The sequence below is a fragment of the Dama dama genome, chromosome 14, assembly GCF_033118175.1.
Source record: "Dama dama isolate Ldn47 chromosome 14, ASM3311817v1, whole genome shotgun sequence".
In the NCBI taxonomy this organism is placed as follows: Eukaryota; Metazoa; Chordata; class Mammalia; order Artiodactyla; family Cervidae; genus Dama; species Dama dama.
The window spans coordinates 42,542,693-42,614,781 of record NC_083694.1 but is presented as its reverse complement, the minus strand read 5'-3'; the positions used below and the strand labels follow the sequence as shown (position 1 = coordinate 42,614,781).

General features: G+C 40.5%; 1 protein-coding gene across 1 annotated transcript; it reads right to left on the bottom strand.

Annotated features, from left to right (window-relative positions):
• Positions 1–34,926: 34,926 nt before the first annotated feature.
• On the bottom strand, positions 34,927–55,937 carry TNFRSF9 (TNF receptor superfamily member 9). The gene is made up of 8 exons (XM_061160486.1): positions 55,810–55,937; positions 54,906–55,080; positions 53,287–53,394; positions 52,553–52,690; positions 51,966–52,032; positions 49,982–50,112; positions 48,676–48,810; positions 34,927–37,971 (listed from the first exon to the last, which is right to left on the bottom strand). Exons 2-8 carry the CDS (start codon positions 55,015–55,017, stop codon positions 37,883–37,885), a joined length of 780 nt encoding a protein of 259 aa, XP_061016469.1. The 5' UTR covers positions 55,018–55,080; positions 55,810–55,937; the 3' UTR covers positions 34,927–37,882.
• Between the last annotated feature and the right edge of the window lie 16,152 nt (positions 55,938–72,089).

Below are 72,089 nucleotides of genomic sequence, written 5' to 3'. Positions count from 1 at the left end.
ACACATTAATAAACTATCATTTAGATTCTGAGACATTGTTTCTTTTTTTTAATTAATTAATCTATTCTTTTGTTTTTGTTGTTTGGTTGTGCTGGGTCTTCATTGCTGCAGGCAGGCTTTCTCTATTTGTGGTGATCAGGGTCTACTCTAGTTGTGTGTAGGCTTCTCATTGTGGTGGCTTCGCTTGCTGCGGAGCAGGGGCTCTAGGGCCCATGGGTTCAGTAGTTGTGGTACACGGGCTCAGCTGCTCTGCAACATGTGGAATCTTCCTGGACCAGGGAAGATTTGGAGAGAACCAAGGGGTTAGGCAAGATATTGCTTGATCAAAAGATTTGAAAGGTATGTTTTGGACTAGAGATGAGTAGAGCAAGGGGATGCCTGGTTTAAGGTCAGTGACAATATAACTTTGCCAAAGTGACAGATTCTTTGGCAGACAGATTCTTGACCACTGGACCACCAGGAAAGTCAAGACATTATTTCTTTCTAAGAATCATGACTACTAGAAATTGTTTTACTTGGATCAAAAATATAGAATTCAATATAGAATTGTGGTAGCAGCTCAGGTTCTGGGGTCTGATGTATCTTGTGAGGGGGTGGGTGGTCCCTCTCATAAGCAGTTTTTGACAGGAAAGAGCTCTCTACAGGAAAGACTTCTCTGCAGAAGCCCCCTTTTGTCCTGTCACTTTGGCAAAGTTATATTGCCACTGACCTTAAACCAGGCATCCCCTTGCTCTACTCATCTCTAGTCCAAAACACACCTTTCAAATCTTTTGATCAAGCAATATCTTGCCTAACACCTTGGTTCTCTCCAAAGATCAAAGCAGTAGAGATGAAGAATAAGTAGCTAAGAGATCACCAGATCCCTTCTCTAGCTTCCCCTTCAGTAATCTCAAGAGCCAACTGTATGAACAAACTGTGTGAACAAGATAGCATCTAGGGACTTCCCTGGTGGTACAGTGGTTAAGACTGCACTCCCAATGCAGGGGGCCAAGGTTCAATCCCTGGCCTGGGAAGATACCACGTGCCACGTGGCAACTAAACCCATGCACCACAACTACTGAGCTAAAGCTCCAGAGCTGGGCAAACTCTAACCCTAACCCTAACCCTACTACTGAAGCCTGCGAGCCCTAGAGCCTGCCTGCTGCTACTACTGAAGCCTGCGAGCCTGAAGTCTATGCTCCGAAACAAGAGAAGCCCGCATACCATAAGGAAGAGTAACCCCACTCTCTGCAACTAGAGAAAACCTATGCAAAAAGCAGTGAAGATCCATCCCAGACAAAAATAAATAATTAAAAAAAATTTTTTTAAGGAATACCTTATTTAAAAAAAGAAAACAAACAATACTACTGGGACTTCCCTGAAACTCTGCACTCCCAAAGCAGGGGGCCCAGGTTTGATCCCTGGTTGGGGAACTAAGATCCCACATGCTGCAACTAAGCCCGCATGCCACAACTGGAGAAGTCTGCACACCGCAACAAAGACTCAGTGCATCCAAAATAAAACAAAACTCCTCCACCGTGTGACTTGCAATGTAACGTGGGGAAGAGACCCTGTGTGATTTCTGCAGTTGGGTCATAAACGATAATCCTTCACTGGGACACTCACCTCTGGAGACCTAAGTCACTGTGTAAGCAGCTACCTCCTTGAAGCCACTGTATCATGAGAAAGCCAGATCACAAGGAGAGCCACGCATAGGGATTCTCACTGACAGCCCCAGCTGGGTTTCCACAGACCACCAGGTGCCAGCACGGCAAGGCAGTGAGGGTGATTCTGGGGCGAGTCTAACCCCAGCTATGGCGCTGCCTCCAGGCACCAGATCTCTCCAGCTAAAGGTCAAGGCTTTGTGGAACAGGGACAAGTCACCCTTGCCTGAATTCCATAACCCGTGAACATGTTATATTTTTTAACCCTCGAAAGACATTTAATGTGCTTAGAACAAACACTTTACAAAAAGCATGAACACTTTTTTGTTTGTTTTGTTTTGCCAATGGGTATTTTTGCTTTTTTTAATTTTTATCTTTTATCTTTACTTAGAGGATAATTGTTGTTGCTGTTGTTCAGTTGCTCAGTCGTGTCCAACTCTTTGCTACCCCATGGACTGCACCATGCCAGGCTTTTCTGTCCTTCACCATCTCCTGGAGCTTGCTCAAACTCATATCCATTGAGTAGGTGATGCCATCCAACCATCTCGTCCTCTGTCGTCACCTTCTCTTCCTGCCCTCGGTCTTTCCCAGCATCAGGGTCTTTTCCAATGAGGTGGCTCTTTGCATCAGGTGGCCAAAGTATTGGAGCTTTAGCTTCAGCAGAAGTCCTTTCAATGAATATTCAGGATTGATTTCCTTTAGGGTGGACTGGTTTGATTTCCTGGCATTCTAAGGGAATCTCAAGAGTCTTCTCCAACACCACAGTTCAAAAGCATCAATTCTTTGTCATTCATCCTTCTTTATGGTCCAACTCTCACATCCATACATGACTACTGGAAAAACCATAGCTTTGACTAGACAGACCTTTGTCGGCAAAGCAGACCTTTGTCTGCTTTCTAATATGCTGTCTAGGTTGGTCATAGCTTTTCTTCCAAGGAGCAAGCATCTTTTCATTTCATGGCTGCAGTCACCATCTGCAGTGATTTTAGAGCCCAAGAAAATAAAGTCTGTCACTGTTTCCATTGTTCCCCCATCTATTTGCCATGAAGTGATGGGACCAGATGCCATAATCTTCATTTTTTGAATGTTGAGTTTTAAGCCAGATTTTTCTGTCTCCTCTTTTACCTTCATCAAGAGTCTCTTTAGTTCTTTGCTTTCTGCTATAAGGGTGGTGTCATCTGCATATCTGAGGTTATTGATGTTTCTCCCAGTGATCTTGATTCTAGCTTGTGCTTCATCCAGCCTGGCATTTCACATGATGTGCTCTGCATAGAAGTTAAATAAGCAGGGTGACAGTATACAGTCTTGATGTATTCCTTTCCCAATTTTGAACCAGTCCATTGTTCCATCTCCAGTTCTAACTGTTGCTTCTTCACCTGCATACAGACTTCTCAGGAGACAGGTAAAGTGGTCTGCTTTCCCATCTCTTGAAGAATTTTCCAGTTTGTTGTGATCCACACAAAGGCTTTAGTGTACTCAATGAAGCAGAAGTACATGTTTTTCTAGTTTGCATTGATATACAATATTTTTCTTTCTCTTTCTGACTTACTTCACTCTGTTTAATTCATTATTTTTTATATTTATGACTGATTCACGTTGTTGTATGGCAGAAACCAACACAACTTTGTAAAGCAATTATCCTCCAATTAAAAAAAAAACTGGAAAAAAATAAAAAGTAATTTTGGACACAGTACACAAAATAATGATAACAAAACACAGTCCATGGTCTGATCCTCTAAAGTAGAACTTTGGGAATCTCCAATCAATTTACTAATATTCTAAATGTTCATCCAATGAGCCTTGCTATGTTTCTACAGATTTGAATGTTGCACTGAGAACAGCTGCTCAAAGATAGTTCCTTCTGTAAATCTCCACAGTTTTCTAAAATCAAATCACCTATGAACCCATTTGAGTCCTCACTCCCTAAAAGCCTGCTATGTAGTAAACTAGCAGGAAGTAGTGGGCAGAGACTGATTGCCAGGACATGTAATCCATGAATATATTAAAATGATTGTTTTATGCCATCACATTTTGGGGCTGTTTGTTACACAGCACTAGTAACCAATTCATACGGGATCAGCCTCCAATGAGTGCCCTGGGGTTGCTTTTTCCATGGGTTCTCTCTGGCGATTTACCAGCTCCTTTCCTTTGTCCCTTGAATATTTCCAGAATAGCTATATATAATATAGTGACTGTTCTAGCTTCTAAACTCCATAGAGAAGAAATCTTACAAAATCCAGCTCAGCCTTCTTCATACAGTAGGCTCAAAATCGATATTGCTGACAGATATAAGTTTCATTAGATTCAAAAGCAGATAAAAGAACTTCTCTGGTGGTCCAGAGGTTAAGAATCCGCCTTGCAATGCAGGGGAGGCAGGTTCAATCCCTGGTCGGAGGACTAAGATCCCACATGCCATGATGCTAAGCCCACATGCTGCAGTGACTGAGCCTGCCTGCTTTGAAGCCTGTGTGTCACAACTAGAGAGCCTGAATGACACAACTAAGACCTAATGCAACCAAATAAATAAATATTTCTTAAAAATCATTTTTAAAAGTCATTAAATTTTTTTTAACTGAAACAGTTTTCCTTTCTTTTCATTCTCCATTTTTTAACAGACCCACACACTACCACCAGGAGTCCTAGAGCCCATGTAGACGATCACATGTGTGAGAACCCTGAGGAAACCAACCCAACCACAGTGGACTGATCCCGCCTTGAACACAGTGCAGAGGCAGTTACTGAACATTCTACCTTTGAAAAAACAAAAGCAGTAGTATTTGCTTTCTTAAAGATCTAGAGGAATCAGCATTTTAGAGTTACAGGTTTCCATTAAAAGGCAGAAGTTTCTGAAGGACTTGGGAGCAGGTGGTACCAGGTGGCAAAAGAACTGACATTTCACAAAGGACCTACTCACAGCTGCCAAACACAGTTAAGTCTTCCGGATTTCTGCATTAACCCTGTTGTTGTTGTTTAGTCGCTCGGCCATGTCGGATTCTTTTGGACCCCATGGACTACAGCCCACCAGGCTCCTCTGTCCATAGGATTTCCCATGCAGGAATAATGGAGTCATTGCCATTTCCTTTTCTAGGGGCTCTTCCTGACCCAGGAATCGAATCTGCGTCTCTTGCATCTTCTGCATTGGCAGGTGCATCCTTCACCACTGAGCCACCAGGGAAGCTGGGCATTAACCCTAGAGCACAATTTTTCTTACCCTTCCCTCACTTTGGGCTTCAGCTCAATACATCAATACAGCCATTATCTTACACAGTAACTCTTCTGCAGCTTTAAAGTCCAAATTTGGCAGCTTTAAAGTCCAAATTCTTACAGGTTGTATTTCAGCTTTTATTTCTTTCTCTCTGAGCTGGCCCTGTTCTTGACTGCCAAGTAGCAGGTGGTATGATTCCATCAACATGACCATGGCAATATCACAAAAATCATCATTCTGTTTTTTTCCAGTTCTTAAGAGATTCCATAATGGAATTAAGTTGCTGGAGTGGCCTTTTCCATTTGTGGGGCGCTGCAGTGGCCTTTCATAATGGCAATACTCTATAATGCGTTTCTCACCATAGCGTAGGGTCTCACATAGCAGGGTGCCAACGTCCAGTGGGACTTCTACGTTACCTTTGGGCTTGGGGACATACTTACAATCTGGTTGCTAAAGCAGAGGTTGGGGAAGCAGAAGGACAAAATTCTTCTTCCTGATAATGAATGTGATCACACATAGCATCAAGTTGAAACATTGACTTCATCTGTAGCAATAAACACATTACTTTAAAAATACCTGAAATTTAAAACAGATTAGAAGTGAACTCAGGATATTCATTGGTGATCATTTTTCTTTTAACACAAAACCATTTAGATTGACATTTTATAGGTTTGACTGCAGCTAGGCTGAAAAGCAGAAATGACCAGCCATGAGTAGCCTAACGTGGACGTGTAGAAAGAAGATGCTGAGAATTCTTGCCCTGGATCGAGCATAAGGGGCCTAGGAATTTAGGGCATCAACAAGGAAATGAGCACATTTAAGGGCTTCAAATGTTAAACAGTTGCTTCTCTCCATCAAATGAAGAGCCTGAAATAGTCCTGACTCTTGGATTCATTTATTGCTTTGTCAGGTTAGCCTTGAAGTTTAACTTATACATTTATATTTATGATCCACATCTGTCTCTTTAATAACTTTTTTCACCTAAACCACACTTCCAGCTCACAATTCCCTTTCACATAGAGAACACTTTCCTCTGAAATGCAGCAATTCCAGAAAAGCACTCAGCAGTCTCCGCTGTCTTCTCCCCACTCTCAGGCAGGTTCTGTTCCCTGCCCCCACCCCCACCCATAGGGACCAGTCTTGACCTTTGATGCATCATCTCTGAGTCACCGCTCTTCTGTTCTTTCAATAACAAGGTTGAGGTAGCTCTTCCCGAAAAAGTCTGTACTCTTCTCTTCATTCCTTCTCCATCCTTAGTGCTGTCTCTACTCCAAGGTTTTCATCAGCTGCCAGAGCCAACAGGACGACCCAGCTGCTAAAAATCCCCCAGCCATCTCATCCAAGACTCAATGTCTAAGACAAGGGAGGTGAAAGGCTGTGCTTCTGCCTCACTAGACCACTTGTTAAGTGAGGATTTAGGCATGACTTAAAAAAAAATTAATTTATGTATTTTAATTGGTGGTTAATTACTTTACAATATTGTGGTGGCTTTTGCCATACACTGACATGAGCCAGTCATGGGTATACATGTGTCCCCCCATCCTGAACCCCGCTCCCTCTTCCTTCCCCACCCCACCCCTCTGGGTTGTCCCAGAGCACCGACTTTGAGGGTTCTATCTCATAGGCATGACTTTTGACCAACTGAGTTGTGTCCAGAAGATGGCTTGGTGTCTGGGAATCATCTCTGGGATTGAGGAATAATTGAGGTGACAATTAGCTGGGGGAAGTTGAAGGGGCAGAGGCTCTATTTGCTAACATTTTGAGGTTTGATCCATGAGGCTCAGGGCAGACTTTCAGGAAGGGAATCCCACCTTGCCTCTGGACATTTTTCTTCCTTCTGCTTCTCTGTTCCTTCATTGACAAATTGGGGATGATGACACCACCCTTATAGCAGAAAGTGAAGAGGAACCAAACAGCCTCTTGATAAAAGTGAAAGAGGAGAGTGAAAAAGTTGGCTTAAAGCTCAACATTCAGAAAACTAAGATCATGGCATCTGGTCCCATCACATCATAGGAAATAGATGGGGAAACAGTGGGAACAGTGTCAGACTTAATTTCTTTGGGCTCCAAAATCACTGCAGATGGTGATTGCAGCCATGAAATTAAAAGACGCTTACTCCTTGGAAGGAAAGTTATGACCAACCTAGATAGCATATTAAAAAGTAGAGACATTACTTTGCTAACAAAGGTCTGTCTAGTCAAGGCTATGGTTTTTCCAGTGGTCATGTATGGATGTGAGAGTTGGACTGTGAAGAAAGCTGAGCACCGAAAAATTGATGCTTTTGAACTGTGGTGTTGGAGAAGACTCTTGAGAGTCCCTTGGATTACAAGGAGATCCAACCAGTCCATCCTAAAGGAGATCAGTCCTGGATGTTCATTGGAAGGACTGGTGTTGAAGCTAAAACTCCAATACTTTGGCCACCTCATGCGAAGAGTTGACTCACTGGAAAAGATCCTGATGCTGGGAGGGATTGGAGGCAGGAGGAGGAGGGGACAACAGAGCATGAGATGGCTGGATGACATCACTGACTCGATGGACATGAGTTTGAGTGAACTCCGGGAGTTGGTGATGGACAGGCAGGCCTGGCGTGCTGCGATTCATGGGGTCGCAAAGGGCCGGACACGACTGAGCGACTGAACTGACATTGCTTACCCCTAGGTTTGGTGTGGGGATTAAAAGTGTTGATACAGCAATGTACTCGACCAGTGTTATGTGTGATAATGAGGGTGGTGCTAATGGTTTTTTATTTTTTAACCTATAAAGAGGCTCTTGAGGGGGAAAAATTTACATACTACTCAAAGAAATCTACATATTTAATGTGATCTCTATCAAATTACCCATGTCATTTTTCACAGAACCAGAATTTAGAATTCTAAAATTCATATGGAACCATAAATGATCCAGAATCACCAAAGCAATCCTGAAGAAAAAGAACAAAACAGGAGGGTTGGTTAAAAAAGAATGAAATAATGCCATTAGCAGCAACATGGATGGATTTAGAGATTATCATACTAAGTGAAATAAATCAGAAAGAGAAAGACAAATACCGTTACTTATATGTAGAACCTAAAATATGTTACAAATTAACCTAACTATGAAAAAGAAACAGAATCATGGGTGTAGAGAATAGACTAGTAGTTGCCAGTGAGGAGGGGGTTGGGGGAGGGATGAAGTGAGGTTGGGGTTAATAGAAGTAAGCTTCTGTATACAGAATGGATAAACAAGGTCCTACTGTATAGAAAACTATAATCAATATCCAATGATAAACCATAGTGGTTTATCACAATGGAAAAGAATATTTAAAAAGAATGTGTATATATATATATATATATATATATATATATATATCTGAATCCCTTTGTTATACAGCAGTAACTAACACAACATTGTAAATCAACTATACTTCAATTTAAAATTTTTTAAAAATAAAAAAATAAGAAGTGCATATATTTACTGATATATAATTGATTTACAATACCATGTTAGTTTCAGATGTGCAGCAAACTCATTCATTTCCTCCTCCAGGGGCTCTTCCTGATTCAGGGATCGAACCCAATTTGATCATTATACATATATATTTTTTCAGATTATTTTCCATTATAGGTTATTACATGATATTAAATATAGGTCCCTGTGCTATGCAGTAGGTCCTGGTTGCTTATCTATTTTAAAGTAGTATGTATCTGTTAATCCCATACTCCTAATTTATCCCCCTCACCCCATTTGTTTGCTTTTTGGTAACCATAAGTTTGTTTTCTATGCCCATGAGTCTGTTTTTGTTTTGTAAATAAATTTATTTGTATTATTTTTAATACTCTACATATAAGTGATATCACATGGTATTTGTCTTTCTCTTTCTGATTTACTTCACTTAGTATGATAATCTGTAGGCCCATCTATGTTGCTGCAAATGGCATTATTTTGTTCTTTTTTAACCAACTCTCATCGATTACTCAAGAATCATTAGAGTTCATTCAGGAATTATGTTTTGTAACTGAACTAAAAGAGTTGAATGTTTATCACAGGATGCTCTGTTTTTCTGGGCCCGCGTTTGAGATGCTAAATCTCAGAGGCAGCAGAGATTTCTATATCAGTCCTTAAGTTAAATGACATTCTGTGCTTCTGTCATCCAGACAAAAGGTGGAAAGTGAGGTGGGGGTGGGGAAATGCCATCTTTCCTTATTTCAGTTTATTCTGAGAACCCTCTCCAAGGGAAATATCACAAGTGCTGAATGGAATCTTCTATTTATTTAAGATATTAAATAAAGATATTTAAATGAAGATATTTAAAGCCTTTAATTTATCAAATAAATTAAAGGCTTTATTTGAACTTTAATGTGTGAATTAGCCTCCAAATTGTGTTTTCACTTCATTCCATAATTAGATATTTGAGTTTTCAAAAGTAATATTGCAGGCAATTTCCTGGTGGCCCAACGCTGAGACTTCTCACTCCCCATGCAGGGGTCCCAGGTTCAAGCCCTGGTCAATCCCACATGCCACAAGTAAAGATCCACACACCACAATGAAGATTTAAGACCCCATGTGCTGCTATTGAGACCTGGCACCTCTCCTAAAATAAGCAGCATTGCAAGGAATTCCCTGGTGGTCTAGGGGTTACTCTATGTTCTCACTGCTGAGGGCACTGGAGTTCAATCACTGACTAGGGAACAAGAACCCACAAGCTGAGTAGTGTGGCAAAAAAAAAAAACAACCACCAAACCACTTTGCAACTAAGTGGGGAATTGCTGGTTATCTATTTAAAAGGCTTCCCTGGTAGCTCAACTGGTAAAGAAATCGCCTGCAGTGCAGGAGACCCTGGTTCGATTCCTGGGTTGGGAAGATCCCCTGGAGAAGGGATGGGCTTCCCTGGCGGCTCAGACAGTAAAGAATCTGCGTGCAATGCAGGAGGCCTGGGCTCAATCCCTGGGTTGGGAAGATCCTCTGGAGGAGAGCATGGCAACCACTCTAGTATTCTTGCCTGGAGAATCCCCATGGACAAAGCAGCCTGGAGGGCTGTAGTCCATGGGGTTGCAAAGAGTTGGACATGTCAAAGCGACTAAGCACACACACAGTTAAAAGGAAAAATAGAATCCCTACCTCACACCAAACATAAAAGTCAGTTCTAGATGAACTAATTAAAACAGTAAAAACTTCATCAAATTAAACCGTAAATCTAGATGACTTTACTGGTATAATGCTATTCTTACCCTGTAGTCTCATTTTACGACAAAGTTCTACAGTATACAGAATCAACCCTAGTGATTACAGGCATGCATGCATGCTCAGTCTCTCAGTTGTGTCTGACTCTTTGTGACCCCAAGGAGTGTAATCTACCAGGTTCCATTGTCCATGGAATTTTCCAGGCAAGAGTACTGGAGTGGGTTGCCATTTGCTACTCCAGGGAATCTTCCCAACCGAGGGATCAAGCCTGCATCTCTTGTGGCTCCTGCATTGGCACGTGGATTCTTTACCTCTGTGCCATCCAGGAAGCCCCATTACAGGTGTACATACATACTGTAGTTCGGTTTGAGACCACTGTAAAACTGTGAATATCCAAATGAAGTGGGTTACACAAATTTTTTGGTTTCCTAATACATACAGTTTTGGCTTCCTAATGCAACATAATGTAAAAGTTGTATTTATACTATCCTATATAATATTAAGTATGCAATATCATTATGTCTAAAAAATAATGTAAATATCTTAACTATAAAAAAACACTTTCTTGCTAAAAAAATGGGAACTATCATCTGAGTCTTTGGCAAATTTTAATCTTTTCACAATAGCAACATTAAAGATCACTGATCAGAGAGTACCATAGTAAATATCATACTATTAATATTATTAATAAAAATAAAATTTAAAATATTGCAAGAATTACCAAAATGTGACTTGAACACACAGAGTGAGCAGATGCTGTTGGAAAAATAGCTTCAATAGACTTGCTCAACACAGGGTTGCCACCCACCTTCAATTTGAAAAATGCAATTATCTCTGAAGCCCAGTAAAGTGAAGCACAATAAAACGAAGTGTACCTGCATCTGACCAAGTAATATAGATACTTTAAGCATCATGTGGACCGTGGATGAGAGTCAAGTTGGAAGCCTGCTGAAATAACCCAGGCAAAAAAAATAATGACATGAATTAGGAAAGTGGTTGTCAGGATTGAATGAAGAGACTGGATTCTGGATGCACACACTGGGATTTTTTAATGAGTTCAATATAGATGATGAAAGATAAGCAACATCTAGGAGTGCTTATCTGTTATCTGCCTTGGGAAGGGAAGTGAGAGGAGCTGGTTTATGGGGGAAGATGCTACTGCTTTCGAACTGTGGTGTTGGAGAAGACTCTTGAGAGTCCCTTGGACTGCAAGGAGATGAAACCAACCAATCCTAAAGGAAATCATCCCTGATTATTCACTGTAAGGACTGATGCTGAAGCTGAAGCTGCTGAAGCTCAAATACTTTGGCCACCTGATGCGAAGAGCCGACTCATTGGAAAAGACCCTGATGCAGGGAAGGCCTGACATCAACAGGAGAAGGGGGCAGCAGAGGTTGAGATGATTAGATAGCATCACCAACTCAATGGACATGAATCTGAGCAAACTCCAGGAGATAGTGAAAGACAGAGGAGCCCGGTGTTCTGCAGTCTAGGGTGTTGCAAACAGTCAGACATGACTTAGCTACTAAACAATAGTAGCATCATGCTATAATTTATTGTGAAGTTTGTCATTCATTGAGGTATTGAGTTGGCAAAAAAGTTCATTCAGGTTTTCTATAACATGTTACAGAAAAACCTGAATGAACTTTTTGACTAACCCAATATATTCTATGGATCAGGCCCTGTGCTACATGATTTAGATGCAAAATTTCATTTAAATCCTCATAAAAAACCTGTAATGTAGGTGCTATTGTCTTCATTTTATAAATGAGGGAACAGACCCAGAGAGGCTAAATAACTTTTCAGCCATCATAGTGGAGGAACCAGGGTCAACACAGGGCTGTCACACACAAAGCAAGAATGCATGACGAGGTTGGAATATTATGAGCATGACCCATCTGTGAGGACCCATGTAATGGGTGACACGTCCAGCAGGTAATTGAATGTATGAGGCTGAGCCTTTGGGGGTTAGGTCTGGTTGAAAAGCATTCCAGGCAGAACAAACAGCAAATTCAAGTGCCCTATAGCAGGAAAGAGTTGAGTGGGTTCAAGGAACAGAAAGTCAGTGATCCTAGAGCATAAGGGATGAAAGGAAGAAGTGAGAGATGAGATGGGAGAGACCTGGGGAGACATGGGGGCAAGGCTCTGTCCTTTGGGTTGAGAGGACTGCAGATGGCAGCCGTCCTACACCTGGTCCAACAGCTGCAGCTGGGATCAGGCTGGGAGCCTTTGTGTCTCAGGCTCTCACTATTGCCCTCCATATGGGGGTAATAAAGACCTGACATTTTCATGTAAGTTTTGCCCTGATAGAACTAACATGTGCCTCTACCCCACTCTTACCAGTGCTTTTTAAATGAAAGAAAGTATCTTCCAGTCTCTTTGGGCTCCAGGTTAGATGCTCCTCTTCTGAAGAGGTCCAGCCAACTGGTTAGGGAAGAGGGTTTTTGCTGGAGGTAGGGGTGCGTGCTAAGTCGCTTCAGTTATGTCCGACTCTTAGTGATTGCAGCCTGCCAGGCTCCTCTGTCCATGGAATTCTCCAGGCATAAATACTGGGGTGGGTTGCCATGTCCTCCTCCCAGGGATCTTCCCTACCCACGAATCAAACTCACATCTCCTGCATCTCCTGTATTGGCAGGTGGGAAGTCTGGAGCTAGGGGTTAAGTGCCAACAATTTTACCACTTTGGTAAAGGCCCTGGAAATCATTTCTATAAACATCAGGTCATATGTACCCTAAAATGGCCTTGGTCAGTGTTGCTTTTCCTCTGTTCTTATATCCTGCCCATGAGCACATATTTTCTTTCTTCTGGTGAGTTGTACACAATCATTAGACTAAATTATTGGAGAAGAGTATCCCTAATAAGTTACCTCCTTATGGCAGAAAGTGAAGAAGAACTAAAGAGCCTCTTGATGAGAGTGAAAGAGGAGAGTGAAAAAGTTGGCTTAAAGCTCAACATTCAGAAAACTAAGATCATGGCATCCGAGCCCATCACTTAATGGCAAATAGATGGGGAAACAGTGACTGACTTTGTTTTTCTGGGCTCCAAAATCACTGCAGATGGTGATTGCAGCCATGAAATTAAAAGATGCTTACTCCTTGGAAGGAAAGTTATGACCAACCTAGATAGCATATTAAAAAGCAGAGACATTACTTTGCCAACAAAGGTCCATCTAGTCAAGGCTATGGTTTTTCCAGTGGTCATGTATGGATGTGAGAGTTGGACTGTGAAGAAAGCTGAGCACCGAAAAATTGATGCTTTTGAACTGTGGTGTTGGAGAAGACTCTTGAGAGTCCCTTGGATTACAAGGAGATCCAACCAGTCCATCCTAAAGGAGATCAGTCCTGGGTGTTCACTGGAAGGACTGGTGTTGAAGCTGAAGCTCCAATACTTTGGCCACCTGATGCGAAGAGTTGACTCATTGGAAAAGACCCAGATGTTGGGAAAGATTGAGGGCAGGAGGAGAAGAGGACGACAGAGGATGAGATGGTTGGATGGCATCACTGACTCAGGGGACAAGGGTTTGGGTGGACTCCGGGAGTTGGGGAAGGACAGGGAGACCTGGCGTGCTGCGGTTCACGGGATCACAAAGAGTCCGACAGGACTGAGCGACTGAACTGAACTGAACTATCTCATTCCCTGGTGGCTCAGATGGTAAAGAATCTGCCTTCATTGCAGGAAACCTGGGTTTGATTCTGGATTGGGAAGATCCCCTGGAGGAGGGGATGGCAATCCACTCCAATATTCTTGCCTGGAGAATCCCATGAACAGAGGAGCCTGGCCAGCTACAGTCCGTGGCATTGCAGAGCTGAACACGACTGAGCAACTACCACACACTCAACAACACTATTTCATTCTCTTTAATTTAGGGGCCTGGCAACCTCTGAGGTTAACAGACCATGGCAACCAGCTCCATGGCCTCAAACAAGCCAGGTTCTTTTCATCCACAGAAGGGGAGGCAGGAATTCATTGATCTTTTGTTCCTTTCCCACCCAGCACTCTGAGCACGCGCCAGACGTCTGCATCAAGTGGTATTTACTGCCCTCTGGTGGTAGAGGGATTTTGCTCTTTCCTGTTGATTGACTTTTTTTTTTTTGGTGAAAGCTGAAAGATCAAGTTTTGCAAGAATACAGGCTTACATGTTATTATATTTATATTTGGGTGACATCCTTAGTATAGAAAGAGAAAAGGGAGAAGGAAGGGAGAAAAGGAAGAAAAAGGATGGGGGGAAGGAGAGAGGGGAGAGGGAGAAAAGCCACAGCCTTTTAGAATCTGAGTAGGCTAATCTCTGACCCAAGAACCAAAAAAACAAAAAATCTCCAAACCTATTCCTTATTCTCCTTGACTAGTACTCCAAATTTGGATTTGTAAAATGAGCCATGTGTTTTACTATCCATTTAGATATACTTTTCACATAAGAGTTAGGTGAAAAAATTTTGCTGCCCACAAAAAATTAGAACCTTAGGGTTTTGTGGTTTTTTGTTTTTACTTTTTAAAAATACATCTTGATTCACTTTTCATTGGAGGATAATTGCTTTACAATGCTGTGCTGGTTTCTACCATACATCAATATGAATCAGCCTTAGATATACATATGGCCCCTCCCTCTTGAAGCTCCTTCCCACATCCCACCCCTCTAGGTTGTCACAGAGGATGGTCTGAGTTCTCAGAGTCATAATACAAATTTCCATTGGCTATCTATTTTACATATGGTAGTGTACATATTCCCATGCTACTCTCTCCATTCATCCCATCTTCTCCTTCCCCCAAGATGTCCACACATCTGTTTTCTATGTCTGCATCTCCATTGAGGCCCTGCAAATAGATTCATCAGTACATTTTTCTAGGTTCCATATATATACGCATTAGTATACAATATTTGTTTTACTCTTTTTGATTCATTTCACTCTGTGTAATAGGTTCTAAGTTTCTGTGATTTTTAAAGTTCAAATCTTAGAGTAAAATTTCCCCTAAATTTATATTAGAATCTGTTTGGATCAATTTCATTATAATATAAACTTTATGACTCTATAGAGATTTTTATTTTAGGCTTTTTAAAGAATGTATTTAATGTGTAATTGTTTTTATTCTAGTACTTTAAGAATGCATTCTTATTATTGCTATTTACTAGTTATCTTAAATTTCTATATGCAGTATTTGCTGGGCTATGTTTAGTTGCTCAGTTGTATCTGACTCTTTGGGACCCCAGGGATGGTAGCCATGGTTCCTTTGTCCATGGGGATTCTCCAGACAAGAATACTGAAGTGGGTTGCCATGCCTTCCTCCAGGGGAAGGGTCCATTATTCAACCATCCAAAATTCTGTTTGAGGTTTCCTGCTTTTTTCAATGAAATAAAAGGGTTATCAGCTGAGAGTGAGAAGCAAGCAGAGGTTATTGAAATTTGAGAAGTGAGGGGAAAATTCAAGATGGTTATCTGGACATGGCAGAAAGCCACCTGACCAGGGAAATGTAGGGCAATGGGTCATGATGAGGAACCCTGGAGGTCTCCGGTAGGAAGTATGATGAGAAAGCAGGCCTCTCATTGAGCTTTCCTCCAGCCCCGCCAGCTTCTGCAGTGCAATCAGGGAGCAGAATTTAACTGGGGTGAGATTTTCCAGTGAGCTTGTTAGTAGAAAGGGACTGGAGGGACAGTACATCATAGAATCTAAGCTGGGGGAAGAAAAAGCAAGAATGTGCTGCTAAGACAGACAAAGACAACTATTATCTGGTATCACTTATATGCAGAATCTTTAAAGAAAGTTATACAAATAAACTTACAAACAAAACAAATAGATCCACAGACACAGAGAACAAACTTATGGTTACCAGAGGGGAAGAGAGGGTCATGATTGGAAGTTTGAGGGACTTCCCTGCGATCCAGTCGTTAAAAATCTGCACTTCCACAGGTTCAATTCTTGGTCAGGGAGTAAGACCCTGCATGTCATGTGGTGTGGCCAAAAATTTTTTTAATTTAATAATAAAAATAAATGATACAAATTTAAAATGAAAAAATATAAAAATGAAAATAAATTTTAAAAATTGGGAGTTGGGGATGAACATATACACACTACTATACAAAAATGGATTCTATTATACAGCTCAAGGAATAACTATGAGGGAAAAAATCTGAAAATGAATATATGTACATATACATATATATTATATATATGAATCACTTTGCTGTACACTCAAAACTAACACATTGTAAATCAACTATACTTCGATTCAAAAACAACTATAAAAAATAGAATGGGCTGCTAGACAGGAAAATGTGATCCAATCTGCAGATTACAGGCTGATGAAGAATTTGTGGTTGTCAGCACTAGAGAATGTAAGTTGGAAATGAATGGTGCAGCCACAGGTTGGGGGGATGCTTAAAACCAGAATTTTTAAAGATGGTGCAGTTATTGGAAGAGACAAGTTCTAACCTTGACAAAAGGAGTGGTGACTGAGGTCTTAGGAGAGAGGAGGTCAACTTTAGATGGGTCATGGATAGTTTATAATAAGAATACAATGCTTGGGACTTCCCTGGTGGTCCAGTAGTTAAGAACCCACACTCCCACTGCAGAGGGCATGAGTTTGATCTCTGGCTGGGGAACTAAGATCCCACATGCCAGGTGGTGTGGCTGGGAGAGTGGAGGGGAGAATACAATGTTAATGGGCTAATGGTGGGGAGGAAGCTACTGAGCCTGATGCTAAAATGTTTGTTACAGGAAAGGAAGGGTCCTAGAGGTGATGCTACCTCAAATCCAGCCTGTAGACTTTGATTCTGCAGCGTGCATAGGGTCCTGGGTGGGCAGCCAGAGGACCACTAAGCAGGACCAGGAAGACCTCACCCAGGGGGTTTTGTGACGATGACCTTGGGTTCCAGAGGACCCAGTGGAAGACAGTAGGGGGTTGGGAAGCTGGGTGTGATTAAGACTTGATACACAGGGCATGGAGAGTGAGGTTTGAAAGGGGAAGAAGAAAACCACGTTACTCTGTAGTCAAACACTTCTGACATCAGATGGATGTGTTTTTGTGTTTTTTTTTCCTCCACACCAACCAATTCACTAACCTGAAGTCCTACAATTCAGTTCAAATCTGGCAGTAATTACTGGTGTTAGAATAGATCTCACAAGCCAAGGGCTCAGTCCCATAAGTCTGCCTCTCTTCCAATGCCTATCACAAGTTCCTTCATATTTCTGACTGATGAGCTATAAATTGAGGGAACCCCTTGGCCCCTCCATCAAGTTTAATAATTTGCAATAACAACTCATAAAACTCAAGAAAACAGTTTACTTATTACTACCATACCCCAGATAGGCAACTGACACATGGGCAAATGATCATAAATGCAGAGAACCTTCCCGAACAGTGAGGGATCTGAGCTCCACATTTAACTCCTCAATCTTGGAATATGAGCCCCCAGTACATCTGTCTTTGAAGGCCAAATCAGGCCAGGAGCCAGCTAAAATTCACATAATAGGGGTCCTAGAAAAAGAAGAAACAGAAAGAGGCAGAGAATTTATTAGAAGAAACAGTAGCTGAAACGTTTACTAATCTAAGAAAGAAGACAAACATCCAGACACAGAAAACACAGGAGTCCCAAACAAGATGAACCCAAAGAAATCCAAACCAAGACACATTATAATTAAAACAACAAAAATTAAAGATAAAGAAGAATCTTAAAAGCAGCAAGAGAAAAGTAACTACTTACATGCAAGGGAAGAAACCCTGCAGGCATGAAGGAAGTGTCATGATATATCAAAGTGATGAAAGGAAAAAACCTATGACCGAGAACACTCTACTGGCAAGGTTATTATTCATATTTGAAGGAAAGATAAAGAGTTTTACAGATAAGCAAAATCTAGAAAAGTTCAGCACCACTAAATTGGCTTTACAAAAATGTTAAAGGGATTTCTCTAAGTGGAAAAGAAAAGACCACAAGTAGAGATATGAAAACTATGAAAGAAAAAAAAATCTATATATAGATTCAGTTACATATATATACAAAACTGAATCACTCTGCTGTACCCCTAAAACATTGTAAATCAACTACACTTAACTTAAAAATGTAAATGGAATACATGTTCTGATCAAAAGACATAGAGTGGCTGAATGGATAAAAAAATCTAGACCTGATTTTGGATGCACATAGCAGTAAGTGGTAACTTGAAGCAAGCAGCAGCAAGCAGCAGCTGAAAGCAAGTTCCTAGATCTGGAGTCCTAACCCCTAGATCACAGGAGCCAGCAGTTAGGGCTAAGGTCCCTAGTCTTTGCCTGCCTAGTCAAGAATTCAGGTGAGGAGGCCAAAGGTAAAGAGTAAAGTAAGAAGTTTACTGAAAAGAAAAGTACATGCAGAAAGACTCATGGGTGAGCTCAGAGAGTCATGCCTTTGGGAATTTAAATCGTTTATAAGGGGGCGGTTTTGCCTGTCTTTGTCTTCCCTCAGACCAAGCATCTTGCTTTGTCCCTCTCTGGTTAGTCTCAGGACCCTCCCCTGGGGTGTGCACGCAAGTCTTATCTAAGATGGATCTCGAAGTAAAGGCTTCTGGGACAAGCAAGACTCATTATGGCCTGGAATTATCCTCTGACCTTTTATTCCAAGGAGCCTTTATGCACATATATAGTGTCTCCAGGATCTTTTACTCAGACAGGGTTTTTGTCTCTCTGTGTCCTTGCCATGATTATTCCCTTGAGGTGTTTACAAGAGACAAAGACTAGCTATTTCCCTTGTTTGTAGTGTTACTTCCACTAAGGACTTCCTTGTGGCTCAGCTGGTAAAGAATCCGCCTGCACTGCAGGAGACCTGGGCTCCATCCCCTGGTTGGGAAGATCCCCTGAAGAAGGGAAAGGTTACCCACTCCAGTACTGTGGCCTGGAGAATTCCGTGGACTGTATAGTCCATGGGGTCACAGAGAGTCAGACACAATTGAGCAACTCACTTTCACTTTCGCTAAGAGCAAACAGGAGGCTGATTGTAAATTCCTTAACTGGAACCCATCTATCTCGTCTCAGGAAATGCAAAGAGGAGGCTGGCTGATTGTAAATATCCAATTGGGAGCTCAATCTATCTCCTACCTCAGACCCATATAAATGTTGCCTCAAGAGACTCATTTCAAATCTAAATACACACCCAGACTGAAAATGAGAGAATGGAAAAATGCATTCCAGGCAAATGAAAAGAAAAAAACAGAATTTCAAACAAACAAAAGACAAAGAGGAAATTACGTAATGATCAAAGGATCAATCCAACAAGAAGATATAACAATTTTAGATGTATATACACCCAGTATAGAAGCATCTAAATACATACAGCAAATATTAACAGACATAAAGGAGATATTGACAATAACACAATAGAAGTAGAGAACTTTAACACCCCACCTACATCAATGGACAGATCATCCAGACAGAAAATCAATAAGGAAACAGTGACCTTAAATGACACGTTAGATCAGGTAGACTTAATAGATATAATATACAGAATATTCCATCCAAAAGCAGAAGAATACACATTTTTTTCAGGTGCACATGGAACATTCTCCAGGATAAATTACATGCTGGGCCACAAAACAATTCTCAATAAATTTAATAACACAAATCTTAAGAAAATATTAGCAAACCAAATTCAACAATGCATTAAAAGGATCATACACCACGATCTAGTGGGATTTATCTTAGAGATGCAAGAATGACTCAGTATCTGCCAATCAATCAGTGTGATATATCACATTAACAAATTGAAGAATGAAAATCATGTGATCATCTCAATAGAGGCAGAAGAAATTTTCGACAAAATTAAACATCCATTTATGATAAAAACTCTTGACAAGTGGATATAGAGGATAAAAACCTCAACATAATAAGGGCTATATGTGATAAACCTGGCTTCCCTAGTGGCTCAGTGTTTAAAAAAACCGCCTGCAATGCAGGAGATGTGGGTTCATTTCCTGGGTTGCGAAGATCCCCTGGAGGAGGGCATGGCAACTCACTCCAGCATTCTTGCCTGAAAAGTCGCATGGACAGAGGAGCCTGGCAGGCTACAGTCCAGTGGGTCACAAACAGCTGGACACGACTAAAGTGACCAAGCATACACACACATGATAAACCTACAGCCAACATAATACTCAACTGTGAAAAACTGAAAGCATTTCCTTGGAGATCAGGAACAAGCAAGGATACCCACTCTGGCTACTTTTGTTCAACAAAGAATTGGAAGTCTTGGGGTTCCCTGCTGGCTTAGTGGTTAAGAATCCGCTGATCAATTTAGAGGACACAGTTTCTATCTCTGGTCTTGGAAGATCCCATGTGCCTTGGGGAAATAAGCTGGTGAGCCACAACTACTGAGCCTGTGTTCCACAAACTACTGAAGCCTGCAAACCTAGAGCCTGTGCTCACCAACAAGAGAAGTCAGTGCAGTGAGAGGCTTGCATACCGCAATGAAGGGTAGCCCCTGCTCACCTCAACTAGAGAAAGCCTGCACAAAAAACAGTGAAGACCCAGAGCAGCCAAAAATAAATAAAATAATAAAAAACAACAGCAACAAAGTTTTGGAAGTCTAACCCATAGAAATCAGAAAAGAAAAAGAAATAAATCAAATTGAAAAGGAAGAAGCAAAACTGTCACTGTTTGCAGATGACATGATACTATAGATAGAAAATACTAAAGACAGCATAAAAAATGATTAGAATAAATAAATTCACTGAAGTTTCAGAATATAGGTTAATTTACAGAAATCTGTTGCATTTCTGTATACCAAAAATAACAGAAAGAGAAATTAAGAAAACTGTCTCATTTATAACTGCATCAAAAAGAATAAAATATCTGGGAATGGATTTAGCCAAGGAAGTAAAAGAGTTGTTAGAACTGGACATGGAACAACGGACTGGTTCAAAATTGAGAAAGGAGTACATCAAGGCTGAATATTGTCACCCTGCTTATGTAACTTATACGCAGAGTACATCATGAGAAATGCCAGGCTAGATGAAGTACAAGCTGGAATCAAGATTGCAAGGAGAAATATCAATAACCTCAATATACAGACAACACCACCCTTATGGCAGAAAGTGAAGAAGAACTAAAAAGCCTCTTGATGAAAGAGGAGAGTGAAAAAGCTGGCTTAAAGCTCAACATTCAGAAAACTAAGATCATGGCATCCGGTCCCATTACTTCATGGCAAATAGATGGGGAAACAATGGAAACAGTGACAGTTTATTTTCTCGGGCTCCAAAATCACTGCTGATGGTGACTGTGGCCATGAAATTAAAATACTTGTTTCTTGGAAGAAAAGCTATGAGCAACCTAGCAGCATATTAAAAAGCAGAGGTATTACTTTGCTGACAAAGGTCCATCTAGTCAAAGCTATGGTTTTTCCTGTGTGAGAGTTGGACTGTAAAGAAAGCTGAGTGCCGAAGAATTGATGCTTTTGAACTGTGGTGTTGGAGAAGGCTCTTGAGGGTCCCTTGAACTGCAAAGAGATCAAACCAGGCAATCCTAAAGGAAATCAGTCCTGAATATTCATTGGAAGGACTGATGATGAAGCTGAAGTTCCAATACTTTGACCACCTGATGAGAAGAACTGACTCCTTAGAAAAGACCCTGATGCTGGGAAAGATTGAAGGCAGGAGGAGAAGGGAAAAACAGAGGATGAGATGGTTGGATGGAATCACCAACTTGATGGACATGAGTTTGAGCAAGCTCCGGGAATCAGTGATGGACAGGGAAGCCTGGTGTGCTGCAGTCCATGGGGTCACAAAGAGTCAGACGTGACTGAGGGACTGAACTGAACTGAAAAGACTTGTACTCAGAAAATTATCAGACACTGATGAAATAAACTGAAGACAATACAAACAAATGGAAAGTTTTACCTTTCTTACTGATTGGAAGAATTAATATTGTTAAAATGACTGTACCACCCAAAGCAATCTATAAATTCAATGCAAAATTTGTGGAAATGCAAAGACCAAATAGCCAAAGCAATGTTGAGAAAGAAGAAAAAAGTTGGAGGTATCATCCTTCCTGATTTCAAACTATATTACAAGGTGAATGTAATCAAAACCATATGTTACTGGCACTAAAACAAACACATAGATCATTGTAACAGAATAAAGAGCCCAGAAATAAACTCATACATATGTCGGGCAATTAATCTGCAACAAAAGAGGCAAGAATATATAATGGGGAAAAGACAAGCTCTTTCATAAATGATTTTGGGAAAACTGGATAGTTATATGCAAAAGAATGAAACTGGACTACTTTTTCACATCATACACAAAAATAAACTCAAAATGGATTAAAAACTTAAATGCAAAACCTGAAACCATACAATTCCTAGCAGAAAACATAGGGAGAACACTCCTTGACATCAGTCTTCGCAAAATTTTTTTGTTATATCTCTCAGGCAGAGGGAAACAAAGCAAATATAAATAAGTAAGACTACATCAAACTAAAAAACTTTTGCACAGGAAAGGAAACTATCCACAAAAGGAAAAGGCAGCCTATTGAATAGGAGGACCAATTTGCAAACAATATATCCATTAAGGGGTTAATATCCAAAATACACCAAGAACTCATTCAACTTAACATCAAAAAAACTCAAAAAATTCAGGCAAAGGATCTGAATAGATATTTTTCTAAAGAAGACATAGAGATATCCAGTAGACACAAGAAAATATGTTCAAATCAGTCATTATCAGGAAACACAAGTAAAAACCACAATAAGGTATCACTGCACGCCTGTCAGAATGACCATCATTAAAAAGAACAAATACCAAGTACTGGCTAGGCTGTGGGGAGGAGGGCGCCCTCCACCACAGCTGGTGGGAATGTAAATTGGTGCAGCCGCTGTGGAAAACAGCACAGAGGTTCCTCAAGAAATTGAAAATAGAACTGCCATATGATCCAGCAATTTCATTTCTTGGTATTTACCTGAAGAAAACAAAAATGCAAATTTGAAAAGATATCTGCACCCCAATGTTCACTGCAGCTTTATTTACAATTGCCAAGATAGGAAAGCAACCGAAGCATCCATCAATAGATAAATGGCTAATGAAGAGGTAGCATATGTACAGTGGAATATTGTTGTTGTTCAGTTGCTAGATCACGTCCAAATGTTTGTGACCCTGTGGACTATAGGCCGCCAGGCTTCTCTATGCAAGGAATTCCCCAGGCAAGAATACTGGAGTAGGTTGCCATTTTCTTACCCAGGGGATCTGCCTGCCCCGGGGTCAAACCTGCATTTCCTGCTTGACAGGGGGATTCTTCACCACTGAGTCACTTGGGAATGGAATGGAGTATTCCAGTGGAATATTACTGGAATGGAATATTACTCAGCAAAAAAAAAAGAGAGAGAGAGAGAGACAGAGAACATCTCTCCATTTACAGCAACATGGATGAATCTAGAGAGCATTATGCTATGTGAAATGTCAGACAGAAAGAAAAATACTATATGATCTCACTTATACATAGAATCTAAAAAGCAAAATGAAAACATACAGATACAGAGAACAAATATTTGGTTGCCAGAAGGGAGGGCACTTGTGGGGTTGCAAAATAGATGAAGAAAATTAAGAGGTACAAACCTCCAATTATATGACAAATAAGCAACAGTTATGTAATAGATACAGCTTAAAGACTATGGCCAACAATATTGTTATAACTTTACATGGGAGAGATGGTTACTAGAATGATTGTGCCGAACATTTTACAATGTATGCAAATGTCAGATCATTACAGACTATACCTGAAACTAACATAACACTGCAGTTAAGTATAGTTCAATAAAAAAAGAAATGGAGGCTTCCCTGGTGGCTCAATGGTAAAGAGTCTGCCTGCCAACGCAGGAGACTCAGGTTCGATCTCTGGTCCAGGAAAATGCCACATGTGGTGGAGCAGCTGAGCCCCAGAGCCACGACTACTGAGCCTGAGCTCTAGTAGCCCTGCTCTGCAACAAGAGGAGCCATGGCAATGAGATGCCCTTGCACCACAACTAGAGAGTAACCGCCACTCTCTGCAACTAGAGAAATGCCCACGGAGCAACAAAGACCCATCACAGCCAAAATAAATAAGTAAATAATTTTTTTTAAAAGTATGGTCAATAATATTGTAATAATTTTATAAGAGGAGAGATGGTTACTAGAATTCCTGTACTGATCATTTTATAATATATGAAATTGTCAGACCATTACAGAGGACACCTGAAACTAACATAATACTACATGTCAACTATGTTTCAGTAAAAAAAGAAATGATTGAATTATAGAATATTGCATTATAAACATGTCATTAGAAAACTTTAGAGGGAAAAATGAACATTCACAGCGTTGTGTAACTATTGCCACTATTTCCAGAACTTTTTCGTCATTCTTCCTGCCAGCCCCTGTTAAAGGACAATTTTGCAACACCTATAAACATTTTTATTTTATTTTAAAATGCAAAATATTTTGATTCATTGTTTTAATAAGTTTAGAACATGTATTGAAATTGAAAATAAATGTTAACTGTTTCCTCTCAATCTGTATTTATATAATAATAAATCTGGATAGCACATGAAAGATGGACTCTTTGAAAGTAATGACATAGATAAGCCAGGTTATTTGGTATTTGAAATACCTTTCAGAAAATGTTTGTTAAATTCCATGAAGAACACAAAATGGTAAAAATTTTAATGGAGCATCACTGAATCTACAGGTCAATAGTTTAAAATATTACTTTTCTTCTTATCAGAAAATATGACTTTATTTTTCTACCAAGATGTGTCACTTGTGTACCTTTTATGTTTTTTGTTTGTTTTTATTGGAGTCTAGTTGATTTACAATGTTATATTAGTTTCAGCTGTACAGCAAAGTGAATCTGTTATACATAAACATATATGCACTCTTCTTTAGATTCTTTGCCCATATAGGTCATTATAGAGTGTTGAATAGAGTTCCCTGTGCTATATAGTACCTATAAACATTTTAAATTTACATGCCCTGTCATCTAGCAGTTTCACCTCCAGGGCTCTATAAAACTATTCATGAGGATGAGAGAAGAAATTCATTGCTGTATTAATATTCAATTTAATAGTTAAGGAGTATATATAGTTGAGTGAAATGGCCTAATTAAAAAATATCATTGAAAATGTGTTATTGAAAACAAATTTGTTTTTACTCATTATCTGTGGCAACTTAAGCATTTATCATTTGAGATTGTTTTAACACTCTTATTCTATATCTTGATCTAAAATTTTGTATCTCAGGGACTTCCCTGGTCGTCCAGTGGCCAAGACGTCACCTTCCAATGCAGCAGGTACAGATTTGATCCCTGGTTGGGGACCTGAGATTTCGCATACTTCGAGGCCAAAAAACCAAAACATGAAACCAAAGCAATATTGTAACAAATTCAATAAAAACTTTAAAAATGATCCACATTAAAAAAAAAGCTTTAAAAAAATAAATAAAACTTGTATATTAAAAATTATTAAACTTAATCATTGATATGTAAACATTTTAATAGAGAATGATTTTTCCATAGTATTCTTTATGAACATTTAAATTTACTTCAGGAATGCCTTATATTTGAGATCTATATGCCAGAAGAAGAATTCCACTTTAAAAAACGTATTCTTCAAACAGTGTTCTAGCAACACAGGAATAAGCGAGCGTGGGGTAATTTCAAGCACCAAACGTGTGTTTGTTACCATTACACAAGCCATGTGGGCTTCCCTGGAGGCTCATACGGTAAAGAACCTGCCTGCAATGTGGGAGGCCCAGGTTCGAAGATCCCCTGGGTTGGAAAGATCCCCTGGAGGAGGACATGGCAACCCAATCCAGTATTCTTGCCTGGAGAATCCCCATGGACAGGGAAGCCTGGTGGACTACAGTCCATGGGGTCACAAACAGTTGGACACGACTGAGTGACACAGCACACAAGCCATGCAGGATTTTGTCTTTTAAAATGAGGAAACACTGTTTCACTGTCAAACATATACTCAGAACTCACTTGTAAAGTTTAATAAATGGAATGTTTTACAGCAGAGGGACGTGCATGCAAACACTCCTGTATGTGTTTCAGTGAAGGAGGAAGAATTGAAAAACCGCAGTGGTTATCAGACTGCCAAGTAGCACAAGAGTTGAGCAGGCAGCCCCACTTTGGACAGTTTTGCTAGGATTGATTTCTTGGGACCTCTTAGGACCAGACCAGTCAGTGTCTATATTTGGAAACACCATGACTGCAGGATGTCTGATTATAATCACACTGAGTTATTGGCATTGACTGCAATCAGGAATACTAAATTGCTCAAGAGAAGTGCTATTGCATTGAGCACAGCTAAACATGTTTTTCGTGCTTATTTAAGAAGAATGTAAGATTGTTCCTTGAGTGCTTGATTTGCAAAGGGAATGGTGCTAAATGTTGTATTTATGTCATCTATGCAACTGTCCCATGACATTTTAGGCAGGAGGAAACCATTATCCTCATTAAAGAACTATGTTGACTCAGCCAAAAGGGATGGCGACAGGGATCAAACCTCAAACTGGCTGAGTCCAATGCCCATGAACTGAACCCAGATACTGTATGGCCTCAAGTTGTCTATTAGGTGTATCAGATGGGAGAGTTCACTAAAGATTCTGGTTTGCTATATATCTTTAATAATAGTGAAAAGAAATCTTAAAAGAGCACAATTTGGGATTTCTTAGAGATGGTTAGGCTTCTGCAGTAGTGGTAAAGAACCCATCTGCCTATACAGGAGACATAAGAGACTCAGGTTCAATCCCTGGGTAGGGAAGATCCTCTGGAGGAGGGCATGGCAACCCACTCCAGTATTCTTGCCTGGAGAATCCCACAGACAGAGGAGCCTGGCAGGCTATACTCCATAGAGTCACAAAGAGTGAGACATGACCGAAGTGACTTAGCATGCATGAATGCATAGAGATGGTTAGATAGCGTTGCTGGCTCAATGGACATGAATTTGAGCAATATCTGGGAGATAGTGAAGGACAGAGAAGCCTGGTGTGCTGTAGTCCATGGGGTCACAAACAGCTAAATACAACTGAGCGACTGAACAAGTATGCCAGCCTGTGTTCATCTAATGCCACCTCATCTCAGTTCTCTGTGTTTGACAGGTTAAGTTGTCTCTTCCACACTGGGGTAAATTGTTTATTTCCCAGTTTCCTACCAACACCAAGAGCAGAAACTGAAATCCCATCCAAGTCTCAGATCCTCTGAAGAGAAGCAAAGTCAGAATGCAAAGGGAATGATATGCCTCTCAAATGGAAGGTAAAATCTTTTAAGTTTCCACCCCAATTAGCCCAAAGTGTAAAAGAACACTTAGATGGTGCTCAGCCAATGGAAAAGAATTCACCTGCCAACACAGGAGATGTGCGGGTTCAATCCCTAGGTGAAGATCCCCTGGAGAAGGAAATGGCAACCCACCCCAGTATCCTTGCCTGGGAAATCCCATGCACCAAGGAACCTGGCAGGCTAGAGTCCATGGGGTCAAAAGAGTCAGACCCAACTTAGTAACTAAACAACAGCTGTCATGCAAATCCCTCTCCCTGATGGTATGAACAGCAATCATGATCAAAGCTCAAAGAAAATACACCACCATCAATCTTAGAGTTCTCAGGAACCATAGTGAGCAGCTCACCCAACCTGGCTTCACTGGGTAAAAGGTAGGAATTTTGGCAGAATTTCTTACAATAAGAGAAGAGAGTTGATGTTGCAGGAATATTTTCTTGCCACTCATTCGATAAATGGCTGACTCTAGTGTGCCTCCTTGATGTCATTCATTCACTCATTCATTCAACCCACAGTCACAGGCACTTTCCAAGGTTCACAGCAGAGAGTCAGTGGTAGGCAGACAATAAAGAAAGACATATACAAGGTGATGTTAAGCGGTGAGGATGACTGGTGACAGTGAGTTCTCTCCAGGTTACAATTTATACAACAGTCTGTACAGCCCAGTCTCTGTCATGATCAAAGCCATTTTCTGGTATTAAGATTCTGAGTTCCTCTTAGCCCATAGAGCTGGGGTGTGGGGTGGGGTGGGAGGTGAAAGTGGGGAGGGAGGAAGGAAGCACTTTTTCAGCTGACATCTTTCCTTTGCTGACATCCATTTCCTTCCTTACAAGTTCATTTCCTTTTCGAAATTCCCATGCACCAGAAGAGCTTGTTTTGCAGGATACTGTTGCTACTGGTGCCCTAACATCACCCATGAGTTTGACTGCTTCTGGTAACCTGTCTTCAGAAAGATTGAATGATGGATTGGAATGGCCTTTATATAATAGTAAGTACATAGTTAATGTGTACAACTGGAACTTGGAATCTTTTTGAAACTCTTGCCAACATCAATTTCCTTCTCCCGCTGACCTCTGTTTCTCCTGGAAAACCCCGGGGTGGAGGGCAGGATGGGTGTGAGGGTGGGAGGAAGTGCACTCCCCCTATTCTGAACCTTTAGAGGAACTTCAGCCCTAGTGGAGCTGGACTGCTGCCCCTGCAGGGTGAAGCTGTTACCTGAAATGAGCTCTCCAAGCCTCCAATCAAATGGGTTCTTTATCTCCCATCCTCCAGCCTTTCATACATGCCCCACCACCCCAATGCTGGCAGAGGATCCCAGAGAACCTGGTGGCAGGCAACCCCCTCTCCCTTCATGGAGCCCAGAAATCTACCAGCATCTGCATTTGCCTGGCCCCACTGGATACCTCCACCCGCATTACCTGTGCTCCAGCCACACCTTGTCCACCCATCAAGGGTGCCCCCACCTGATTCCCATTCTAGACTCTCTCCTTAACATCTGCACATCACCTTGCTCAGGCCTCTCCCACTGAAAGAGAACCAAATATTCCACTTTAATGAAGTTTGCCAAATTTAGCAATAAAAATACAGAACACCCATGGGCAGCCCCTGGTGGTCCACCTGAGCTCTCACTGCAAGGTCTCACTTTCAATCCCTGGTCAGGGAACTAAAATCCCACAAGCCCCTCGGTGTGGCCAAAAGTGGAAGGGGAAAAAAAGGCACCTAGGTAAATCTGAATTTCAAATAAACCCCAGAAAATTTTTGCCAAAAGCATGTCCCAGATAGTGGGACCTATTATAATGAGAAATTATTCATTGCTTCTCTAAAGTTCAAATTTAACTGAGCATCACTGTTTTATCCCAAGACCCCACAACTCCATGTGGTTCCCCATTTCTCACCCCAACACTTTTTTTTCACTAACTTTTGACAGGTTTGAGTTCACCTGCTGTCACTTACCATGAATTCTCAGTTTCCCATAGTCTGGCTTTCCCCTGAAAGCCTCTCATTAAGGTTAATACCTTGTAGCTAAACCCAGTGTATGTTTCATTGTCAATTGTCATGGCATCTTGGTGACCTTGGATCATCTTGAGTCTGCCATCATCTTCTGGATGCTGGAGACCCTGCCCTGAGCCTCTGCCAGGTCGTTTTCCCTGTCTTCCATCTCCTCACCCACCTCCACCCATCCTTTGGCCTCTCCACTGAGGTATCCTAAAGTGTCCAGGGCTGACTTTCCTCTTCCTCTTCAAGGGTTTCTTGCTTCTGCTGATGGTACCACTGTCTTCCTAACTGCCCAAGCCAGGAATCAGGGCCTCATTCCCCACCACCCCAACCAGATGAGTCTCCCTCCTGGAAGAGTTCCTGATCTCTTTAATCCATTTTCCTTACTGTAGACCAGGAGATCTTTCTAAAATGCAAAGCACATCAGGTCCCTTCCCTGACTCCCTTGTCAGTGTCCAAAGTTGAAAATCTGAGCTTCTTAACTTAGGTTCTAAGATCTGAGTATGTGGTCCCTGCTAGCCTGCAGCTTAGAATGGTAAAGACCTAATAGAAGTAGAAGAGATCAAGAAGAGATGGAAAGAATACAGAGAAGAACTATACAAAAAGATCTCAACGACCTGTGTAACCAAGACAGTGTGGTCACTCATCTAGAGCCAGACATCCTGGAGTGTGAAGGCAAGTGGGCCTTAGGAAACATCACTACAAACAAAGCTAGTGGAGGTGATAGAATTCCAGCTGAGCTATTTAAAATCCTAAAAGATGATGCTATTAAAGTGCTGCACCCAATATGTCAGCAAATTTGGAAAACTCAGCAGTGACCACAGACCTGGAAAAGGTCAGTCTTCATCCCAGTTCCCGAGAAGAGCAGTGCTAAAGTATGTTCAAACTACCAGATGGTTGCCCTCACTTCCCATGCTAGTAAGGTTATGCTCAAAATCCTTCAAGCTAGATTTCAGAAGTACTTGAATTGAGAAGCTCCAGATGTACAAGGTTGGTTTAGAAAAGGCAGAGGAATCAGGGATCAAATTGCCAACATTCACTGGATCATAGAGGAAGCAAGGGAATTCCAGAAAAGCATCTACTTCTGTTTCATTGACTACACTAAAGCCTTTAACTGTGTGGATCATAACAAACGGTGGAAAACTCTTAACGAGATGGGAATGCTAGACCATCTTATCTGTCTCCTGAGAAACCTGTATGTGGGTTAAGAAGAAACAGAACCAGATGTGAAACAACGGAGTGGTTTAGGATTGAGAAAGGAGTACAACAAGGCTGTTTATTGTCACCTTGCTTATTAAACTTATATGCAGAGCACATCACATGAAATGCTGGTCTGAATGAGTTACAAGCTGGAATCAAGATTGCTGGGAGAAATATCAACAATCTCAGATATGCAGATGATACCACTCTAATGGCAGAAAGTGAAGAGGAACAAAAGAGACTCTTGATGAGGGTAAAATAGGAGAGTGAAAAAGCTGGATTAAAACTCAATATTAAAAAAAACAAAGATCATGGCATCTGGTCCCATCACTTCATGACAAATAGAAGGGGAAAATGTTAAAGCAGTGACAGATTTCCTCTTCTTGGGCTCTAAAATCACTGCAGATGGTGACTGCAGCCATGAAATTAGAAGACTATTGCTTCTTGGAAGGAAAGTTATGATAAACTTAGACCGCATATTAAAAAGCAAAGATATCATTTTTCCGACAAAGGTCTATATAGTCAAGGCTATGGTCTTTCCAGCAGTCATGTATGGATGTGAGAGTTGGACTTTAAAGAAGGCAGAGCACCAAAGAATTGATGCTTTCGAACTGTGGTGCTGGAGAAGACTCTTGAGAGTCCCCTGGACTCAGTCAATCCTAAAGGAAATTAACCCTGAATGCTCACTGGAAGGACTGATGCTGAAGCTCCAGTACTTTGGCTATCTGATGTGAAGAGCCGACTCATTGGAAAAGGCCCCGGTGCTGGAAAGATTGAAGGCAGAAGGGGAAGAAGGCAACAGAGGATGAGATGGTTGAATGGCATCACTAATTCAATGAACATGAACTTGGGCAAACTCCAGGAGATGGTGAGGGACAGGGAGGCCTGGCATGGGATCTCAAAGTGTCTGACACAACTTGGTGACTGGACAACAACCTGCAGCTTCCTTCATCTCCTCTGCCCATCCCCTGACCCTGACCCTCCCTCCTGTTTACCTGGGCACCTTGCTCCATCTGGAAAACTCACAACCTGAGTAGATATCACCTATTCCTCCCAACTGTCCTCACCCTCCCCCAAGGAAGCCCTCTCTCCACCCTTGTTATGTTTATGCTTCCCCACCAAGCATTCAGGCTCCCTAGCACACAGCTGTCTCTTTACCAGCCTGGAGGCTCCAGGAAGGCTGCACTCTCGCCTCCTAGTTCCTGTTCTGTTCCTAGCACATAATAGGTCCTGGTAACATTGCATTAGTCAGTCCCCTGGACTCAAAGCTGACAAGAGGGAGGTGGGTCTGTTGTCTTGGTGTCCTAGCATGGGGATGATCAGAGCACATGGAGGATGCAGGTCCAATGAAGAGGCCCTTGTATTTCATAGTCATCCCTTCCATGGTTTTGTCAGAATCAGCCACTTCCATGAATTTGTAAAAGGTGTGTTGTTTGAAAGGTTCAGCAACCTAATTTGAAACACAGCTATCTGAATGAATATTGTTATAAAAAAAACAACATTCATTTATTTATTTATTTATTTATTATTTTTTTTATTAGTTGGAGGCTAATTACTTCACAACATTTCAGTGGGTTTTGTCATACATTGATATGAATCAGCCATAGATTTACACGTATTCCCCATCCCGATCCCCCCTCCCACCTCCCTCTCCACCCGATTCCTCTGGGTCTTCCCAGTGCACCAGGCCCAAGCACTTGTCTCATGCATCCCACCTGGACAACATTCATTTTTATATGTGAATAAAAAGTAAGTTGTTGGAGCCAAAGAAATCCCAGACTCAAAATCTTTCACATAGCTTAACACTAAAGTCTGTTTCCGGTGTTTACAAAGAATAGCACATCAGGGACTTTCCTGGTGGTCCAGTGGTTAGGAATCTGCCTGCCAAGGTAGAGGATACAGGTTTGAGTCCTGGTCTGCGAAGATCCCACGTGCTTCAGAGCGACTAAGCCACAATTACTGACCCCATGTCTGCTCTAGAGCCTGTGAGCTGCAACTGCTGAAGCCCACGTGCCCTAGAGCCTGTGCTCTGCAACGACAGAAGCCACTAAATGAGAAGCCCATGTACCACAGTGAGGAGTAGCCCCTGCTTGCCACGACTAATTTTTTTAATTTTAATTAAAAAAAAGAATATCACATCAATTCACTATTAGCCTTTATGATTTGACATTGCAAGGGGTATAGAACTTTTTTAAAGTAGGAATTTTCTTAGGTATTCCTTTTTCCTGTGAAAGCAATCAGTGTATGTTTTATTATAGAGTCCTTTTTATTTTATGCTTTTTATAGAGCCCTTAAAAAAAAAAACATAGGTAATGATTGTGTTGCTGGCTCCACCACACACAGACCGCACATAACTCACACCCTCTGTCATCTGAGTGCACACCCACCCACAGTGGAAAGCTCTGCTCCGCAGAGGAGGGAAGCACGCATTAGAGCCACCCGGTGCCCCTCATATCAAAAGTTTCCATCAGCCCAACACCTTCCACCAGAGGAGAAAATCAAAATTTGCTTCTGAAGTCACCAAGGCTTGTTTTGAAGCACTTGGAAGACTGTTTCTAACTTGTCTATCCCTAAATAGGTTTTTTCTTTTGACCAGAGCAACTTCTATTCAACTTAACTAGTGGATTTTCTAAATTAATCCCCAAAGGGGATCATTGAGTTCTGTCTTGATTTTCATTCTTCATTAACTGTCATTTAGGGGGAAAGATGACTCATACCCCCAAGTTCCTGTGTTTTCATTTATACCATTTAGACTTTACGCCAAAATATACTATGATAAAAGTGTGGTACACTCTGTGTAATAAATACAGCCCAGGTCAGATAAGTAGAATGAATTGTGGATTTTCTGTGTTTATAATCTAGGACAGGTGAGCTATCTTGGGTGACCCAAGCCTGTGGGGCATGATCAGTTCCTTTGTGTTTATGGATAATGGGCAACAGAGAATTAAACACAAAGGCACCAAAGTGGAGAGTGAAAGCCATGTTGGAATTTAGCGTTGTAGTTTGGAAGAGAGAGAAAAAAATTACACCTAACTCTGTTCTGAAGCAGCACTGGTAAAATCCCTCAGCTTTGCTTTGCCTCTTATTTTATACCACTTTGTTCATTTATATCTTTTGGCCACACGGCACAACATGTGGGATCTTAGTTCCCTGACCAGGGATCAAACCCATGTTCCCTGCTGTGGAAGCATGGAGACTTAACCACTGGACTTCCGGGGTGTCTCTGCCTCTTATTTTCAAAGGATTGTACCACCAATGACTGTTCTTTTATTCTTGCCAGAATATCGGGTTAACAGGACTCTTGCCTGAAGCATCCTTGTCAGCTTCCCAAAATTAACAGCCAGAGACTGCCTATGAGCCATTCACAGTTGGTCAAAGTGTTCAAATCAAATCTCAAATGTTCTCATTCTGGAAGACTAATCATGCCCATTGTTACTTTTTCATGTGTTTGATGAGATTTCCTAGAAAGTTTCAGAAAATCCTCCACAAACATTACAGTCTTTTACTATAAACAACAAACTCTTACCAAAATAGTAAAGAAAAAGCTAATGGAAGGTACTTCCTTGACTTAAATTAAAATAGCGAATGTTTTCTGAACACATATTCTGTGCTGTGTGCTGGGTTCAGTCGTATCTGACTCTGCGACCCCGTGGACTGTGGCCGCCAAGCTCCTTTGTCTATGGGATTCTCCAGGCAAGAATACTGCAGTGGGGTACCATTTCCTTTTCCAGGGGATCTTCCCAACCAGGAGTCAAACCTGCATCTCTTGTGTCTCCTGTATTGGCCGGTGGATTCTTTATCACAAGTGCCACCTTTATTATCATACACCAAAGCATATTTTAAGGGGGAAGAAGGAATACCTAGTGTTATACCTGTTGCTGCATTAAATTTCTTTCAGGCAGAAATTTTCTTCACATGTGACTGAAGTTTAGATTGAAATCAACATGACAGAACCATTGGCTGAGTTATCTACAATCAAATGCTTTTTTTCCCCCAGAATAATCATTTGATGTAATTCAACACCCGTTCCTGATTACAAAATGGAAACTAGCCCTCTTCACAAACCGGGAATAGAAGGGAACTTCCTTAATCTGATCGAGTATATTTACCAAAGAAATAATAATAATACCCTGAAATTATCCTCTATAAATAAGATTTTAAAAAGACTATCACACTGTACTAGAGGTCCTGGCATGAAGCCAAGCAGTACATCAAGCAAATGAAATAAAATATAAAAGACTAGAAAAGGAAGAAACTATTATCACAAATAACATGATTGTCTATATAGAAAACTTCAAAGAATCCACATACATACTCTTAAAAATAACAGGAAAGTTTAGGAAAGAGACTGGTTAGAAAGTAATATAAGAAAATCAATGACATCTCTCTACTCCAATAACAAACAAAATCATTTAAAAAGCAACAAAAATGAATCTAGAGATAAATCTAACTAAAGCTGTACAATTTATAGAGAAATTTTATGAAACTTTATTGAAGGACATCAAAGACTTGTCCTGCCAAGTATCAAGAGCTATTATTAAACTAATGTAACAAAGACAATGTGTATTGGTACAGGACAGACAAATTGGCCAATGGAACAGAATAGAGATCCCAGAAAACACTCCTAGATAGAGGGAAACTTGGGAAATGACAGAGGTGTACTACAGATCCATAAGGAGAAAAATGGACTATTGATTAAATGATACTGGAACTAATGGTTATCCATATAAAAAACTCAAAATTGGATCATTACTCATCGCATACACAAAAAATTTTCCTGAAGGATTAGAATTAAATGCAAGAAACAAAACTTAAAACTTTTAGAATAAAATGTGGGGAAAGATCTTTATGATATTGGGGGAGCAAAAGATTTCTTTAACCAGGATGCCAAAGAAATGTTAACCATATAGTAAAAGAGTTGTAAATTTAACCATATTAAATTAAGAATGTTACCTCTTATTACCGTCAAGACAAAGAGAGACACTACAAAAAGAGAAAAAATTGCAAATAAAGCAGATATTTATAACACATATAAGTAATGGAAGATTATTATCAAGACTACATAAAGAACCTCTATGAATCAATAAGAAAATGACAAATAACCAAGTTTTTTAAAATGGTTAAAAACCACAACCTAGCATTTCTCAAAAAAGAAGAAAAAACTGGTATAAAAATGTGACAAGATACCCATTAGTAACGAAGGAAATGCAAAAAAAGAGCATGGTGAGATGCCATCCTAAACTCCCTGGGTTGGCAAAATTAAGACTCCGAAAATACCTGAGGGTGGCAAGGATGAAACATAATGGGGTGCTTGTACACTGCTGACAGGAGCACAAATTAGAACAACCGCAGTGAAAAGCAGTTCAGCCCTGCAGAAGACTCTTTATTGCTCAGAAATATTTGCTGCCCCTCCCTGTGTGAAGATTATACTTTCTTCCCTATAGTCGCCCATATTTGGCTGCATGACTTTTTCTTAAAGTTAGAATCTAGTTAACTATATATGAGCAAAGTGACCTGTATTCCTTTGCCACAAGATGGTCAATGTTCCAAGGAGAAGCTGCTCTGGGATTTATACACCTAAATCCCAGAGTGAAATAACATGTGACAGAACCACAACCAGCCTGCAGTGGGCATATCATGACAGCCAGAAGTGCACCTCTTTTGTGTGGTTGTGACCCATTAAGATTTTGGAGGTGGGTACACTTGTTATTTCTGTATAATTTAGCACATCCTTACTGATATGGGTACTAGCTCATAAAGTAGAACATTCAAATGCCTTAAGATCCAGAAATTCTTACTATAAGGAAGTTTCCCTAGAGACACTCATCAATGGAAACACACAAAAGAACATTCATAGCAATATTTTCCATAATTATAAAAAAAAAAACCTGGAAACAACCCAAATGTCCTGTAGTTCAGAGTGGATTTGATAAATAATAGTATATTTGCAAGACTATACAGCAGTCAAAATGAAAGCATTCTAGCTACACAAAATAACATGAGTGAGTCTTATAAATATACTTTCCAGTGATTAAAGCATAATAAGTCTCCATACAGCACAATACCATTTTCATAAAGGTCAATAACAAACAAAAGTAAGTAAACTAGTTGTGGGGTACATAGTTATATGATAAATGGGTTTTTTTTTAAAGCAGGAAAATGATAGACAACATTCCTGTGAGAAGCTTCTGGGTTTGGGGTGGGGAAGTGGATTGGAGATGAAGGAAGGAAGGAGCACAAGGATGGATGCTCTGATCCTGACTTTGACCCTATATGTCAGTTATTAAATATTCTAGGCTTTGTGAGCCATACCGTCTCTGTCACAACTACTCAACTCTGTTGTTGTAATGCAAACGGCACCTGAGGGTGGCTTGTGTTTTCCCAAAAAACCTACTTACAGACTCCAAAATTTGAGTTTCAGCTAATTTTATGTGTCATGAGATAATATTCTTATTTTGATTTGCTTTTAACTATTTACACAATGCAAAACCATTCTTAGCTCATAAACCATATGAAGGCACACAGCATCTCAGATTTGGCCCATGGAAGTTTGGCAACTCTTATTAGGTTGGGTGATGTGTTCATGGGTCTCCTAGCTCATGTGTATGAAATATTATGGTTAAAGTATTTTAAGAATATAAAAGAGTAAGTTGTGACTCAGAGGGTAGTAGGACAAAGGTAGAAGATGTGAAGATGGAGAGGACCACAGGATACCCATGGACTCTTTTCAAAACTCTTCATCAAGGTCTGCTCTTTTTCTTCTTTCTTTTTGCCCTTTTTGTTTGTTTTTGACTGCATCACACAGCATGAGGGAATCTTAGCTCCCCAACCGGTGATCAAACCTGTGCCCTCTGCATTGGGAGTGTGAAGTCTTGACTGCTACACCACCAAGGAAGTCCCAAGGTCTGTCTTTTTTTTTTTTTTTTCAGTTTTTTGCTCTTGACCCCAAACTTGGGCCATGATGATGACTGTCATCATTCTCTCCCCCAACAGTGGAGGAGGCCCTTGTGGAGGATGCTTGAACCAATGGAAAATCTGGTCAGGGATATTGTCTGAATCTTACGGCTTATTGCCACATGTCATGTGAGCACCAGAAAAAAAAATAGAACTGATTTTGATTATCATTTTAGCTGCACCATTGGATTCCATGATTAAATTTAAAATATATTTCTCTGGATTTCAAGAAAACTAGCCTGAACCTCTTAAGCAGTATCTACAAAATGCCCCCTTTACCACCAGTTCTGTCCCATTTTTTGTTCTGTTAAAAGTGGTACATCTTCAAAGGCCAATTCATTAGCGTTTAGGAAAAGTTTGTTGGGGTAATCTTGGGTGCGAGCTGGAATGATGTTTTAGAAAGGTACAATAGTGGGATCCTTCATATTTCTCCTGTGATTCTTCTCAAGAGAGTCCCAACACATCTTCACAGTTCACACTCTCCTTCCTCTTCTTCTGGAAATCGGCAGCTGCAGGCATCTTCCTCTTGGGCTGTTTGTACTGGTCTCATAAATGCTAAAAGGTAATTTAAAAGAGTTGTCTTTCATTGTCTATTTTAATCATTTAACATCCATTTTCCATAAACCCCATTTGCAGAACATCTCTAAGCAGCAAACACTCTCAACTTTAGTTTGAACAAACTCACCAGCAAGAGAGGTAATAGCAAATATAAACTTTTTTTCAGGATTATTTAAGATTTATTTTCTTTTTACCTAATACTGTTTTATTGGTCCCGAACAAACTAGTTTCTTTAGTGTCCACAAAAGCTAAAAACAGTCTTGAGCATGAGTCATTATAGCATAAAATTAGTCATGCGCCAAACATAATGGCAGTTTCAATTCAGCAGCACATGTTTTAGTCTTGAGGGCTACTTAGATTACACATTAGACAGTTTCATTTGAATGAAATGCTTACGGCTCTAAGATGTTAAATATACTCCCACTGCTTCCATCGATTAGTAAGTAAAGAACTGATTTATGCACTAGCTTCCAGATTTTCATTTATGTGTTAAAGTATTTGTGCTATTGTTGAGTAACTTGCAATTCTAAAATATATATTAAACTTTATATATAGCTAACACACACACACATATAGCTGTGGCCTCACACCCAAGTCCATCAATTAAATATATATATATATATAAAATTATATATGTCATGTCTGACTCTTTGCAACTCCATGGTCTGTAGCCTGTCAGGCTCCTCTGTCCATGAGATTTTCCAGGCAAGAATACTGGAGTGGATTGTCATTTCCTTCTCCAGGAGAACTTCCCAACCCAAGGATTGAACCTGTATCTCCTGAATTGGCAGGTAGAGTCTTTACCACTGAGCCACAGGGGAAGCCCATATACATAGGCATATCAGTTTAAATATATATATACATATAAATACCATATATAATATAATATCAGTTAAAATATATATATAAATATATATGTAGGTATATTTTTATACCCTGACAAAGCAAAAGGCCCTACCCCAACTTTACATGCATCTTAACTGTAAAAAAATAACCAAAGCTCAACAAGCATACCACTCCAAGATCTTAAAAAAAAATTGGAAAGATACTCAGAATTCCCAATAAGATGTCCTTTTCCTTTTGAAATAACATCAAAGATTAATTTTTAAATGAAAATTTGATTCTGGAAAGACAGAGTAATCATACTTTCTTCTATTCTTCCTGCTAAGTATTGCTGAAAATGCTGGACCTTTTATATAACAAACATAAGAGGAATCTGAAAGGTGGCAAGAAAGTAGACCAGTTAAGGATCTTGGAACCCAAGGAACTATGGCCTTGAGTTCCCTGAGTATTCTTTCTGCTTCATATGCCCTGGACTGGGAACTGTAAAAGTGGACTAAAAAAAGTGGTCCCGCACCCAAACCCACCACTAAGACCCAGTAGAGCATTTAGACTTACACCCTTGCCAAGTGCTATCAAGGCTCACTGGACCATCCTCATTAGGGTGGCATCAGAAGAGTCCTAGTGGAGAGTTAGGACTTCATCACCACTCACAGTATCAAGGTCACCCCAAATCCCATCCATTTATTATCAGTGGAAACCATGTGGGGAGCATGAACAAAGTACCTCAACCTAGTCTTATCAGTGGAGGCTTAGTGGGGAGCCCGAACCCCCACACATGTCTAGCAATAACAAAGATCCCATCCTGAGGAGTTCTAGGTGATGTAGATGTTAGAGTTATCCGGCAAGGACATTAAAGTAGCCATCAAAAAGATGAATGCTTCAACAAACAATTGGGAACACACTGGAAACAAATGAAAAATAAATACAAGATCTTAGGAAAGAATCAGGTGGCAATTTTAGAACTGAAAAATTACAATAACCAAAATTAAAAATATCAGTGAATGGGCTCAGCACAAGAATGGAGAAGAAGGAAAGGAAAGAATCATTACCCCATCTGAACAGAGAGAAAAGACTGGGGAAAAAGTGAACAGAGCTTCAGGGACACGTGGGACTATAGAAAAAAAAAAAGACTAATATTGATGTCATTGGAGTCCTTGAAGAAGAAGAGAAAGGGAGTAGGGTTGAAAAAGTATTTGACGAATTAATGGCTGAAAATTTGCCAAATCTAGAAAAAGGCTTAAATCTACAGATTCAGGAAGCTAATCCTGAACAGGACTATCCAAGGAAATCCACACATTCAGTTTAAGGTTTGAATACAAAAAGAAATCTTGAAAGTAGCCAGAGAGAAGTAACACATCACTTAGAGGGGAAGGGCAAATTAAATGACAGTGAGTTTCTAATGAAAGCCAGAGAAAGAAAACACAGAAAACAAAAATAAAATAACATCTCAAGTCCTAACATATAAGTAATTATATTAAATGTACATTTTTTTAAAATATGCCAATCAAAAGACAGAAATTAGTAGTGTGACAATTATATGTTGTCTATAAGAAATTTACTTCAGATATAAAAATGTAGGAAGGTTGAAAGTAAAAGGATGCAAAAAGATATACACATAAATTTTTAGAAAGCAAGAGTGGCTATATTACTCTCAGATAAAGTAGACTTCAGAACAAAGAAAACCAGCAGACACAGAGAGGGAGCTTACATAATTAACAGTCAATTCGCCAAGAAAGCATGGCAGTATTAAATATGTATAGAACAAGCAACAGAGCTACAAAATAGGTGAAGCAAAACTGATAAAACTGAAAAGAGAAATATACAAACTCACAATTATATTTGAAGAATTAAATGGCCTTCTTCTAAGAGCTGATAGAACCACTTGACAGGAAATCAGAAATGATGTAGAAGAATTCAGCAACATCATCAATCAATGGGATTGAATTGATATTTATAGGACAGTCTATCCACCTTTTCAAGAGTCTAAAGGAGGACATCAAGGCTGTATATTGTCACTCTGTTTATTTAACTTATATGCAGAGTACATCATGAGAAATGCCAGGCTTGATGAAGCACTAGCCAGAATCAAGATTGCCAGGAGAAATATCAATAACCTCAGATATGCAGATAACACCACCCTTAAGGCAGAAAGCAAAAAGGAACTAAAGAACCTCTTGAAGAAGGTGAAAGAGGAGAGTGGAAAAGCTGACTCAAAACTCAACATTCAAAAAACAAGATCATGGCATCTGGTCCCACCATTTCATGGCAAACAGATGGGGAAACAATGGAAACAGTGACAGACTTTATTTTCTTGGGCTCCAAAATCACTGCAGATGGTGACTGCAGACATGACATTAAAAAGATGCTTGCTCCCTGGGAGAAAAGATGACAAATCTAGGTGACACATTAAAAAGCAGATATATTACTTTGCTGACAAAAGTCTGTATAGTCAAAACTATGGTTCTTCCTGTAGTCATTATGGATGTGAGAGTTGGACTATAAAGAAGTTGTGATGTTGGAGAAGACTCTTGAGAGTCCCTTGGACTGGAAGAAGATCAAACCAGTCAATCCTAAAGGAAATCAATCTTGAATGTTCATTGGAAGGACTGATGCTGAAGCTGAAACTCTAATATTTTGGCCACCTGATGTCAAGAGCAAACTCATTAGAAAAGACCCTAATGTTGGGAAATACTGAAGGCAGGAGGAGAAGGGGATGACAGAGGATGAGATGGCTGGATGGCATCACCAAGTCAATGGACATGAGTTTGAGCAAGCTCCAGGAGATGGTGAAGGACAGGGAACTTGGAGTGCTGCAGTCCATGGGGTCACAAAGAGTCGGACATGACTGAGGGACTGAACAACAACAATAGAACAAAGACCAAGACAGACCATGACCTGGACCATGAATCAAACTACAGCAAATTTAAAAGAAATCACACAGAGGGTGTCCTCTGACTATAACAGAATCAAAATAGACATCAACAACAGAAAGAAAAACCAAAAAATCACCAAATACTAGGAAACTAAAAACCACACTATTAAATAATCAAGAGAGACACAAAAAATACATTGAACTGAAGGAAAATGGAAAACAACATATCAAAATGTGTGGACACAGCTAATTTAGTACTGAGGATACTTATAAAATGAAGTTCTTATATTAGAAAGAGGAAAACTCTCAAACCAATAACATAACTTCCACCTAAATAGAAAAAGAACAAAATAAATCCAAGGCAAGCAGAAGAAAGGAGATAATAAAGGTAAAAGCAGAAATTGGTGAAACTGAAAATAGAACAACAACAGAGAAAATCAATGAAACAAAGAGATGGTTCTTTGAAAAGATCAATAAAATTGACAAATCTCTAAAATTGACAAAACTTATTCAGAAAAAAGGAGAGTGGCACACATTACCGGTATCAGTGGGTGACATCACTACCGACCTGTATACAACAAAAGGATAGTACGGGAGTAGTATAAGTAACTTAAGCACATAAATTTGACAACTTCAATGAAATGGACCAAGTCCTCAAAAAACATAAACTACCATAATTCACTCAATATGAATTAAATAACTTCAATGGCTTATTAAGGAAATTGAATTTGTAATTAAGGAGCCTCAAAAAGAAAACTCCATGTTCAGATAGCTTCACTAGACAAAACTATTTAAAGAAGAACTAACACCAGTTCTACACAATCCCTTTCAGAAAACAGAGGGAATAAATCCCAACTTATTTGAGGAAGTCAGTATTACCTTGATACCAAAACCAGACAAAGACAGTACAAGAAAAGAAAACCACAGGTCAATATTCTTCATGAAAATAGCTGCAAAAATTCTTAACAAAATATTAATGAGGAGAATATAAATATGTATATAGAATATAAATATAAATATATAAAAATAATTATATAACTAAGTGGACTTTAATCCAGGGATGTAAGGTTAGTTTGAAATTCAAAAATCAACCCATAGAATTCACCATCTCAACAGGCTAAAGAAGAAAAACCACATAATCAAATCAATTGATACCAAAAAAGCACCTGACAAAATTTAGCACTAATTCATGATTTTAAAAAGACCTTCAGAGCACTTTCTCAACTTAATAAAGAATATCTACTAAAAAGTCTGTAACTCACATCATACTTTATGAAAGACTAAATAGTTTGGCCCTGAGATTTTTTTTTGCAGGCAATGATATCCACTTTCACCGCTATGACTCAACATAGTCCTGGACACTCTAATCAGCACAATAAGGCAAGAAAAGAAATAAAAGGCATATAGATTGGAAATGAAAAAGCACAAAACTTTTTTTTTTGCAGATGACACAATGAGCTACATAAAAAAATCCCAAGAAATCTACAAAATACCGTAGAACTAGTAAGCAAGTTCAGTAAAATCATAGGACAAAACTCAAAGTACAAAAAAACCAATTGTATTTCTATATACTAGCAATGAACATGTCAAAAAACAAAATTTAAGATACAATATCATTTGCAATTGTAAAATTTAAATATTAAGGCCTAAATTAAAAAAGCATGTGCAGGACTTGTATGCTGAAAACTACAAAGCACTGATGAAAGTAATCAAAGAAAATATACATAAATGGAGAGACACACTATGTTCATGGATTGGAATAGTTAACATAGGAAAGATCTCAATTCTTCCCGAACTGATGTACAGATTTAACACAACTGCTATCAGAATCCCAGCTGACTTTTTGTAGATAGAGATAAGATTATCCTAAAATTATCTTCATGAACTAGAATAGTCAAATGAATTAGAATAGTCAAAACAATCTTGAAAGAGAAGAATAATGTGGGAGGACTCATTCTACCCTATACCTAATTTCAAGACTTTTTTACAGCTCCAGTAACCAAGACTGTGTGGTATTGGCAGAAGGGAAAACACACAGATCAATGGAAGAGAAGAGAGAAACCAGAAATAGTCCCCACACAAGTACAGCCAACTGAGTTTTTACAAAAATGCAACATTAATTCAATGGAAGCAGAATAATCTTTTCAATAAATGATGCTGAAGCCACTGGCCACCCATAGGCAAAAATAATAATAATTTTAAAATATTGATCTGAAACTCTCACACCTTATACAGAACTTAACTAAAAATGAAACATATATTTAAATGTAAAACATTTAGCATATGACATAGGAGAAAGTCTAAATCTTTGAGATCTAGGACTTAATAAAGAGTTCTTAGATGTAATCCCATAAATTAAAAAAAATTGGCCAGATGGACTTCATCAAAATTAAAAACTTTTTCTCTGTGGAAGATCATGTGAAGAGGATGAAAAGACAAGTGACAGACTGGAGAAAATACTTACAAACCTCATATCTGATAAAAGACTCATATCTCGGAACTTTAAAAAATAACTCAAATGTCAAAAGTAAGACAAGCAATCTAATTAGAAAATGGGTAAAAGACATGAAGGAACATTTCACTGAAGAAGACTGACAGATGGAAAATAAGTACATGAAAAATGTTCACCCTTTAGGGAAAGGCAAATTAAGCCCACATTAAGATATTAGTGCATAACCATTCGAACAACTGAAGTTAAAAATTTCAACAATACAAAATGCTGACAAAGGTGAGGAAAAACTGGATCTCTCACACCTTGCTGGTGGAATGTTAAATGGCACAACTCCTGTGGAAAATTGTTTAGCAGTTTCTTTAAAAAATGAACACATACTTATCATATGACCCAGTAATTGCACTCCTGGGCATTTATCTTCAAGATATGTAAGCTTATGTCCACACAAGTCCTGTACATGATTATTCATAGCAGTGCTAATGTAATAGTCATGGAATAGTTCTGCATTTTGATTGTGCTGCTGGTTTCACCAATCTACTTGTGTGATAAAATGACATACACTAAACACAGGTGGCTCATGGTAAAGAATTCACCTGCCTATGCAGGAGATGCAGGAGATGTGGGTTCAATCCCTGGGTCAGGAAGATCCCCTGGAGGAATAAATGGCAACCCATTCCAGTATTCTTGCCGAGAGAATCCCATGGACAGAGGAGCCCAGTGAGCTACAGTCCCTGGGGGTCACAAAGAGTCAGACACAGCCGAGCAACTGAGCATACACATGCACACAAACTAAACACACACAGTATGTCCAAGTCAACTGCCTGGTTTTGATATTATGTGCTGTGTGCTGTGCTATGCTTGGTCACTCAGTCATGTCCGACTCTTTGCGACACTAAGGACTCTAACCTGCCAGGCTCTTCTGTCCGTGGGGCTTCTCCAGGCAAGAATACTGGAGTGGGTTGCTACGTCCTCTTCCAGGGGATCTTCCCAACTAAGGGATTGAACTCAGGCCTCCCACATTGCAGGGGGATTCTTTACCATCTGAGCCAGCAGGGAAGCCCAAGAATACGGGAGTGGGTATCCTATCCCTTCTCTAGGGGATCTCTAGGGTCTCCTGCATTGCAGGAGGATTCTTTACCAGCTGAGCTACCAGATAGTTAAATATGATGCAACCCCATGAATGGCACATACGACTTTTCTGGACTGTCTTTACAACTTCCTGTGAATCTTATTTCAAAATAGAAAGTTTTAAAAAATAACCTAAAATTTTTTTAAATGGATGACAGTTCCATTGAAACTCCCTAATTACTCATAAATACTTTTGAAAACCATTTTATAAAGACCTTTATTGCAGTTTGGGGTAAAGCTGGGACAGATAGTTGTTTAAATCAGAAGTTTCGGTGAGAATTTAGAGGTTTAAATCATAGGTTAAGACCTCAAAAAGAGAATCAAAGAACAAACCACAGGGTCGGAAAATATATTTGCAGCCCATGAACTGTAGACTAAAAAATTCCTATAGGTTAGTAAGAAAAGGACAAACAACCCAATGGGAAAAGGCTCAAAAGATCAGATGATTTGCAGGAGAGGAAATCCAAGTGACCAAACATAACATGAAAAGATGTTCAATCTCACCAGTAATCAGGGAAATGCAAATTAAAACCACGAGATACTACTACACACCCACCAGACAGATAAAAATTACGAAGTCTGATAATGCTAAGTGTTAGCAGGGATTGGCGCAAAAAGAATTCTCATATGCTGCTAATTGGACTCCTATCACTCTCAAAAAGTTTTATAAATCTAGTACTATGGACCAAGATGGATATGAGTTTGAACAAGCTCCAGGAGTTGGTGATAGACAGGGAAGCCTGGTGTGCTGCAGTCCATGGGGTCACAAAGAGTCGGACATGACTGAGCATCTGAACTGAAGGACCAAGATACATACTTCAGTGCGTTTATTCCTAGGTTTAAAGAAAGTAAAGAAACGTGCTTATGTACACTGAGATACATAGACACAAATATCCAAATATTATTCTATCTAAGAGCCACAAATTGGAAGTAACCCAATTGTCCAGGAATATTAGGATGGATAAACAAACTGTGATACAGTCCTTCAATAGAAGAACATTTAACAATGGAAATCAACTCAAGATAAATGCCACACATGGATGAATCATAAAGATACAATGTTGAGTGAAAGGGGGAAGGAAAATATAGAACAGATATAGTGTGATTCCACTGGTCTGAAGTTCACAAGCAGCCAAATTAAACCATGTTCTTGGGTAGCAAAACTATAAATAAGAGCAAGGAAGTGAACACCGTAAGAATCTAGATGTGGTTAGCACTAGCAGAGGGAGGGTTTTTAATCTGGAAGGAACACAAGAAGGGCTTCCGGGGAGCAGAGTGTGTTCTATTTCTTGACATGAGTAGGGTTCCACAGGTGTTCATTTTACAGTTTGTTAAACAGAGGATCCTGGCAGGTTGCAGTCCATAGGATTGCACAAAGTCCGACACAACTGAAGCAACTTAGCTCACATACATGCAAACTTTACGTGCATGCATTTTTTTCTGTATATTTCAAAATATTGAAAAGATTTTATATTGCTTCCAAAAAGAACCTTTATACAAATCAGTGTACTGCATCTTTAGATAAGACTTTATTAGTACTTTCCCTCCTATATTTAAAAAAAAATTTATATATATATTTTACATTTTCTTGAAACAATGTAGGACTTTATGTCATTATTACTGATATTTTGTCTCCAGGGTCTTTGCCTTTTTTAAGAAAAAATTTATTCTTAATTGGAGGATAATTGCTTTATTTGAGTCTGTTCTAGTTAACTGGATGAACCTAGAGCCTGTCATACACAGTGAAGTAAGTCAGAAAGAGAAAAACAAATACTATATACTAACACATATACATTGCGTACGTGAGTGCTTAGTTGCTCAGTCTATCCAACTGTTTGCGACCCTGGACTGTACCCATCAGGCTCCTCTGTCCATGGAATTTTCCAAGCAAGGATACTAGAGTAAGTTGCCATTTCCTCCTCCAGCGGATCCTGACCAGGATCAAACCAGCGTCTCTTAAGTCTCCTGCATTGGCAGATGGGTTCTTTACCACTAGCACCACCTGGGAAGCTATGTATGTGGCACCTAGAAAAATTGTACTAATGAACCTATTTGCAGGACGGGAATAGAGACGCAGACAAAGAGAACAGACTTGTGGACACAGCAGGGGAAGGAGAGGCTGGGATGAATTGAGAGAGTAACATTGAAACATATACACTGTGCGCATCCACGCTTAGCTGCTCAGTCTGTCCAACTCTTTGCGATCCTGGACTGTAACCCGCCAGGCTCCTCTGTCCATGGAATTTTCCAGGCAAGAATACTGAAGTGGGTTGTCATTTCCTACTCCAAACATATACATTATCATATGTAAAACAGATAGCTAGTGGAAAGTTGCCGTATAACACAGGGAACCTGAGAGGGGAAGGAGGGAGTGGGGAGTGGGAGGAGGTTCAAGAGGGAGGAGACGTTATACCCATGGCTGATTCATGTTTTTGTATAGCAGAAACTGACACAAGAGTGTAAGGCAATTATCCTCCTATATTTTTAGCAACTTACAAGTAGACACTCTCTAACCATATTATGATGGTCTGGGCTACATTACAGAGCTCTTGGAGCAACCCTCTTGTATATGAATTCCTCTTAGTAAGTCTTTCCTGTTATCTAAGGTTCTGTCCTCCACAAAGTAAAAACTGCAGATTGCCTCCATCTATATGCCTTTTGGAATAAATATTAATAGCTTTTGTTTAGTGAATATTGACTCTGCTAGACACTTGCTGAGTTCCTTATAGAAACAGAATCTTGTGTAGTGAGTGGAATCCATCACTGAAATTTCTCATTTAATCCAGATCAGTGTCCTAATAACTCATCCCATTAAAACCACTTCAAACTCTCTTTTAGTTCTCTAGGCCTACTTCTAACTGTGGGTCTAGCTCAGGTCAAGGTCATTCATCAGCCAGAGGAGTCGTGCTAGATGGGGCAATGTTGTTTTTCATTCCTCTTTGTCAGTGTCCTGTATTCACAATTGAGTGGACACACACACACACACACACACACACACAGAGAGAGTTGTCCAAGGCTGCAGCGTACTTAGAGTGGTAATTTTTCCAGAATCTTTGGGCTATGTTCTGCCATCACTAAGCTTTCTCCAACTCAGCCATGGACCTTTGGGGCTGGGTCACTCTTTGTTGTGGGGCTGTCTTGTGCATATAGGATTTTAGCAGCATTGCTGACCTCCACTCACTAGATCCCAGAGCACAGCACCCCCTCCACCACCTCTTAGACTGTGACCATCAAACCTGTCTCCTGACACTGCTGAGTGCCCCCTTGGGGCCAAATTGTCCCACTGGATACCCACTGTGCTATACTAACCTACACTATATTAAAAAAAAAAAATCATCTTTCTCTTTCTACTGCAAAACGTCTAGCCTCAGAAAGCTCATATCTCACACTTTTATATTCATCTTACGTTGTTTGAATATATACAGGAGCTTCTTTCTGCCCTGTTTAACCACAGAGAAACGGAGAATCATGAAGGACGCCAGGCACAGCATGGCAGCTGATATCAGGGCAAGGAAGAAGATGATGATCTTGGAGGTGAGACCTGTAGAAAAAGACCAAAAGGAGAAATATCATCTGACATCCCTCATATGTGGAATCTTAAAAGTAATGATACAAATGGACTTACTTACAAAACAGAAAGAGACTCACAGACTTAGATAACGAACTTATGGTTGCTGAGAGAAGAATGGGGGAAGGGATAGTTAGGGAATTTGGGAAGGTCATGTATGTACTGCTATATTCAAAATGGATAACCAACAAGGTCCTACTACATAGCACATGGAAGTCTACTCAATGTTATGTGGCAGCCTGGATGGGAGAGGGGGTGTGGAGGAGAATGGATACATGTATATATGTACGGCTAAATCCCTTAGATGTTCACCTGAAACTACCACAACATTGTTACTTGGCTATACCCTCAATACAAAATAAAAAGTTTAAAGTTTGAAAATCAAAAAAGAGCAAAAGGAAAACTGAGGCAAAAATATAATTTTCCAAATATGCTGATGTAAACTTGCATTTGTAAACTCTTCACCATGAGAAGAGGTGCTTCGGGCATCTCCCACCAGCTCTCTTAGTAAACTTGCCTGCTTGCTTGTTAAGAAAACTTAAAAAAAAAACCACACACACACAAAAAAAACCCTTAATAATGTTGTTCTTTTGTTGTTGTTTTTTAGTGACTAAAAAACACTGTCCGACTCTTTCAACCTCATGGACTATAGTCTACCAGGCTCCTCTGTCCATGGAATTCTCCAGGCAAGAATACTAGAGTGGGTTGCCATTTCCTTCTCCAGGTGATCTTTCTGACCCAGGGATTGAATCCACATTTCCTGCATTGGCAGGCAGATTCTTTATCACTGAGCCACCAGGGAAGCCCAATAATTTCCCTAGAAACCCACAAAATTAAGTGGTTTGGCCTTCTAGGATATAGGAAACATGGAACTCGATCACCATTGTTATTTGGCAAGATCAAAGGGGTTAGTGTCTGTTTGGATCCAATCTCACCTTGCTCTGTTCACTAATACGTAGCCCAGAGTGAATAATAAACACTGATGAAAGGAATGGGTCCCTTGAAGCCAGGGTAAGAGAAAGAAGGCGTGTCAGAGGTGCCTGCTATAGGTTGACATGCAAGACATCAGGACACTGGGGTGATTCAGAGGCCAACCAGAATGGCCATGATACCTTCACTTATTTAACAGCAACAAACCACCTACCTGGCTCTCTCCCAGGGGCAGGCACGATGGTGGAGGATGTATCTGGAGAGAAGTCAGGTGACAGTGGTCCACATACTACGTCACTTTCCTTCGTCCCGTTTACAAGGACAGCCTTTCCATTCAAAGAACAGCTTAGAGGGTCCAATGAAAAGAGTTCAAATAATTAATTCAAGTACAGATCACTCTAATTTTAAAAGACTGACATTTTCTACTCAATTAAGCAGTTCTAGTGACAAAGGTATGTGGATCTGGGTTTATAGGCAAAGAAAGGATATTTTGAAAAACTTCACTGAATATTGGGCTTCCTCCAGTGGTCACCTGGCTTTCATGGCCCTCCACAATCCATCTCACTCTACCTGCCTAACTGGCTGCTTCTTCCTTCCTAGTCTGGAGGGTCCTGGCCCAGGATAGGCTACATCAGGCTGTTGCCTGGTTAGCCTGTCACCTCCACCTTCTTAAGTGCATTGAGCATCTCTGGCACAGACAGGACCGACAACTTAACACAGGGTTGTAGTAGTGGTGTGTGTGATAGCTGCTCAGTCATGTCCGATTCTTTGCGACCCCATGGACTGTAGCCAGCCAGGCTCCTCTGTCCATGGGATTTCCCAGGCAAGAATATTGGAGTGGGTAGCCATTCCCTTCTTGAAGAGATCTTCCCAACCCAGGGATCGATCCCTGGGTCTCCTTCATAGGGTTAGGATCTCCTAACCCCATGATGTGTTGGCCTATGACAGATCAGAGTTTGAGTCCTGAGTTGGTCTTTTTGCAGAATGATCTTGAGCAAGTTAGGAAATTTCTCTGCAGCTCATCTGAAAAATAAGATATCCATGTCCCAGGGCTGTTGTGAAGAGTAAATGACCCTATGTGCCTAGTTCACTCCCTATTAATGGCAGCCATAATCATTGTTGGGGCTTCCCTGGTGGCTCAAATGGTAAAGAATCTGCCTGAAATGCAAGAGACCTGGGTCCAATCCCTAGGTTGGGAAGATCCCCTGGAGGAGGGCATGGCAACCCACTCCAGTATTCTTGCCTGGAGAATCCCCATGAATAGATGAGCCTGGTGGGCTACAGTCTATGGGATTGCAAAGAGTCAGACATGACTGAGCAACTAAGCTGTTTGTGGTCATCATCAATATCATCATCATTGTTCTATGTCTCTCCCCTGTCCTTTACCTAACATGAACCCACCCATTCCCCAAAGCCAGTTCAATCCCACTTTCCACACAGACTTACTTCACTGCTCAGAACTATTTGTGTCAAAAGACAAAAAACAAAACTTTCTAATGTTCTATGAATCAATACTTTTGTAAAACACAGTAAGAATGTAAATGTAAAAAAAAAAAGAATGTAAATGTAAAATAATAATAAAAATGATCTTGTAAGAAAATAAAATGCAAAAAGAACAAAGGCATACAAAATACTCTGTTGGCTGTTTGACTGCCTAGGATGGTCTTATTTGCCCAAGTCTATGTTGATGATTCTGAGGAAAGGAAACATACTTTACCCTCTTTTATATCATTATCAGTGCTGGCAAGAGCACTTGAAGATGGACTGATCAATAAGGAAAGAGTAGAGGCAGCAAAGAGATTGGAGGGAGGCAGAAGAACCCTTGGGGCAGACAGTAACTAAGTTCCACTGGCAAATCTGACTTAGCTGTTCTGGGCATTACTCCTAGAGAAAATGCCCATTTTGGCAAACCAGTCACAATGACCTCATACCATTCCCATGCTGCCTATTTGCACAGTTACTCTATATTTACACTTGACAGGTATAAAAAAGCTTCAGTGAGGGGAAGGGAAGTTCAAGAGGGAGGGAACATATGCATACCTATGGCTGATTCATGTTGATGCACGGCAGAAAACAACACGTGGTAAAGCAATTATCCTCCAATTAAAATAATTAATTAATTAAAAATTTTGAAAACATCAGTTAGAAAAGTTAACCCAGACACTTTACTTTGTAAGCAAAAAAGAAATGATACATACTCTGTCCAAGGTCGACAGATGCCATGTTCCCGATCATTAAATGTCCCAAAGGAGCAGTCTTTACAACCTTTTATAAAAATTAAAGGAATAATAAAAGGAAGCATTTTTATCATTTTAAACTTTCTCTGAGATGAACATGATCTCATAACAATAAAGTCATTAATTTAATATGATCTGTGCTGATTATCCAACAATTCTTCCTGAATTTCATTAGTGATAAACAATTCTTCTCGAACAGTATATGATAACTATAACCCTGTAATAAAGTTATTAGCTTAATACAATCTACACAGATTGTTGAACAGTTTTTCTTGAAATGAAACCCTAATAGGACTAAAGGTTTTATTCTAATTATATGTAGAGTATTGTATATGCAGGAAAAAGCATGGTTCTGGTGAAAAATGTTGTCATCTCAAGTTATTTCCATGGGCTGAAAAGTAATTTTGCAAATATCAGATATGTGACTCCACGGTTCATTATTTATTACTTAAAGGTTCTACAAATCTGTTTTATAATCAAAGGACCATGAACTAAGCTAATGATGTAAGTCTAGATAATAAATATGCACCCTACAAGAAGAAACTTACCCTCATTTGTTAACTCTTGACCTTGTTTACAGTCCTTTTCACACATGGTACATCCTACCCCTTGGCAGTGGAATCCCGAAATGCATTCACACTCTGCATTGCTGGTGGGGGAACACGGCTTCTTGATCCTGAAAATACCTACAAAGTCCGTCAGGGTTACACCGACCCTTGACCTTCAAATACAGGAAGCAAATTCATGTTCTGCAATAAAAACTATGCTCGTTCTACTTATAACATTCCTTAATGATCTCAGGGGCTTTCCTGGTGGCTCAGTGGTAAAGAATCATCCTGCAATGCAGGAGACTCCAGGGTTCAGTCCCTGGATTGGGAAGATCCCTTGGAAAAGGAAGTTGCAACCCACTCCAGTATTCTTGTCTGGGAAATCTCATGGACAGAGGAGCCTGGTGGGCTACGGTCTACGGGTCATATAAGAGTTGGTCTAGACTTAGCAACTGAACAAACAAGGACCTCAGAGTACAAAGCTCACGAAGACATTTTACATTCTTCTATTAAAAAAATTCTCTCTTGTCCAATGAATGTTTCCTCTAATATTTAAAAAGCTCAATCCACCAGTGTTGGCTGTTACAGTAAATTATTTTACTGGACCCTGCCTATTGACAGAGGAATCAGTTGACCTTACACTTCAGACTTTCAAACAAGATCAGTACACTAGGGAATAAAAACTTGTCTTCCCAACACATATCGGCATAAAGACTACATTTTTTAAATCATACCTTCACACTTTCTGCATATGTCACAGGACTTCTGTCCACTTGTGCTGGAGAAACTATTTAAAGGACAAGAAATGCAAGACTCCTGACTGTTTTTCCCACAGAAAGTACCTAAAAAGGGAAGATAAGAGCTGTTCATGTTTTTCAATGGACAGTCATCACCTGTAGTATTATGAGGTTCACAAGAAAAGCAGAATACGAAATAAAGATTCGATTTCTATGTTGTAACATAGCAACAGACTTTATTTGTTGATCCACTGTTTTAAATTATCCATTTGGGGCTTCCCTGGTGGCTCAGTGGTAAAGAATCCACCTTCCAATGCAGGAGATATGGGTTTGAGCCCTGATCCGGGAAGATCCCACATGCCTGGAAGCAATTAAGCCTGTGCGTCACAACTGTTGAGCCTGTGCTCTAGAGCCCATGAGCCACAACTACTGCAGCCCAAGCACGCTAGAGCTCATGCTCTGCAAAAAGAGAAGCCACTACAATGAGAAGACTGTGCACCGCAACTAGAGAGGAGACCCCACTTATCACAACTAGAGAAAAGCCCACACAGCAGTGAAGACACAGTACAGCCAAAAAAAAAAAAAATCCATTTGCAAGGTTGCCCTAAGTGTAATCATAGAATTAAAAATAGCAAAGTATAGATATAGCTACAAACAAATCAACAGAAAAAAAATAGTTTTCTTTATCTATTGAATAAAACAGAGTTTCTCTTGATTGATCTGGGAGACCAGTATGACTGGATTAAGGGGGAGATCAATGTCCTTTATTGGCGCACTAACATTTAAATGTGTCTGCCTTTTCCCACTCTGTTAAGCCACTTGCTTATTTCTTGCTGCACTTGTCCTCATACACCAAGCTATTTGTTGAGGTCTTTTCCTGTACCATGCACTGATCTAAGCCCATCACACAGTCCTTCCACCAATCAATCCTATGATAGGTCCTCATATCACCCCCACATGACAAAGCTGAGGCACAAGAGATTAAGTGACAAGGCTATGTTCACACAGCTAAGATGCAGCATCCAAGAAATATTTGTAAATGAATGAATAAAAGATATTAATGGAAGTGAGGGATAAATTAGAAGTATGGGATTAATAGATACACTGCAATATGTATATGTATATGTGTGTGTGTGTGTGTGTATATATATATATATATATATATATATATATATCCCCTGGAGAAGTGATAGGCTACCCACTCCAGCATTCTTGCCTGGAGAATCCCATGGACAGAGGAGCCTGGTGGGCTACAGTCCATGGGGTCACACAGAGTTGGACACGACTGAAGCAACTTAGCATAAACAAGCACAGATATACATATATGTGTGTGTGAATCATGGAAGATTCCCCTGGAGAAGGGAATAGCTACCCACTCTGTATTCTTGTCTAGAGACTTTCATGGACAGAGGAGCCTGGCCGACTACAGTCTATGAGGTCAAAAAAAATCAGACATGACTGAGCAGCTAACACACTGAAACTAATGCAATATTATAAATCAACTATAGTTTAATTTTTTTAAAGGATCATTAAAACAGAGCTCATTAGCTCTGACTACCAGACTAACCGAACCATGTTTTCAACAGATCAAGCACACGTGATAATTTGGTTCTTACCTGCTGAACAGTTACAGAAATCCTGCAGTGATCGTGTCCTCTCAAGATTCATGACCAATAGCACAGTAGCCACTATGTTGTAATAGCCATTTCCCATGATGATATCTTGCATAGATTAGCCAAGCAGAGGCCAACAGAATTTTAATCAAAGTATCTGGTTTCACAAATACCCACTCTGCAGAAGGTAAAAATTTTCAAGGATGAGGTGGTTTCTCCTTTCATAATTATCAACAGTTCACCTACTTATTACCTGTGCATTTCTACAAGATCACAACTCAAGGGTTTTCAAGAGCAATTAATGACAGAATGCCATAGAAAATGTAGCGAATTCATAGAAACTTATATGATAAGACCTGCATGACTAAATACACAGCTTTGTGCAGATTTGCCAAAGTCTATGAGTGCACTTTCCAACATGCTTTGCCAAAATGCAGAAATAACAATAGCAAGAACTTTTGGGGACTTTCATAGTTATTTAGCATTAGCATCTAGATTTCAACAACAGCAGTGGCGTACTGTCCCTGAAATAACAGTCCTTAAAAAGAGAATCCAACAGTTCAACTCCATGAGAGGACATCTCATTATTAAAATTCCTTTGTCCAAACAATATGTGGAATTACACCTAACTGCTAAAATGTTGAAAGAGTGCCCTGCTGAACTCACTATCACACTTTTCTTAATAGTTATGCATTTGTTCATTTTGAGATTTGAAATCATAAAACTAGAGTCCAACAATCTCTAGAGACCAGGTTCCTGGTCTTTATTTAATGGGCTGTGGAGTGAAATTCATTAGAAATTAGAAGGGAAGAAAGTCTATAAATGTACAAAGGGAACAAAGACCCCATCCTCATCCCTACTCCGTTCCTCCCCTCCTCCCCCCACCATCTGCCCCAAATGGACAAACCTGGAGATTGCAGGGCTGCTGAAGAACTTCCCTTCTCCTTGATCTTCAGAGCAGTGAGATTCTGCAGCTGAAAAGAGCTGCAGGTCAAAGACTCTCAGAGGGGAGTTTGGTGACTCAGCCGGGGGCGGGGCCTCGTGGGAAATCCCCAGAGACGGTTCTGTGAGGTATAATAGCTCGCTTCGAATTTGCTGACCTTAAAGTCCTCTAGAGCGTCTGACCCCACTTGATAACGCAATTCAAACTAAAAGCAGCCCCCTACTGTTAGGGTATTTTTGTTTGTTTGTTTCAGATGACTTTGGCAAACGGATTTTTGTCACTTGAAAGTAGTTCTCCGTGTCAAAGCTTTTAAGGCATCCTCAATGTATTTGAAGCCCTCAACCGGCTTCCCTTGTAGCTCAGTTGGTAAAGAACCTGCCAATGTAGGAGACCCAGGTTCGATTCCTGATTTGGGAAGATCCCCTGGAGAAGGAAATGGCAACCCACTCCAGTATTCTTGCCTGGAGAATCCCATGGACAGAGGAGCCTGGTCGGCTATAGTCCATGGGGTTGCAAGAGTCGGACACGACTTAGCAAGTAAACCACCACCAGTGTATTTGAGATTAGAGGGAAGAAACCCACTTCTAAAGAAAGATCAGCATTCCTGTCAATTACTACCCCTTAACCCTGTAATAACAGGGTTAATCACTATAGTACTAGTGATGCTATAGCTATAATTTATTTACTGCAGCTGATGATCCAGGCACCAGAGAAGTAACTAAGCTGCAAATGATCCCTAAGAGTTGATATGATGATGAGGAGGAGGAGGGCATTATGCAAATAAGAACGTTGGAGCTATGAGTCTGGCCAGATTATCAGCAGGTTGAACCAAGGAAAACTCGACTCCTTTTGACTGTGCGCCTTGCTGCATAGGTGAGATGGAAGAAGGAGAAAGAAATGGAGGGGAACTGGAGACAAAGGAAACAGAATTTATGTGGCCGGTGACTTCATTGGGTGACGCTGTGATCTATGAGGGTTTTTGTTGTTATTGTTGTTTGGTCGATAAGTTGTATCTGACTCTTTGTGCCCCCATGGACTGTAGCCTGCCAGGCTCCTTTGTCCATGGAATTTTCCAGGCAAGAATACTGGAGTGGGTTACCATTCCCTTCTCCAGGGGATCTTCATGACCCAGGAATCAAACCCACTTCTCCCACCCTGACAGGCGGATTCTTTACCACTGAGTCACCTGGGAAGCCCATGAAGGATTTTAGAAAATCATTATTTCAAATTTAAAAAAAAAAAAAGAATAAGAGGATCAGGAGAGGAGGAGGAGCAGGAAGAGGAGGAAGATGCTTTCAAAATGCTAAAACACTGAGTCCAGGTAGGGGCCCTCAGGAAGGCAAGTAAAGCAAATAAGAGGAAGAGTGATTTCCAGTAAGACAAATGTTTTAGATTTCAGATCCAAACAGTTTCCATCTCTGGGTCAGGAAAATCCCCTGGAAAAGGAAATGACAACCCACTCCAGTATTTTTGCCTGGAGAACTCCATGAACAGAGGAGCCTGGCTCGCTATGGGGTCCATAGGGTCACAAAGAGTCATACCTGACTGAAGTGACTTAGCATACATGCATGTGTGCTTAATATATGCCCTCTTTCAGGGGATCTTCCAAACATCAGGCATCAAATCCAGGTCTCCCGCACTGCAAGTGGATTCTTTACCATCTGAGACACCAGGGAAGCCCCTTACATGTTTCCACAACTCCTATTATGCCATCAACCTCCTTAGAAATGTTCATGGCTCCCTGTTGTGTACAAAAGAAAACCTGGACTCTGTAGTCCAGTATTCAAGGACTTTCCAGATCTGATCTGAAGTTGTTTAAAAAAAAAAAAAAATATATATATATATATATAGTCACCCTTTGTACATAAATTACTACAAAAATTACCCCTGTTTAAATGTGTACCTTTCAGTGGAGTTTAGAATATTCACTATATTGTGCAGCCATCACCAGTATATCATTTCAGACCATTTTTGTTAGTCCAAAAGGAAAGTCTGTATATATCCATTAGCATCACTCCTCAATCCTCCTTCCCCCAGCCCTTGGTAGCCACTAATCTACTTTCTGTTTCAGTGAATTTGCCAGTTCTGGACATTACATATATTTATACATAAAATCATATGCAAGCTGGTCTTTGGTGTTGGACTGCTTTCACTTAGTATAGTATTTTCAAGGTTCTTCTGTGATGCAGCATGTATCAGTATTCCCTTCCTTTTTCAGGGCTTAATACTATTCCATTCTGTAGGTTTACCACATTTTGTTGATCCATTCATCAGTTGATGGACATTTGAGTCATTTCCACTTTTTGACTGTTACAAATAACGCTGCAATGAAGATCATTGTACAAATCTTTGTATGAACATGTTTTCAGGTCTCTTGAGTGTGGAATTCCTCCATTCTGTGGTCATCCTGTTTCACTTTTTGAGGGATTACCAGGCTGTTTCCCACAGCAGCTGCAGCCTTTTACATTCCCACCAGCAATGAATAAGGATTTCAAATTTTCCATATCCTTGCTACCACTTCTTGGTTTTCTGTGGGTTTTTCTTTTTCAACAACAACAAAATTTTTTATTATAACCATCCAAGTAGGTGTCAAATATCTCATTGTGGTTTTGATTTGTTACTCATGCCCCAATTTTATCAACCTCACCCACACCCCATGAAAGGGGAATAGTAGAGTATAGCACGTGGTTAAGAGTCCAGGCTTTCTTGTCAGCGTGATCTGGATCAAATCTAGGTTTTGCCATCTTGATGGTCATGCAAATTTGGGCAAGTTTCTTGGGTTCACTCAGTCGTGTCCGACTCTTTGCAACCCCATGGACTATAGCCTGAAAGGCTCTTCTGTCCATGGGATTTCTCAGGCAAGAATACTGGACTGGGTTGCCATTTCCTCCTCCAAGGGATATTCCTGACTCATGGATCGAACCCACGTCTCCTGTGTCTCCTGCGTTGGCAGGTAGATTCTTTACCACTGTGCCAACTAGGAAGCCCCCACACTACACTTAACCTTAGCTAAAAGGCCGAGAACCTCCCTAAATCTCAGCTTTTCCAACCATACAGATACAGGAACATTGTACCTCATCTTCATTTAGAGAGGATTAAATGAAACAATGAATATGAAGTGCTTAGTTCAATGCCTGGCACATAGTTCTCAAGAAAGGAGTAACTGTGATTATAAGACTTATTGTTACAAAAATTTCCCCCCCTAGTATCCCATAGCAATGATCAGTAAAGCAACCAGGGCATGTGGCAAGAGAGAAGAAGAAAAATGCCTGGGCTATCTACAAATTTATTCCTAGATTCTGAGCATCATCTGAGGGTCATTCTCCCTGTGATAACTGTGGGAGCCCCTCCACCAACTTCAGCAGAGTTGGCCAAGTGTAGGAGCATCACAGTGTAGAAATTGCACTGCTGATAATTTCCTAACACTTTCAACGTCACAGCCTAACCTCATTTACATGTGGGGTTCTGGGTTTAACACAACAGTCTGACATTTAACTGGACTTATATTTTTATTTAACTCAATGCTACTTGCTAATTTACATTTTGGATATTCTGTGGGCAGAGGTATTACCTCCCCTGAAAGTGATTATGTTTCGTTTCCTAGCACAGGAATTAGCTCACTTTTTGAATCTTGGCCAATGACATAAGAGTTTTTACTGAGCTCAAAAGATTCTCAAGATTAGTTTTACCAGCCTACAGTTAAACGAAATCAACCACTTCAGAATTATTCTACCGAAGACTGTGCACAGATGGCTTCATTCAGATGTGTCAAGAGGTTTATAATGTTCACATTACTGCATTCTTGTTTGATAAAATCATAATAGGAAGCTAAAGCAATTCTATTGCTAGCTAGATGCTCATAATGTTTAAGCTAGCCAAAGATATAATACTCTTTTAGTACAATTTTCATTTGCCTTAAAATATATATCACATCACTTTATTTATTTTAGCCTTCTAAACTGTCCAAGGCAACAACAAAAAAATCATCTCTTCTGAAAAGCCTTCCCAAACTAAATCAGAGATAACCCCAACAAAGTATCAACACTAACAACATCAGCAAAAATATTTGTTTCATCATATTGTAAACATCTCATTCTAAGCCAGAGCAGAGATTTTAATTTGATTGGTTGTGGATCTAAGATTGAATATCTCAAGTGAGTATAGTTTAAGGCTAAACAGCATGAAGTTCAACTACTCTAAATAAGATAAAAGACGATGCTTAGAGAAAGAGAAATAGACCCTCAAAATAAGCTTCCTATAAAATATGCTCCTGTCCTGCCAGCACACATATTAGAAGTAATCTCAACCACAGATTATTCACTATCTGCACTTGTTATTTCTCCAAAGTGAAAGTGAAAGTCGTTCAATTGAGTCCAACCCTTTATGACCCCACAGACTATACAGTCCATGGAATTCTCCAGTTCAGAATACTGGAGTGGGTAGCCGTTTCCTTCTCCAGGGGATCTTCCCAACCCGGGGATCAAACTGGGGTCTCCTAAATTGCAGTCAGATTCTTTACCAGCTGAGCTACCAGAGAAGCCCCTATTTACCCAAAGGTGAATTTTTCAAAGGTTCAGTGTCCCCACCCCTCCCCCAAGCATCTATCCATCCAGCACAGGGAACAGTCTCTGTTAGGGATAGTCGAGGCTCGTGATGCCAATAGGAGTTCTGACACGTGGGAAGGGGTCAACTAAAAAGGAAATAGAAAAGAGAAAGTGACTGGGAAATCAGAGGAAGAAAGCAGAGTGGAGCAAAGAAGGAAGCACATATTGTAAAGAAAAGTGGGACGTCAGCAGCCATCAAATATGCTGGCTTTTCCTCCCTCTTCACGCTTTCTCTGTGTGATAGCCAGGTCTCTGTGAGTGACCCATAGATCTGTGCCTCCAACCTCAGACCACCTCCAGTGATGCAGCACCCAGGACAAGAGGGCAAATGAAGGCCTGCATTGCATATGTCCAGATACTCAGAAGAAACACATCAAGCTAAACACACTGTTGCATAAAATCTGTTCTGTCCAGGGCAGGGCCCCACAGATCCAACACACACAATGAACACACGGTGCTTCATGCTGGCACAGGGAACACATAACGGTACCAATGGCTCTACCACCCTCGGAGATAACACTGTCTGGCCCCAGGTAAACACCTCCCCACAGCTCTTCTCTCCATCCTAAAACCCAAGGGGACACAGTCTCTGTGCTGTGCTGAGCAGCCCCACCTCAGGGAGTGTGAGCCACTGAAGTACAAGGACTGGGAAAGGCAATCAATTTGTCAAATCCTTCTCAGAGACCCATGCTGCAACACATTCTTGAATAATAACAGATTATGCAAGAATATTATGTGAAATAAAAAGCAGAGACATCACTTTGCTGACAGACGTCCATCTAGTCAAAGCTATCATTTTTCCAGTAGTTATGTATGTTTGTGAGAGCTGGACTATAAAGAAGGCTGAGCGCCGAAGAATTGATGCTTTCAAACTGTGGTGCTGGAGAAGACTTTTGAGAGTTCCTTGGACAGCAAGGAGGTCAAACCAGTTGATCTGAAAGGAAATCAACCCTCAATATTCATTGGAAAGACTGATTCTGAAGCTGAAACTCTAATACGTTGTCCACCTGATACAAAGAGCCAACTCATTGGAAAAGACCCTGATGCTGGCAAAGATTGAAGGCAGGAGAAGGGGACGACAGAGGATGAGATGGTTGGATGGCATCACCAATTCTATGGACATGAGTTTGAGCAAACTTCAGGAGATGGTGAAGGATAGAGAAGCCTGGCGTGCTGCAGTCCATGCAGTCACTAAGAGTCAGACATGACTTAGTGACTGAACAACAACAACAAATAACTTCCCAGAAGTTCCAAGTGTCTATGATCTTGACGTGACTTATGTTCCAATTTGTGGTTCTCGAAGTCCTTGTGAATTACCATGGAATTCAAAATAATTGCACAAGGGACTTCCCTGGTGGTCCAGTGGCTAAGACTCCATGCTCCAAATGCAGGGGTTGTGGCTGTTGTTCATCGTTCAGTCACTAAGTCATGTCTGACTCTTTGAAACCCCATGAACTGCAGCATGCCAGGCTTCCCTGTCCTTCACTGTCTCCTGTAGTTTGCTCAAACTCATGTTCACTGAGTCAGTGATGCTACCTAACCATCTCATCCTCGGCCACAATGCAGGGGGCCTGGGTTCAATCCCTGGTCAGGGAACTAGATCCAGCATGCTGCAATTAAGACCTGGGCAGCCAAATTAATTAATTAATTTAAAAATATTTTTAAAAGAAAGAAATGTATTTTGAAAAGTAATTGCACAAGAAATCTGAAGAAGGCTTTGCAATATTAAGTGGTTCACATCACTCAAATCTCCATTTATGTAGTAAATAGCATGAGAACTGTAATATTGGTTCCTTACAGGAATATACTAGGACACTGAATCCCAGAATGCCAGACATTTTTACTTTTTATAAAAGTATTTAATAAAATTTAATTGAATTTCACAAAATAAAAAGGTTAGATATATTTAAACAATTTTAGATATTTGACTTTTAACAAGTATCCTATTTTAATAGATAATTTTGAAACTTTTAGAAGAAAAATGACTTTTAAAAAAATTTTACTTATGTATTTACTTTTGGCTGTGCTGGGTCTTCATTGCTCTGCTTGGGCTTTATCTAACTCCCACCAGCAGTGGCTATTCTTCATTGCAGTGTTCAGGCTTATCTTCGTGGTGGCTTTTCTTGTTGCAGAGCACAGGCTCTAGGGTGCACAGGCTTCAGTAGTTTTGGCTCCTGGGCTCTAGAGCGAGGGTTTAGTAGCTATGGAGCGTGGACTTAATTGCTCCACCACATGTGAGATCTTACCGGACCAGGGATTAAACCCAGGTACCCTGCATTGGCAGGCAGACTCCCATCCACTGTGCCACCAGGCAAGTCTGAAAAAGAACTTTAAAACAAAAGTGAAAAAAATTTTAACTTAAAAATTCTTCATACTCACATTTATATTTTACATTACACACATACATTATACTTCAAGTACAATTATATTGCATTTTTTAATCCTTTAAGTCAACAAGCTGTCATCAAAACACAAAATCTCAACTATAACAAATGAAAATGAAGGCAAGAAAAATAAATTTTATGGACCAAGTGTATACTAATTTTTGAATTATATGTCTTTACGGCCCATTCAAACATTTCCAGGCCATCAAAGAACACTGATATCCATAGTAATGAAATCCAGTCATCTGTGACATTTTCCCCACCTTTGTCACATAAAAGCAATAACTTTTTTATTTTGTTAAGTCTGAAGATTTCTCTGTTGAAGTAGGAAAACAGAACACATTTAACACTGGCTGGATCTGACACCTTTAAATGATGTAGGGTGTGTGAGCTCTATTTCTACACTTGCTTAAGGCCCACAAGTGTTAGTGAAAGTGTTGAGAGGCACGTAGTGGGCAGTCAAGAAACCTTTATTGAATGAATGAGTGAGGGAATTAATGAGGGAATGAGTGAATGAGTGAGGGAATGAGTGAATGAATGAATTACTCCAATCTCAGAGCCTGCCTACTTCTTCATGACCTAAAATTTTACTTCCCTCTCTCTTCCTCGGAAAATTGTGCTCGTGTATAAACCCCAACTGAAGCTGTACAGTTTTCCTTTCCCACAATTGCTTTTCTGCAAATGGCTCACATTTCCTGAGGGTTTACTACCTGCAAGGCAGTTTTATATTTACATAGTTCCTTCAGTTATTCCTCACAATAGCCTTCATCCCAAGGGCACCAAGAAGGCTAGGTAGACCGCCCACTGTCCCCTTGCTGGAAAGGAGCTGAAAAATGGGTCAGACTCAACTGTCTGACTCCAGAGCCCATGCTCTTACTGAAGACTTAACCTTTCGTCTTGTAGCCCCAGTGCTTGCGGGACTCCACAGAATAATGCTTGAGTTTGTAAATATAATACAAAGGATTTCAAAGAAGACCAATCATATCAAAATATACTTACCAAATATTTAAAACCGACTTGTGATATAATACATGGGCTTCTTCATGATCACATTACTGTCATAATCTCAGATTCACCATGAGCATAAATGGTATTTGGGGGTATCAGCAAGAACCTTAATGTGATATGGAAATAACTAATTTCTTTCAGTGCAATACCACAGGACTATTTCTTTGGCTATGCTTTGTGAAATTTTAAATTCAAAATTGAAGGTTAAGTTTCCATTAGAAATTAGTGAAAATGAAAGATGTGATTTTCCTCATCCAAATCCACAGACCCCTGAACTTTATCTGTGCCCCTTGGGCAACTGAGGACCCACAACCAAGCATCACAACTCCTGTATCAAATCTCTTTGCTACCTTTCATGCATGCTAAGATAAATGTCTTGTTTTGAGGCAGGTACTCAAAGCTTAAATAGGTTTCAGTTCAGTCGCTCAGTTGTGTTCGACTCTTTGCGACCCCATGAACTGCAGCATCAGGCCTCCCTGTCCATCACTAACTCCCAGAGTTCACCCAAACCCATGTCCATTGAGTCAGTGATGCCATCCAACCATCTCATCCTCTGTCGTCCCCTTCTCCTCTTGCCCTCAATCTTTAGCTCTGGGAATTTGCTTGTTCTCCAAGAAGAGCTATCTTCACTTTATTTTTTTCAAATTCTTATATGAAATCCTATCACTGAACCTTAAGGCAAAAACTCTACCTATACATTCTATCCCTCACCTTCACTAAGATGGTACATCTTCATGGCATATCATTTTCTCTCTTCCTCTCTTGTGGGCCTATCAGCATTGAATTTAAACAGATTTCAACTATTGATAAATAAATGTTTTGTAATTCCCAAGTGTGCAGTGGTGAAGAATCCATCTGCCATGTCCAGGAGACATAGGAGACCTGGGTTCAGTCTCTGGGTTGGGATGATCCCCTGGAGAAGGAAATGGCAACCCACTCCAGTATTCTTGCCTGGAAAATTTCACGGACAGAGGAGCCTGGTGGGCTGTAGTCCTTGGGGTGGCAAACAGTTTGACATGACTGAGCACACATGCACAGTCTTAATAATGGCAAAAACAGGTTGCTTCCTGCATTGCAGATGGTTGTGTTTCGGCACATTAAATACTTTATGTAGCCTCTTACCAACTGTAGGAGGTAAGAATTATTGTTACTCTCCTAATGATAAAGAAACAGAAGCTGAGAGAAGTTCAGTTAACAGCCAAGTATTAATGGCAGTATTACTCTAGGCCAATGGCCTAGCTTTTTCTCTATTTACTCCTTTAATCCACAAGAACCTTTGAAGTTATCCCTGTTTTGCAGATGAGGACCCCAAAGCATGAAGGATAAGTAATTGGTTCAGGATCACTTAGCTAGCACAGGGCAGAACTGAGCTGGAACCCAGACAGGTCACATGCAGAGCCAATATTTTTGCATCACACACACACATTGTCACATTTAAGGAACAGAGAAGTCAGGGTTAGAACACAGTCTCATTCTAATGCTACCTTAACATTTGACTACCTGTTGTGACTAACTCAGAGCTACATGTAATGGAGCTACTCATTTCTGTGAATGAATAAAAAGATGTGTTGACTCAGCACTGAGTCAACTCAGTTGACTGAGACTGTCAACTCAGTGGTTTGTGAGCTCAGTCAAAAACCACACTTGATCTCATCGACATGAATGATTGCCAAGAAACCGACTTTGAGAAAAAGAGCTGCATCAATAGCCCGTAGTAGCCACTTTTTGTAGGGAGCCAAACTAACCAAAATAATACTAAAAAAATTTTTTTTTAATTTAAGAGCTTATCACCAAAAACTATTAAGTAAACAAGGACTCTGTATCTTTTAATTTTGCTGGAGAGAGAGTTGTCATGAACCATGAAGGCTTGGGCTGCAAATGAAGACTGTTGCCACAGCTATATCACTCCAACAAGCAATATATCCTTGAAGTTTATGACTTCAAAGCCAAAGACCAAGTTCTGCTTACAGGGTATTGGCTCCCTGCCCCTAGCATTCACTTTAGCCCTTGGGAAGGTAGAGGTTTTTAAATGTATCTGATTATTTCATAAACTCAACTTTTTTCAACAAATATTCAAGTATTGTTCCTGCAAATGAAAAGCAGGACAACATTAGGAGATGGTTTTGTTTCCTTTCGAACTTTTTTTAAAAAAATAATTTTTATTGGACTATAGTTGATTTAACATGTTGTGTTAGTTTTTCTGTACAGCAAGGTGAATCAGTTATACATTCATATATTCACTCTTTTTATCTTTGATTTATTTTTTGGCTGGGCCACATACCATGTGGGATCATAGTCCCCAGATCAGAGGTCGAAATGCTTAGTTCCCAGACCAGGGATCCAATGTCTAGACTTGGAAGCATGGAGTTTTAACCACTGGACCACCAGGGAAGTTCCCTATCCATTTTTAAAAAAATTGCTTTCCTATATAAGTCATTACAGAGTAATGAGAAGAGTTCCCTGTGCTATACAGTAGGCCACTGTTTAACTATTTTACATATAGTACTGGTTGTATGCCAATCCCAGTCTCCCAACATATCCCTCCCCTCTTTTCCCCCCAGCAATCATAAAATTGTTTTCTACATCTGTGACTCTATTGCTTTTTTGTAAATATGTTCATTTCTACCCTTTCTTTTAGATTCCACATATAAGCAGTATCATTCACTATTTGTCTTTTTCTGATGTACTTCATGCATTATGTCAATTTCTAGGTCCATCCATGTTGCTGCAGATGACATTATTTCATTCTTTTTTATGACTGAGTAACATTTCCTGGTGGTCCAGTGGTTAGGACTCTATGCTTTCACTGCCAAGGGCAAGTCAATCCCTGGTCAGGGAACTAAGATCCTACATGCCTTGCAGCTCAGCCAATAAAATAAATAAAAGCAAAAGTGCATTCCCTCTGAACTTTCAAAAAATGATCAGTATTATCTATCCTAATAATTCCATGCAATGGAGTGGTATCAATCCATTTCTTCCTCCAGGAAATCTGCCTCCTCATCTTCTGCATTTCCATTCTAATGAAAAATCACTGCAAAAAACACTGGTTTTCATTAAGATTTTTTTTCAGTGAAATGTCACCACACTGAGTAAGAGTTCCAGCGTATTTGTGTGCAGGTTGTGAATATTCTATACATATGTATTGGTTCTATCCCACCCAAGCAATCTCCACGTTTCCTTGTTAGTGTCATTATTCTCCATCCCTTATTGATTCAATAAATTCAATCCAACAAGCATTTCTTGAATGCCTAATGCAACTGTGTCACGATCTGACCCGCAATCTTCTCCTGCTTTGCGTCCCACCACTCCCCTTTGGCCTGACTCCTTTGCTGTTCTTTAACATACTAAACACATCTCTGCCTCAGGGCCTTGACTTTGCTGCTCTCTCATCTAAAATCTCTTCCTCCCTCTTTTGTAGGTTTCCCCAGGTTTCCTCCTCAGAAATAAAAAGCCTTCCCCTGATCACTCTCTCTTCATCTCCTTTGCACCTAGAGTACAGCTGGGCACATGACAGGCACTCAGTAAGTGTTTCTTGAATGGGTTCTGCTGTTCTGTGTTCAGTTCAGTTCAATTGCTCAGTCATGTCCAACTCTTTGTGACCCCATGGACTGCAGCACGCCAGGCTGCCCTCTCCATCACCATCTCCTGGAGCTTGCTCAAACTCATGTCATCGAGTTGGTGATGACATCCAACCATCTCATCCTCTGTTGTCCCCTTCTGCTCCTGCCTTCAATCTTTCCCAGCATCAGGGTCTTTTCCAATGAGTCAGTTCTTCACATCAGGTGGCTGAAATATTGGAGCTTCAGTTTCAGCATCAGTCCTTCCAATGACTGATTTCCTTTAGGATTGACTGGCTTGATCTCCTTGCAGTCCAATGGACTCTCAAGAGTCTTCTCCAGCACCACAGTTCAAAAGCATTAATTCTTTGGCTCTCAGCTTTCTTTATGGTCCAACTCTCACATCCATACATTACTATTGGAAAAACCATAACTTTGACTAGATGGACTTTTGTCAGCAAAGTAATGTCTCTGCTTCTTAATATGCTGTCTAGGTTTGTCATAGCTTTTCTCCCAAGGAGCAAGCATTTTTAAATTTTATGGCTGCAGTCACCATATGCAGTGATTTATAAAGTCTGTCACTGTTTTCATTGTTTCCCCATTTATTTTCTATGAAGTGATGGGGCCAAATGCCATGAACTTAATTTTTTTAATGTTGAGTTTTAAGCCAGCTTTTTCACTCTCTTCTTTCACTTTCATCCAGAGGCTCTTCAGTTCCTCTTTGCTTTCTGCCATAGGGTGGTGTCATCTGTGTTGAGGTGATTGATATTTCTCCCAGCAATCTTGATTCCAGCTTGTGCTTCATCTAGCCTGGCATTTCGCATGATGTACTCTGCATTTAAGTTCAATAAGCAGGGTGACAATATATAGCCTTGACGTACTCCATTCCCAATTTGGAACCAGACCATTGTTCCATGTCCAGTTCTAACTGTTGCTTCTTGATCTGCATACAGATTTCTCAGGAGGCAGGTAAGGTGGTCTGATATTCCCATCTCTTCAAGAATTTTCCACAGATCGTTGTGATCCACATAGTCAAAGGCTTTGGCATAGTCAATAAAGCAGAAATAGATGTTTTGTTTTTTTTTTTTCCTGGAATTCTCTTGCTTTTTCTATGATCCAATGGATGTTGGCAATTTGATCTCTGGTTCCTCTGCCTTTTCTAAATCCAGCCTGAACATCTGGAGGTTCTCAGTTCATGTACTATTGAAGCCTGACTTGGAGAATTTTGAACATTACCTTGCTAGTGTGTGAGATGACTGCAATTGTGTGGTAGTTTGAACATTCTTTGGCATTGCCTTTCTTTTGGATTGGAATAAAAACTGACCTTTTCCAGTCCTGTGGCCACTACTGAGTTTTCCAAATTTGCTGGCATAGTGAGTGCAGCACTTTCACAGCATCATCTTTTAGGACTTGAAATAGCTCAGCTAGAATTCCATCACCTCCATTAGCTTTGTTTGTAATGATGCTTCCTAAGGCTCACTTGACTTCAGACTCAAGAATGTCTGGCTCTAGGTTAATGATCACACCGTCATGGTTATCTAAGTCATTAAGGCCCTTTTTATATAGTTCTTCTGTGTATTCTTGCCACCTCTTAGTATCTTCTGCTTCTGTTAGGTTCATACCATTTCTGTCCTTTATTGTGCCTATCTTTGCATGAAATGTTCCCTTGGTATCTCTAATTTTCTTGAAGACATCTCTAGTCTTTCCCATTCTATTGTTTTCCCCTATTTCTTTGCTTTGATTCCTGAGGAAGGCTTTCTTATCTCTCCTTGCTATTCTTTGGAACTCTGCATTCAGATGCGTATATTTTTCCTTCTCTCCTTTGCCTTTAACTTCTCTTCTTTTCTCAGCTATTTGTAAGGCCTCCTCAGACAACTATTTTGCCTTTTTGCATTTTTTTCTCTTGGGGATGGTCTTGATCACTGCCTCCTGTACAATGTCCATATGAACCTCCACCCATAGTTCTTCAGGCACTCTATCAGATCTAATCCCTTGAATTTATTTGTCACTTCCAGCTTATAATTGTAAGGGATTTGATTTAGGTCTGTTCTGTGAGGATAGCTAGAAATGGCATCATCCCCAAGTGGCCACAATGCAGAGAGGAAGGAAGACGCTTATACATGTAATTTTTTTAAGGCCTCACAGCCTTATAAATTCTATATTAGGATGACAAAATAATATGCGAATATAGTTTCCTGGAGGGATTGACAATGCAATTGGGTTTTGCATTGAAGGTATGGTACATAATTTCAGAAGGGCATTCCCATTATAGGGAGCTGCTCTGTGGAAGCGTGAAGAAGTACAGAGTGTATTCAAGGAACAAAAAAATGAGTGAGGGAGAGTAAGAGGTCAGAATATGGAAGATCAGGCAGAAATAAGGTTTGAAGCAGTGTGGAGGGATCCCAATGTCCTCCACAACTCTTCTATGGATTTTAATCCCCTATATAGCGGCACACTGCCTAAGTCAGCACATCCACAGACCCATACAGACATGCAAGTCTCCAAAATATTTTGTTCTCACCCTGGTGCAGTCATAGTTTAACAATCTTCAGAGTAAGTGGGCCTCAAGAAAAGAAAGGGACACAAGATGCAGTCAACCCGTAAGAAGTCAGGAAGGTTCTGCTAGTTTCAGATGTGTTGCTGGGTGAAAGCTGACTACCTTGCCTATTGAGAGAAACACTGGCATGGCTCCTGGATTATCTGAAGACATTACTGAAGCAGAATTAAAGGACTACCATAGGGAATAACAAGAAGGGATTCAACATTTCAATTCCTTTGAGCTTAGAGAAAACTAGGGCGTCGCCAAGCTATGGACAGGTGCTGTGCAGTCCTAAGCTGCTTCAGTCGCATCTCTGGGCATGAATACTGGAATGGATTGCCATGCCCTCCTTCAGGGGATCTTCCAGACCCAAGGGTGGAAGCCCAGTCTCTTACATTTCCTGCATTGACAGGCATGTTCTTTACCACTAGTGCCAACTGAGAAGCCCAATGGACAAACGTTACTCTTCACATTTTACAAATGAAAAGGGTTTTTTAAACTTAAGATAACCCATATTGAAACCATTATCAGATCTTACTCTACTTCCAGAAGTAAGATGCCAATAGAGGAGAGCATGGTAGCAACTGTTTTGCAGAGGAAAATGAGAAAAAACGTACAGTGTTGCTTTTCACAAGGCTCTGCAGGTTTTCCAAAAAGCTATCAATGAGGTGAATTCACAAGATGCTGCAGAGCCTTGGTTTTGATTCTTCAAAACACCACGACTCAGAGACCGGGGACAGGGTTAGTGTCGTCGTTCCCTCGCGCACCCACTGGCCTCGGCCACCAATCGGTCACCAGAGCCCATCTGAGACCATGAGGTGGGGAGCGTCGATTTCCTGTCTCCCCCTCGCAGGCCGCAACTTTCCCCGGAAGTCCGCAGGGTCGCTAAGGGGCAGCGATCCCACGGGTGCGGTAACCCCGATGTGACCGGTCGTGTCGCTCAGACACTTCTCGCCGCCCACAAGGAAGCGGCCCTGAGGGCGCACCTAGTGCAGCCGCTCCACGCTGCCGGAAACATGGCCAGAGACCCCCGCCCGAGCTGAGAACGCACGCCGCCCCGCCCCCTCACGCCCCACCCACGGCGGCGCGGTTCGACCAATCCAAGCGCCGCGCGTCCGGGTCGACGGAAGTGGGTCTGACGTCACTGCGGGTCGGCTGGCCGGTTTCCGGCGCCCGGCGGGCCGTGGGAGTTGTGCTAGGTGGCCCACGCTTGGGGGGGCTTTTCACACGGGGTGGGAGTAGAGGCGAAGCCATTCTCGGGCCCCTCGCAGACCTCGGTGTCAGAATTTCCCCCCTTTCGCCAGCGCTGCCTCAAATGTCAGGGCTCGCCCACTCTTCTCCGGTCTCGCCAGCCTAACCTTTTGGGGGCTCTCAGGGGAAATTCGCCATTTCTGCTGGACCTGTCTAGGGAGTGCCCTGACCCCAGCCTTTACTGGATGTTGAAAAATAGAGTTATTTAATACCCCAAATGGCCTCTTTATGCCCAGTAACTGCAGTTAGCACCCCCTTCCCTGTCCCCTTTCGGTGAAGAGGAAACAGGTTAGGTTAGTATAGGGCAGTATTACCCATTCACCCTCTGGTGAAATGAATTTGAAGTAGGAAATGAGGTTAGAATAGGAATAAGAAATTGGTTGAAATCACATCGTAAACTGCAGTATTGTACACATGCAAAGTATATCAGTCCTGAATATTCATTGCGAGGACATACTGAAGCTGAAACTTCAATACTTTGGCCACCAGGTGCGAAGAACTGACTCACTGGGAAAGACCCTGATGCTGGGAAAGATTGAAAGCAGGAGGAGAAGGGGACGACAAAGGATGAGATGGTTGGATGGCATCACATTTTTTGAGCAAGTCTGGGAGTTTGGGACAGGGCAGCCTGGCATGCTGCAGTCCATAGGGTTGGAAAGAGTCCGACACAACTGAGCAATTGAACTGAACTGAACTGAAATTATTTAAATCTGTAGCTATCGTCAAAGAAAGGAAAGACTGTCTTATAGGGTGAAATTAGGATGATATTTGCAGGTGTTTATTGAACACCTGCTATGTGCCAGGACTGCAAGAGATGCTAGGGATTCAGCGATGATCAAGACAGAAAGGTCCTATCATGGAATTCACAGGGTTAAGGGGAGACAGATAATAAATAAGTAAA

Bases quoted from the DNA above. Each gene is read 5' to 3' on its own strand.
- TNFRSF9 (XM_061160486.1), bottom strand. From the start codon at position 55,017: ATGCAAGATATCATCATGGGAAATGGCTATTACAACATAGTGGCTACT. The intron at 53,395-54,905 runs GTAAGAACCAAA...TTCCCTTTTTAG, and splicing joins TTTCTGTAACTGTTCAGCAG to GTACTTTCTGTGGGAAAAAC. The intron at 48,811-49,981 runs GTAGGTGGTTTG...CTTTTTCTACAG, and splicing joins TGCCCCTGGGAGAGAGCCAG to GTCTCACCTCCAAGATCATC.